Raw genomic sequence first — 72,089 nt, forward strand, 5'->3', positions numbered from 1 at the left:
TGCAAAGCTTGTTGGGATGGGGAACAAGCCTCTCTTTCCTTGGTGACAAGAGTCTCCTCACTTAGATTTGGCCTTATGGGTGCAAAGAAGGCTCTTGCAGCTTCAAACTCTTGAACTCCTGGAATTCTCTATCACTATGCTGGAACTAGCTTGCTCAAGGCATAGAGACAAGCTTTTATAGATAGAGAGGAAAGAGATAGGATCAACCAAATTATTCATGGGATTGGCTTTATCACTTAGAAACTTCCATGAAAGGTGGCAAACCACTTCCCTTCTATGGAGATTCGAAGCCAAACCATCCTGGCTCAACATAGGTTCAGTTCGTGAATGGGTTAAGGAGAACCTTTGGAAGCTTGTTTGTTAAAAACTTTACTCAATTCGGTTGGTGCGAGTGCGACTCTGAGACAGAGCGCCAATGGCGCTCCCTTTTTAGAGGATTTCCCTCATTGGCGCTTGCAGTACACTGTGGACCCGTGCTAATGCAAAAAGAGTTGTTTTCGTGGGTATTCTGTAGGAGATGTCTTCAGGGCATACGAAGCTCATACTTAGAGGAATATGATGCAAGTGGTTTCAGGTCATGTCACTTCTCACAGGTCCCGGAATGAGTCCTCCAGTGTACGGGTGAGGGGTAACAGGGACGGTGACAAACGGTGACAAATTGCTGTGTAACATGGGGATTTTCCATTCCTTAATGGTTTTAATTTTGCTAGGGTCTACCTTAACACCTTCATGAGATACGATATGACCTGGATATTCCACCTCTTGTACTCCAAAGAAACATTAGGAGATTTTTGCATATAATTTTTTCTCCTCCAATAGTTTTAGCACCCTGTCAACAATGTTGAACATGATCCTTCCTAGACTTGTTGTAGATTAGTATATCGTCAAAAAATACTAACACAAAATTTCTAAGGAAGGGTTTGAAAATGGAATTCTTCAAACCTTGAAATGTAGAAGGTGCATTGGTAAGGGCAAAAGGCATGACCAGAAATTCTTGACCCTCATGAGTTCTAAATGCTATTTTTGGAATGTCTTCAGTCTTCATTCTGATTTGATGATATCCTGAACGAAGATCCAACTTGGTGAAGTAAATTGATCCATGCAATTCATCCAATAATTCATCAATGAAAGGAATGGGAAATTTATCTTTAATAGTGAGCTTGTAGAGCTCCCTATAATCTGGACACATGCACCATGATCCATCCTTCTTGTGAACCAAGACTACTGGAGTAGAGAAATAACTTTGACTAGGTTGAATTATACCAGCCTCTAGCATTTCTCCAACCATACGTTCAATTTCACTCTTTTGGGCATAGGGATATCTGTAAGGCCTGATGTTTGGAGGAAAAATTCCTGGAACCAAATGAATAGAATGATCATGATCACAAATAGGTGGGAGGCCTTTGGGAGTCTCAAATACCTTGGAATGTTTGTCCAAGACTTTTTGGAGATTTGGAGAAATATATTATTTCAATGTGGGAAACTCCAGTGAACATAATTGTGCAATTATGCCTTGTTTTTCTTTCTTGAGAAGCTTTTAAATTTTGTTAGAGCTGATTATCTTTCTCGGTTTCCCTGTGATACCCCTTAATTCAACGTATTTTCCTTCTGAAGAAACTTTCATGAAAAGTTCTTGAAAATTAAAAGCTATTGTACCCAAGGATTGTAGCCATTGGACTCCTAGTACAACATCAGCACCCCCTATTGGAATGGAAACCATTAGGCTATTCAATACATATTCTCCCATGGATTGCTTGATATTATGGCACTTTCCTGAGCAATTTATGGTTCCTCCACTTGCAACCATCACTTGACACTCTAGTGCTGGGTATAGGAATAAGTTCAATTCCTTAGCTATCTTACAATGAGTAAAATTATGGTTACTTCCCGAATCAATCAACACTATTAGCTTTTTCTTCTTGATATGACCTTCTATCTTGATAGCTTGAGGAGTGGTAATTCCAACCAATGCATTATAAGATATGGTTGGATTCATTTCCTCTTTATCTAGGGTTTGTTCCTGGTGTATATCCTCTTCTTTTGATGTTTCTTGTTCGTTTTCTTCCTCCTCTTCACAATCTATGTAAAATAATTTATTCTCTGCACACGTATGACCTTTAGTGTATTTTCTATCACAACTGTAACAAAGCACTTTTGCTCTTTTTTCTTCCAATTGTTGTGGTGTAAACCTTGTAGGTTGTGGATGGTTAGGGGAAACAACACTTCCATCTTTATGATTGTGAGTGGTAGGCTTCATTTTCCATTTTTCTTGCCAACCTGAATTCCTTCTCCAATGAATCAGGTTCCCAAAGGCGAACCTCATGTTGGATGTTATCCTTTAAAGTCCCTATGAACACATCAATCCTATGCTCCTCTAGAATATATTTTATCCTTATATTCAATTTTTGGATGTCCTCAATGTGCTCCATCATTGAACCCTTTTGTTTGAGATTTATCAATTGGCTAAAAGAAGTGTTGCTTTTTTTATCTTCATAATGTGCTATCATTTCATCCGTAAAAATAACCCAAGTGACAATTTGTTTATGAGAACAAAGCCATCGATGCCATACAAATTGATTTGGTTCCAAATATAAAGTTGCAATGTGTACCTTTTGTGTGTTTTGCACATTATGGAGATCGAAAAATTGCTCCATCTATAGTATCCATGTTACAGGATCCTTGCCATCAAATTTCTTCATATTGATCCTTGGAACATGGTGGTTCTTCGATCCAACATTAGAGTCTATGAAATCATGATTAACATCTATTTTGTTCTCATCATGAGTTTTCTTTACTACCCTTTCGCCATTAGTAAGCATTTCTTGTAGAAACTTTGTCAAATCTGTCTTCAAATATTCCATCTTAGCTTCCACGCCTTTCTTTAAATCATCATCTTAGCTTCCACGCCATCCATATTAGCTTCCACACCATCCATCTTAGCTTCCACTCCATCCATCTTAGCTTCCACGTCATTCATCTTAGCTTCTACGCCTTTCTTTAAACCATACATATTAGCTTCCACGCCTTTCTTTAAACCATCCATCTTAGCTTCCACGCCATACATCTTAGCTTCTACGTATTTCTTTAAACCATCCATCTTAGCTTTTGTTACTTTTTGTGCGAGTGAAATTTTTTGCACTTGGTCTCGTAATTTTTATATATCATGTTGCATTTCTTCCTCTTCTTCATGAGTCATGTTAGATATTTTAGGTTGCTTACTATATGTTTCCATTTTCTTTCTTTTAGGCATCAATTAATGATAATAATGCTTCAATATGCCCTTTGAATTCCTTCAAACTAATTTTTCAAACCAAACTTATGCAAAAATAAAAATAAAAACTACACACCTTTTTGTTTCACTTTGTAGGAGCTCGATATTGAATCTGCTTTATCTTTGTAATTTTGGATCTCCAAGGTCTGAAATTGCTTCCTGTAGTAACCTTCTGAGTACTCTTTCTAACCCTGCAATTCTTATCAATATTTGATTCTCCAATGAAGATTTATGCCAAATCTCTCACGATGACTTGATTATAGACTCGTTTAGTAGAGAGAGCTTGTATGAAGTGCCACATGTCATAGTTTTTACCTTAGGTTCCGAAACTAATATACAGAAAACTACAGTCCTTTTTCTTTCTGTAAGTTCTGATGAAATTTCAATCTGATGCTCAGAAAAAAAAGTTATGACAATTTTCCCCAGGTCACCTGTTTGAGATATAATTTGGGATCCTGCAAAAATCATAACTTCCTTAGATCATATCTCCAAAGATATAGCGAGACAAGATCTGAAATTCAGACCTAAGGTTCAGAGAGATTTCGGTGAAAATGTTTTTTTTTTTTGCTTCTAAAATGTTGGAGAAAAAAGTTGTAGCGAAAATTCCACGACGACTTGTTTGGAGCAGCGAAACCCTAGAATCCAACCTCTGATACCAAATGTTATGAAACTATTTCATAATAAGATAGAAAAGAGAGATAAACACCTTATAATTCAACCTCTTTGAGGGGGAAACCTCCTTTACATTACACAAATGAACATTATTGGATGATACAAATGAAAAAACCTCCTTTCTATATATAGGAGTCTAAGAGGTCACAATATAACCAAAAGTGATCTAACAATAATAATATAAGGGCACAAATAATGATAGTAGGCTTCTATGGGGCACAATAATAACAATATGGGGACAATAGGGGCACAACAATAACAATAAGGGATACAATGACAATAGTAATGGGGGAATCACTAGTATTATAGGGACCTAACATTCATTTATACCATTTTGAAAAACACCCCTTCCAGCTATCCAAGTATGTCTTGCCCTTATTATTTACTTACGAGGTTCTAAGGAAAAAACAATTGTTAATGAGTTGCACTTTGTTTCTAAAAATAAAGGAGCATTATTTAATTATCTGTATGAAATCTCACCTCTAATTGCCAAGAATAAAAATGCTATAGATATATTGGAAAAGGAAATTTTGTCTATCAGATTTATGCAGGATAGTAGTTCGCATTATGATCCTTTAGGGATCATCTCAGCATTCAAGAAATAGGCAGGGTTGTCATCTTATTCTCATGAGAGAAGACTCAAAGAAGAAAAGGTGGGGAATGTTTTGATACTTATGGACGATATTGCAAAGATGGTACAACCTGTACCTAGAGAAATTGAGAAAACAACTGGTGTCACTCATGACCTAACAAAAAAAAAGACGCAGGTGGTAAATGCAGTTCCTGTGGCTCCAACCATTATCATGAAAATAAAAGCAGGAACTATAGTCCAGTTAGAGATGTCGTGATGGGTCAAGGAAAGAGAAGACAAAATTAACATTGACATATTTGAACAAGAGGCAGAGTAGTTGAATAAAGAGATGCAACAAGTTATCAATGATATGAATATGAAGGATTCAGGGCTGCAATCCCTTGATATTAAACATGTTTCTATTGAAGGGAAACAAATAACAGAGATCAGTGTGGATTTGGTTGTATTATCAAAGAAGTCTCGGCTAGCAGAGGTTCCAACACTTAAAGGGGAATCTTCTACAGGTGGACCCTGATTTATTTCTACCACTAATTTCGAAGCGAATATTTTGAACCTCACAGTTGTTTAGCCAGAAATCAGGGAGAACCAACAGGTGTTGGGATCTTGAACTTCTTCCCTAGCTATTAACTTGGGGAAGGTGTCTGATATGGACATTATCGATCTTCATTGACATATGAGTGAAATCGTGGCACGAAGACTATTAGATGAAAATGCAGGAAACAGAAAAATGCAAGCTATGTTTGAAAAGGTTTCTGATCAGTTGCATGTGGCATGTGTGGCCTTGAAAACAAAAACAAACCAGATAAAAGAATTGGAAGAGATAATAATCTGACAGTCTGAGTAGTCTAAAGACACTGGGCCCATCAAGAAGCTGCTGGAAGAAAAGGAAAAAGAGATAAAAGCATTGCAAGCTATTTTGAAAATTCTTGATCATGACCCTCATGTTTTGATCCAGGAATTCAAAAGAAAGGAAGAGGTTGAAGCCAATCTCAAAGAGATGGAAATGGCCTTGTAGCTCAAGGAGGAAGAATGCCAAGAGACTCTTAGACAAATGGAGCTACTAAGGAAAGAATCTTGCGAGAAAGAAGAGCAACATCTTAAGATGTTGACAGAATATAAAGCCTCAGTAGATCAAGCCCTTAGTTCTAATCAAACGTCTAAAACTGAGGGGTCCCAGTTCCTGAACGTTAAGATAACTCAATTGACACAAGAGCTAGAACAAGCCCAATTTGAAAGGGAAAAAGCTGAGTATAGAGAAAATGTACCTCTGCTGCCAGCACACCACCTCACCCCGAAACACCATAAAGGAAAATAAAACATCATTTGCATACATTCATTCATTTCACCTCATCGAAACTCCCTCACTCAAGTCGCTCTCATAACTCTGGCCACTCACTGAAAGCAAGGATCCATCATTCAGCAAGATAATTTCTACAAGAGCATGCATGGGAATTCCTAAAGGAAGAGTCTGCAGGATATAGCCTATAGGATCCGTTTGCAGGATACATAGAGGTAGTCTACAGGATAGGAAGAGAAGAGTTCAAGAGGGGATATCATGGGAATTGTCCACTGCCACCATTCTAAAGAGGTAGGCTATAAAAATACATCCCCATTTACAAGCAAATGAACTAGAAATGTTCTAAAATCTAGTGAATTTAACCACTGTGGGAGGTGAATTACATACACAGTAAACTCCATTCTCCTCCTGAATTTAAAAATTTTATGTCAACCCTCTCATTTTCTCCTCAAGCCTCACAAGCAAAATGATAGGAGGGTTTAATAGGAGAGAACCAACAAACACTGTGAGGATACACCAACACCCCTAAGTGCTTGAAATCTTTACAAGACACAACTGGATGGGGTTTTTCGAAAAATTCACGGGGTATGATGATGAGGTGGCTCAAGAATTTTCTCATTCCCTCACTCCACACAACAGAATCCATGCCACTGTTTTAGTTAGAGGCCTCACTATAGATCTCTGATCCAGGTGGATGTTGGTGGCCACCCACCTATCCCATTTGGACCCCCACAACTGTCTCTTTCAGTTTTTTTGTTTCCTTAATTATAGCACAGTTTACTATTTTTAGCAGTTTTTCGGGTCCTAAACTTCCGGAGCCGTTTTGAGGCCCTAAACGATGTTTTTCGGGAAATCCACCGGCAGCGGTTTTTCTACCTAAAAATCATCTTTTTTGTCGTAGTCCTCGGAGAGATCTTTCCAACGGGCTATCATGCGTGTCAAACGGAGATAGTACGACCAATTCGCGACCCCGGGAAGTTGATGTACCAACTTACCCAAAAACGGGGCCCACAATTTGGCGTTTCATCTTCTAGGGTTAGGTTTTGGAATGTGAAGGGTTTTCCATTGTTTCTCAACTATAAATAGGCCCTTGAGCCTCATTGTAACACAGTTTTTGGAGAACAGTTCAGAGGCATGTAGCCGACACATCTCTTTTCAAAGATAAGCTACCATCGCCCTAGCTGGGTTATTTCCATTTCTATTTGTAAGCATATTTCAGTATTTTACAGTAATGAAATGAAGTATTATTTCCGCTGCATATTTGTCTTTATGGTTATCTCTGTATTTTATTGCGTTCCTGTTTAAATCCAGATCAGTGGTATCAAAGCGGTCTGCTTTTTCTCTGTTTTTCTTTGCATGTCCCCAACGAGGTCGGGATATAAGGAGTTAGGTCTGGAACTGGTCGAACCTTTGCAAGACCAGCCTCGCAAATCTCGACGACCTCCCATGGCAGATGAGAAGAAAAACGAGGGGGCAGGAGATCCTATCAAAATCTTGCTCGAAGAAGCCCTCGAGCGACAAAGGAACGCAATGATGGACAACTTTGCCCAAATCCTTCAGCGGCTACCTAGAGGCGACGCATCGGCTTCCAACAGCTACTCTGGAAATGCCACACCGTTTAAGGTACAAGTTAATTTTGAAATCCCCATCTTCGAGGGTCAAATAGACGCAGATGCCGTAGATAAATGGTTAAATCTGCTCGATGGGTATTTTTCTATTCATGAATTTTCAAGTCGGGAAAAGATTGTTTTCGCTCTTCTCAAAGCAGCCCCCCACGTCAAGGACTAGTGGGAAACTTACTGCGAACAGAAGGATGAAAGTACAGGCTCACTGTTTTCAGCCACACCCACTTGGAATGACTTCCGGGATGCCATCAAGGAGTAGTACTACCCTGTCAAAAGCTATGAGGACAAATACATCAAATGGACCACACTGCGGCAGGGACAAGACCAAGATGTGCCGGAGTTCACAAACATTTTTCATACCCTTCGCACACAATTGGGTATCAAAGATTCTGAGCTGCATCTGGTACTCAAATACTGTGGCTGCCTACAGAGATACATCCAGGAAGAGATGGAGTTCTTGAACATCTCCTCACTTGGCACAACATACCGATACGCTGTCAAAATCGAGCAAAAGTTCAAACAGAAGAAGCGAGACTTTGGATCTGCAAATCCAAAGCCCAAAGGACAAAGCCAAGGCGGGGTGACCCAAGACAGCCCGTCGAAGCCGCAAGAAAATAACAACACCACGAAGTTGAAGAAGGACACAGGAAAGTGGTGTGAGTTCCACAAGAGTCCCACTCATAACACAAGTGAGTGTCGGACCAAGCTGTCGCTGGTGGCCGAGTTGAAGGCTTCCGAATCAGATGCATGTTCCGACTCTGAGTCAGAACCCGACAAGGGGAATGACAAAGGGAAGCAGATCATTGATGCGGATCCCAACGCCACTGTTGCTACTGCCAAGATCTAGAAAAATGAGCCCGAAGATCCAGAGGAGGGGGAACGTCTTTTCCACTCACAGATGTGGGTGAAGGGTTTGCCGCTGCAATTCATTGTCGACAATGGCAGCCAAAAGAACCTCATTTCAGTAGAGGTCGTGAAGTGGTTGGGCCTACCAACTACACCACACCCACAGCCGTACAGTATCGGTTGGCTTCACGAAGGATGAGATCTCAAAGTTTGCCAGCAGTGCCGCCTTCCCTACAGCATCAAGCCCTTCACAAACGAGGTATTGTGTGATGTTACACCTCTGGATGTTTGTGATGTACTATTAGGCCAGCCATACTTGTGGAGGCGACATGCTGTGTATGAGTCAAGGCCTCGCGCTGTCATCATTTCTTTGGATAATTCATTATACAGGATACCAGAGGTAGCCCCACCTACTCCCACCTCTTTGATCACTGCTAAGAAAGGAAGCAAGCTCATCTCACAGACTAGGAAATTTATTTTTAGTCTGGTTTGCTCCCAAAGTAAGGGGGAGATCGTTGCTACATCCATGACCCCCACGAAGGGTTCCTCCACACAGCTGCAGCAACAGAGGGATACAGTCGTGACAGAACACAAGAACAACATCTCCTTACCTGGAGGGGTACCACACAAGTTTTAGGTGGGTGACAAAGTTTTGTTACATTTGCAGAGGGAGCGCCTTACCAGAACCCATGAGAAACTTAGACCACTTCGACATGGTCCTTACACCAGTAACAAGGCTACGGGAAACAATGATTTGAAGCACAACATTCCTCCATTCCTTCGCTTGCACCGAGTGTTCAATGTGGACTGTCGCCGACCATGCTCCCCACCATTTCTGGACACATCAGAGATTGCAGAACAGCTCACCAGAGACCAAACTCTGCAGAAGCTTCCTCATCTCAGGGAGGAAATCAACGCAATGGAGACCATTACTTCCTAAGGGGGGAGGAATGATCTAGGTGGATGTTGGTGGCCACCCACCTATCCCATTTGGACCCCCACAACTGTCTCTTTCAGTTTTTCTGTTTCCTTAATTATAGCACAGTTTACTATTTTTAACAGTTTTTCAGGTCCTAAACTTCCAGAGCTGTTTTGAGGCCCTAAACGATGTTTTTTGGGAAATCCACCGCCAACAATATTTCTATCTAAAAATCGTCTTTTCTGTCGTAGTCCTCGGAGAGATCTTTCCAACGGGCTATCATGCGTGTCAAACGGAGATAGTACGACCAATTCGCGACCCCGGGAAGTTGATGTACCAACTTATCCAAAAACGGGGCCCACAATTTGGCGTTTCATCTTCTAGGGTTAGGTTTTGGAATGCGAAGGGTTTTCCATTGTTTCTCAACAATAAATAGGCCCTCGAGCCTCATTGTAACACAATTTTTGGAGAACAGTTCAGAGGCATGTAGCCAACACATCTCTTCTCAGAGATAAGCTACCATCGCCCTAGCTGGGTTATTTCCATTTCTATTTGTAAGCATATTTCAATATTTTACAATAATGAAATAAAGTATTATTTCCGCTGCATATTTGTCTTTATGGTTATCTTTGTATTTTATTGCGTTCCTGTTTAAATCCGGATCAATCTCACCCCAGAGCTCATCAGTAGGGTCACCACACTTCCCCTAGGAATTCCATGGATAAAAGAAGACAAAGGAGAGAGTCAGGTGGCAAAAAGGAAATTCTTTTTAGAAGGTGAAGAACCCACAGAGGACAAAAATGGAGTAAGGAGGGACAATCTGCCATACCCATGGAGTGAGGTAGGCTACCAAATCATCAAATATATCTCATGTGAGGGTAGATATAGTGTTATTTATGGCTACCATTTTAGGATCCTTGAAGAATTAAAATTTGGGCTAGAAACACCAGTTCCCCAAAGACTTAGCATACCCTATTTCTTGATGAAATCAGTCATAGACTCCGACAACAAATTAAAGGAATGGAATTCCCAACAATTGACTCACCATGGGTTGATCAGGATCCTCATTGAGGATGCCCTCCAAAACCTCAGAATCCCTATAACATGGTCAGTCTTCAGAGACTTGCCAGCAGAAGATGACATCAAAACCCTCACTTATGATGTTATTCCCTTTGTCAATGAGGAGGAGGCAAAACAGAAAGAATAAGATACAGAGCTAGATAGGGATGAAATGGATGAAGAAGAAATGGATACAGAGGAACATGATGAAGCAAAAGAAGAAGAGGGAGAAGAGAAGGAGGATGATGATGGAACAAAGGAGGAAACTAAGGAAGAAACTAATGGAGATGAGGAAGAACAGGAAAAGGAAGGAGATAAGAAAAACAGAGAGGAAGAAGGCATTGAAACAAAAAGGGAAGAACACAAAGAGGAGTCACCTAGGGTGTCCCTAGAGGCTACTGAGAGGGAGGCAGCAACTGCCCTCACTGCTCTCAGCACCCCAGTCAAGCAAAAAGGGAAAAGAAGGAGGCAAGCCCCACTATATCTCAGAACAAGAAAGAGCACAAGAATAAAAAAATGGAAGCCATAAGTATCAACAAAAATTCCAATTGAGATTGAAGATTCCCCTACACCAAGAGACAAAATGCCTTCCCCTAAGTCACCAATCACCTATGTAAGGAGGCCTAATTCTAGATCAACTTCCTTAAAGGGTAAGGCCACCCTACAGGATCCACAACAAAACCTATAGGAAGCAAAAATCGTCCTACAGGATACTCTACAAAAACTACAGGAAGCATAGAAATTGGAAGGCAAGGTAGGGGAGCAACAAGAAACAAAAGAAGAAGACCCTGAAATAAAGGAACCAAGCCCCCAACCGAACCTAGACTCCTACTACCAATGTATTGAAGGAGGCAGGGTGATACCTCAAAAATTTGCCATCCCATTGTTTTTCAAACTTGAGAAGGAGAGGGCTAGAACCCACCAATGGATGCAAATCGCCAAGTCAAAAGGGGTGGAAGACATTGGGCACATGGAAGAGAAGCTCAAAGAAATGGGCAAAGAGCTAAGTGGCTTAAGGGATAGAGAAGCAATCATGAGAGACCAACTTGAGAGGGGAAATGAATGGCTGAGGGGACAACTGCAGGAAAGGGAGAACCAACTAGCATGTATGGCTAGCATCTCCTTGGAGGCCATCTAGTGTAGGATGCTAGGTAAATCATATGCTCTTTACCTCAAAGAAAAGTGGCTGCAGTTTTAGATTAAAACACTAGCACAAAGGGGCACCATGCCATTTCAAGACTACACGCAGTTTATTGATCTTTGTGATCAAAGTACACTAGAGGATAGGGCCAACATGGCTGAGTTTAATTTGCAAAACATGGCACTCACAGACATGAATGTTTAGGATCTTAATGCCAAGCTAGGAGATGTACAATTAATGGCTTTGGCATCATGGATGAACCATGAGTAGTCAAGGGCTGCAGAGATGAAAAGAATATTGACCAGAGAGAAAAATGAACCTCTCTTCATCAGAGCTGAACAATCAAATCCCATGGCCATAACTAGCACCCATAATTTGATTGCAAATGGCCATCAACTAGCACCTAGATATCTTTTTGCCCAAGAGCAAGCAATTTCACATTTTGAGGATATGTTTAGGCTACTAGGAGATGATAATATACATGCTTGCCTAAGGAGATGGAACACACTTCCACACAGCTTGAAGATCAGGGAATATCACTCCCCTCAAAGGTTGAGAGAGGCACTCAACAGGACACCTACGTATAAGAAATCAATGCAAAGGTTGAAGGTCAATTGGATAGGCCTAAAACTCAGTCCACCACTACTCCTAGGGATGCTAGAAGGGAGAAAAGAAGAAGAGGAAAAGAGGTAGTGGGAAGATGTAGAAAATAAAGTATGCTTCTATGAACAAGAAGAAGAGACCACAATGGAGGCATGGGATGTCAGAGAGGCTACCAAATCCATGAAGGACATGTACATTAACTAAGTTGCTCAAAGGATGAGCAACACTTTCAGTAGGGGGTGATGATGAGCCTCATCATTGGGTAATTATATGGGCCTTAATTCACCTCCTAGCCTAGTCAAACCAACTATTCTCACAACTTATGCATACTTTTGATGATATTTTGTTTATCAGATGAGTTAGAGTTAGATATTTTGCTTTGTGGTCTAATGTACATTTAATGCATGATTAAAGGATAAAAGCAAGGAATTTTAGCAAAGACCTTGGTCAAAACACGAATGGGATAAGGGAGAGGAATTATAGGAGGTAAATCTCCTCATTTTATACCCCTCCATTCGAATATTTCTCCATCAGCTCAGAGTGCAAATAGCCAAATCATGAGGACTAGAAGGAAGCCGAGAAAGTGAAAGACAAAGCACCAGTTTATCTCAAGTTTGGTAGCCGAGCCTCCCTAATTTTAAGGAAGTCGTCTGAGACTTTAGATGTATAAGTAGAGAGGCCTAGGACCTCAGTAGGATTCAGATTTTTTATTGTAAAACTCTACTCTATTTTCGAGCTGCAAGACTTGTGATAGATTTTGATGTAATCCATTGTTTTGATAATAAGAATGAGTTTGTTTTGAGCCAGCACTAAGTTAGCTCAGAGGGCTGAAGCTCTTGGGTTAGGGCCCAACCCTAGCAGCCAAGGCTCCTCTTTATTGTACATGTATGTTAGCATAGATTCATAGTTTGTTTGTTCATTTGCTTAAGTAGCTGCATTTCCATTACAACAGTGTAGATTAGATTGGTTGTATGTTATTTTTCTTCCATTTGTGCCTTTTTTTAGTTAGTAGGTTAGCAAGGAGAAAATAGATCACCACAAGGTTGTCAGCAGGTGCCTCAGCCTCACTTCCTCCCTCTGGGACCATAAATTGAGGAAGAGACCCTTCAGCAGCCCCAAAAACATAGATTTCTAGTTCTTTCATGAGCTTTGGAGTTTGTTGTCTTGATTCAGAATTTGGTTCATTTCATTGTCATCTTTTTCCATTACTCTACTTCTACAATAATATCTCACTCATGTTCTCATTTGTTTCAGCACTTTCTTCATGCATAATATGGGCAATTGATTCATGCTTTTCTAGTTTATGAAGATGTATCTTATTGCCTAGTTCTTGAAAGACACACATGTTTTAAGCACTGCAGGTACTTCAGGAGAAGGTCTAGACTTCATCACCAACATCCATCTTCCAACTCATCAACCTTAACTATCTCTTGTTCCACCATCACCCTCACTAGTTTTATTGTCCTTTTTAACTGAAATTCCCCTAAACGTCTACATTGAGTGAATCTAACAATCTCTTCTCTTGGACATTGACTCCAGAGTGTTCCTAGACCTCATAACACCATATCCCACTCATAAAACCTCTTTTCCCAACTTCCCAACACCTCCAACACCTCACAATTAGCTTTCAGTTGTATCCTTTAGGTTTCTTGTAATTCCTGCAGGATCATCATGTAGGTTTCTAGTACATCCTGTAGGTTTTCCTGAAACGGCCTATTTTGAGGCCGAATTGATGGGGAACCTCTAGGAAGTCACAAAAAGCCTCCTAGGACCCTTCCACCCCATCCAATCACTCCATAAGACTTTTAGCCATCCTCAACCACCTTCCATCCACCTGTCAAATCCCCAATAAATATTAAATTGCATGCTTGATTTTACCAAAAAAAACCAAAAAAGTGAAAATAGATTTAGTTTAGTTTTCTTGCTCACACATTAGTATGGTTTGATCCTCTTTACTTCTGTAACTTAGATAGCAGCATTAGGTTAGTGCCGATTTAACAATTTTTCTTAGCATAGCTATTTAAATGGTTAATTAGGATAGGGTGTGATTTAGCATTACATGTTGCTTTCCACGTTACTGTAGTAGAGTAGCTTTCTTAGAATAGATTTACTCTTCTTCCATTAAAGAATCAAGATTCTTCTAACTCTATAGAAGTCTGAATTGGAACTTTTGGGGTCTCTTGTTGGATGAACAGTGATAATAGGCAGGGCCTTCTTTTTTACTTGTGCATATATCACCGTCACCTCCAGGTTTGTACGAACCCCGGGTTGATAAGTAAATTTTGTAGCCCAGGAGTTGCAGCATCCTTGCTACAATACTAGTGCTCATCATTTGGGAAATGGCCAGAATTCTGGGCTAGAAAAGTGCCTTAAATTCCGTGGACACTGGCACAGGTCTATTGGGAAAAGTCCCTAGACGAAGGCATGCAGACTTGTGAGAGCATCTAGATGATCCAGGTGGATATTGGTGGCCACCTTCCTATTCCACTTGGACCCCCACCATTGTTTCTTTCAATTTTTCAGTTTCCTTATTTGTAGCACAATTTACTATTTTTGGCTGTTTTTGCGGGTCCTGAACTTCTAGAGCTGTTTTGAGGCCCTAAACGACCTTTTTTGGTAAACCTGAGACCAACTTGGGTCGATGACTAATGTTGGTCATTCAAAATTTGTAATCCTCGGATAGATCTTTCTAACGAGGTATTGTAGGCATCAAACGAAGATCGTATGCCAAAGATACGACCCCGGGAAGTTGATCTACCAATTTACCCAAACAAGGCCCATAGTTTGGTGCTTCATCTCCTAGGGTTAGGTTTTTGGATTTTTAGGGTTTTCCATTGTTTATAAAAAATAAATAGGCCTTCAATCATCATTGTAACATAGTTCATAGGCATATAACCATCACATCTCTTCTCAGAGATAAGCTACCATCGCCCAAGCTAGTCTTATTTCCATTCTGTTTGTAAGCATATTTCAGTATTTGATATTAATGAAATGAAGTTTTATTACTACTGCATCTTTTTATTTATGGTTATATCTATAATATTTTGCGTTCCTATTTAAATCCGAATCAGTGGTATCAGAGTGGTGTGCTCTTTCTCTGTTTTCTCTGCATGTCCCCAACAAGGTCGGGATATAAGGATTTAGGGCTCAATCTAGTTGAACCTTTGCAAGATCATCCTCACAAACCTCGACGACTTCCCATGGGGGAAGAAAAGAAAGATGAGGAGGTAGGAGATCCTATCAAAATATTGCTTGAGGAGGCCCTCAAGAAACAAGGGAATGCGACGATGGATAACTTTTCCAAGATCCTTCAATGGTTGCCCATCGTTGGTGCATCCACATTTTGCAGCCACTTTGGAGGCTCTACTACTTTTAAGGTACAAGAAAAATTTGACATTCCCATATTTGAGGACCAAATAGATGCAAAAGCCATAGATAAATGGTTAAATCTTCTAGAAGGGTATTTTTCTGTTCATGATTTTTCCAACCGAGAAAATATTACTTTTTCTCTTCTCAAAGCCACCCCCATGTCAAAGACTGGTGGGAAACCTACTATGAGCAGAATGATAAAAGTACAACCTCACTATTTTCAGCTGCACCCACTTGGAATTCATTTCAAGATGCCATCAAGGAGTAGTACTACCCTGTCAGGAGATATGAGGATAAATACATAAAGTGGACAACGCTGTGGTAGGGAAGGGACCAAGATGTGCCAGAGTTTACCAATGTTTTTCATACCCCTCGCACAAAGTTTGGTATCAAGGATTCTGAGAAACATTTGGTACTCAAGTACCACGGTTACCTACGCAGGTACATCCAGGATGAGATGGAGTTCCTGGACATCTCCTCGCTCGGAACGATGTACCAATATGCCATCAAGATCGAGCAGAAGTTTAAACAAAAGAAGCGAGACTTTGGATTTGTGAATCCGAAGTAAGGGAAAGGTTCCCTCCAAACCATAGAACAAAGGACAAAGCCAAGGTAGGGTGGCCTAGGAAAACTCACCAAAGCTGTAAGCAAAGAACAATATTATGAAACCAAAGAAGGACACAGGAAAGTGGTGTGAGTTCCATAAGAGCTCCACTCACAACACAAGTGAGTGTCGGGTCAAGCAGTCACTGATGGCTGAGTTGAAGGCTTTAGAATCAGATGCATGTTCTGACTCAGAGTTAGAACCCAACAAGGGTAATGACAAAGGGAAGCAGATTATTGATGCAAATCCCAACACCACCATTTCCACCATGAAGATCGAGAAGGAGGAATCTGAAGATCCAGAGGAGGAGGAGCACCTCTTCCACTCCCAGATGTGGGTAAAGGGTTCCCTGCTACAATTCATTATCGACAGCGGGAGCCAAAAGAACCCAATTTTAGTAGAGGTCATGAAGTGGCTGGGCTGACTGACCACAACACACCCACAACTATACACCATCGAGTGGCTTCACCAAGGATGGGATCTTCATGTGAGCCAGTAGTGCCACCTTCCATACAATATCAAGCCCTTAACGGATGAGGTATTATGTGATGTTGCTCCCCTTGATGTTTGTGATGTATTATTAGGCCAACCATACTTGTGGAAGAGACATGATGTGTATGAGGTAAAGCCTCACACTGTTATTGTTACTTTGGGAAATAAGTTGAATATGATACTAGAGGTAGCACCGCCTACCGCCATATCTTTTGTTACTGCAAAACAATGTAGTAAGCTCATTTCCAAAATCAGGAAATTTATTTTCCTGATGATACGCCCTTAGGGAAAGATGGCCATGACCTCCAGACAGGGCCCCTCTGTATGACAACAACAGATGGAAAAGGTCATGGAGGAGTACGAGGACATCTTCACCTACCTCTGCATTGTCAGGTCAATCACTCCATCGATTTGACCCTAGGTGCACCATTTCCCAATGGACCAATCTATCAACATTATGTTCTGGAGAATGACAAAATCAAGAGATAGATTTAGGTGTTGACGCAAAAAGGTCACATCCGGCCGAGTTCATCACCCTGTGGGAGCTCGATCGTGTTGGTACAGAAGAAGGATGGGACTTGGATACTTTGTATTGACTATCGGGCACTGAACAAGATCACTGTCTAGAATAGGTCCCTGATCCCATGGCTTGATGACCTTCTGGACCAACTCAAGGGGTAAAAATATTTCAGCAAGATTGACTTGAAGTCTGGATATCACCAAGTACCAATTGAACCCCCCGACGTGTGGAAGACTACCTTCAAAGCCAAGGAGGGCCTTTTCGAATGGTTGGTTATGCCTTTCGTGTTGAAGAATTATCTTGCAACCTTCATGAGGCTAATGGATGACATCTTGCACCCATTCACCAACTCATTTGTAGTGGTATACTTGGATGACATCCTAATCTTCAACCAGAGTTGGGAAGAGCACCTCCACCACATCCGATAGGTTCTCCAAAAACTGCGGCAACACAAGCTTTGTGCCAATTTGGAGAAATGCACTTTTGGCATGACCTAGGTTCAGTATTTGGGATACATTATTGATGAGCAGGGGGGGCATGTGGATCCATCCAAGATCCAAGTCATTCAGGATTGGCCAGCCCCAACCACTCTGACAGAGCTCCGAAACTTTATGGGTCTTGCCAATTTCTACTGTAGGTTCATGTTGGGATTCCCTCATATCACTTGGCCCTTGAGTCAAATCACGAAGGGAGGAGCGAAAGAAAAATTCTTTTGGTCTGAATCTCAACAAAAGTCATTCACAGAGTTGAAACATCACCTTTGCTCTTCACCAATGCTCACATTACCAAACTTACAACAGCCATTTGAGATTGAGATAGATGCCTCTGATTATGCTATTGGGGCAGTCCTTACTCAATAGGGGCATCCAGTGGCATATCACAGTGAGACACTTTCAGACACAGCCTGGAAGTATCCCACTTATGACAAAGAGATGTATTCCATTGTGCAGGCCTGCCGACAATGGAAGCATTACATTTTGGGGAAGGAAACAATCATCCACACAGACCACTGAGCCTTGCAGTTCATACAGATGCAAGGGAAGTTGCAAAATGATCGTCATCAAAATTTTTCCACATACGTGCAATAGTTCCATTTGAAATGGAAGGGTTTTTCTAAGTTAACTTCTTGAATAATGTGCTGATGTCGACAAGAAGCAACTCATCGCAAGAGGGCCTTTATGTATCCCCCATCAACGACATGAAATGAGTATAATGATTTTTAAGACAGAGTGTGACTGATGACACAATGTTTAGGAATGGCATACATGAAAATGAAGGTTTGTGAGTATTGCAAAGGATGAAGTTTATTGAGTGACTTCTCTTGAACATGTCGATGACACTGAATGGATTAGCAGCATTGACCCAAAAACAAAGTGATGGATGTTGTGATAGACCATAGGTATGATAACCATCAAGTAGATAACCTAACCCAAATAGTTGCAGAGATGAAGTGGAAGTGTAATGTTCAAGAGCGACTTGCTACCATAAAGTGATTTATCCCTTTTCCCATTTTCCCCAGTCATTGTTGACCAGTACCTCTTTATTTTTTTAAACAAGCTTGAGGAGGATAACATATGCTTGTAGTATAATTCCACCCTTCGGGTGAATCCATCGCTATGTGATGTTTTAACAAGACTAGCGAAGGTGAAACTTGGTCTTGTCATGATGGACTAGTTTGTCGCTATTTGATGCTTTAATGAGTTTAACGACAATGAGAACTCCATCCTTTTCATATTTAAAGAGTTTGAAAAGAGACAAAAAGAAATCTCCACAAGTTCTTTTTCGTAAATTTGTCTCTCAAGTCCAAAAGAGCACAAAATAATAAAAGATAAAACCTATTGACCATGTTCGATCAATGTATTCCTTTTTTATAAGTAATCTATCTCAGTCTGGAAAAGGGTTAAACTTATACTGAGTAGATGTCATTTCCAATCCATTTACGAGTTGAAATGGACAAGCGATCTGCGATATTTTCATATTTTGCGAGTCTGAAAAGAGCTTAAAGAGGACTCCAGGGGGGTTCCTTTTTCTATGTTTAACAGAGCTCGAAAAAGAGATAAAAGTATTCTCTGTGGTCAAAAGTACAATTTACGATCATGCATGTCAAATTCACTATGTCAGCTATAAACCTGCTCAAAGAACCACCAATCGGATTAAACATACATGTTTCATTGGTAAAAATAGGTAAAAACTATATTTTATTCATTTAATGAACATGAAATAACCATAAAACAAGAACTTACCAAGTCATTTCTACCATTTGATATTTACCATTTAGTTTTGTGCTCTGAACCAGTTTTTACCTCTAATTTCATCAGCTGATTGCGGGAGATTCTATGGATCATTCTTCATGCCATCAGGACCAGGTATGAGATCTACCTCTTCTCTTTCATTTAAGGTCATTCTTTTTCAATTTCAGGCAATTTTTTTAGGGTTTTGGGGTCCCTAGGGAAAATATACCACGCCCTGGGATCAGCACAGCCCAATGCATCAAAAATTTTTCTGCACTGGAGTCAAGCAGAAGGGGAACTGCTCTGCAATGCACTGTCTCAAGACCAGGGCTATGCTGGGCATAGTTTAGAAATTTGTTTCATCATCCTTACCCAAATTGTCTTCAGTTTTTTTCATGAAATGGATCCTAACTAAGACTATGGTGTGATTTCAAACTTTGATTGGATCAGAATGGATATCGCTTGGCGTGAAAGAGAAAATGAAGAATAGGATATGGTTTCCCTAAATTATCCTAGTACTATTGATGCCCTCAGAGATTGTGGGTTACTCAAATATTTCAAGTTATCCGGGATGAGGCAACAACTAGAAATATTACAGTTCTTGGTTCATTCATGGGATCCAGCAGAACAACTTCTTCACATAGGGGACAAAGTGTTCCCTATATTGATCGATGTTATTTACTTTCTCATAGGATTGTAGAGACATGGTGCCCCCATTTCTCTTTTAGGTTCTGCCCATGGGGGTGAATCAGTGAGGGACTACATTCGACAATTCTACCGGCCAGGTACATATCCTAGCAAAGATGGAAAGATAAACATCAGGGATGTTCGTGATTTTCCCTTGTGAACAATCCTCTTTACTATTGCAAAGTTGGCAGGTAGTGCAACACTTCATCTGGTGAATAGATCATACATGCAGTATGCGCTCGAGTGTCTTGAGCCAACTATATTCAACTGGTGTGAGGCAGTACTTTCTTCGATGAAAGAGCAACTGACTAAAGTAAAGAGCGGTAAGACAAATTTTTTTGGCTATGGTTCGATCTTGATTTCTTTTACTTTGGAGAGAATTCCATTGATGCAACCTCAGCATGTGTCACTGAGTTTAACTGGTCCTAGAGATCCATGGATGCAGAGATGGGTCGAGTTGATGGCTAGACATGCTGGTCAGTCATCAATCTCATTTTCTATTGCATTCTTCAGTTGGCTTCGTCGACAACACATTTTCATCGAGGAGCATCCATATGCAAGGATGGATTTTCGTGGAGATCCAGATTTGAGATTACCAGTGGGTGCCCAATGGGGTGCTATAGATAAATTGTTTTGACCATGCGTTTTGATTTTTTTGAGTTTTTACATGTTTTTGTGTTTTTTGATGTTTCCAAGACTAAACTAAAATGTTCTCATGCATACAGATATTGGAAATATTCTACCAATGGGTCATCAACAGGAGGCGCGTGAACCAACTTGGAGAAATGGCGGAAGGGCAGTTCTCCAGGATTTGGATCTGATCGAGACACTAGCAGAGTTGCAAGATCATATAGAGGGGTTAACCCTCAATATACCAGATGTCCGGATTGAGGAGTTACCGATGAGACTACAACGCCATACTATTGGTGTACCTAGCCGTTTGATGAGGATATTGTGCATGATAGCTCGGGTAGTGACCTCTTATCATGAGCATCATTAGATCTACTTAGGATGATTAACTGTATGCATTTTGAGGTTTTGAGGTCAGATGACCAACATGTCTTGGACACAATTTTTTGTAAAAACTTTGAACATCTATCTATTTTACTTTCAATGTTTTTATATGGTTATGTGTAATCCTATTCAATTGTGATGTGAATTGAAATTTTACTTTTACATATGTCGTAAATGTTTGTTTAATAGATAGTTTGCTAAAGAATTAGTCAACGTATTGACGTTTCTAGAAATATGTTGATATTGAATGTAGTCAAAATGTCTTTCCAAGAGGCGAACTCTAAGGAATATACGATAAATAGTTGGATTTTGGATGGTATAAGCATTCGTAAGTTGTAGTTCAACAAGTTGTGTGTCTAGCCTAACAATGATTCGGCGAATGCCAAGTGAAATGGAATCAGAGAAGAGTTCAATCAATGTGCTATACCCAACGATATTCTTCATAGAACGACTGATACAAATCCCTTGAAAACTCACTAACCTGCCACTTGGAGCGAATATGGCCCATGCTACAGAAGATAGGTTCTGCGTACTACGACTAGCACCATCGGCATAACCAACAAATGGTTCCAAAGATTCTGGCATCTGCAACAAATGCAAAGCATATTACTTAACCACATAAAAAACTCTAAAAGTCACACTGCGACACACAAACGCAATCAAAGCATATATACATGCGCATAATCAGGCATAGTAATGTTTAAGATAAAACCCGTTTCGGGGTTGCGACAATGGAATTCCATCATAATCAACCAACTAATGAGCTCCTTTTTCCAAAACACACTTCACAATATAGGGACCCGTCCATAGTGGTTCAAATTTTCCTGCTCCTAATTTATTGGCTTCCTGATCATAAAGCAAGACTAGGTCTCCTTTTGAGAATATGCAAGGCTTGACATTGCAGTCATATTGTGTCTTAATTCGTTTCTTATGTGCTTTGTTGGTCAATGTGGCTTCACGATGTGTTTCATCTAGATGGATGAGTTCTAAGAAACATTCTTCCTCATCAGAAGTGTCAAGTAACAAGTCAATTGTGAGTTTTAGTGATGAAATTTCACATTGTATCAGCAAGATTGCCTCTAGACCATACACCAATTGAAAAGGTGTGAATCCAGTGGCTTTTCTTACCGAGGTTCAGTAAGCCCACAAAGCTGAGTATAGGATCAAATGCTAGTTTTGTTTGTGAACTCCTATCATTCGTTGAAGCATTGGCTTAAGGATTTTGCTGATGGCTTCAACTTGTCCATTAGCTTGTGGATAATAAGGAGTAGAACTATCATGTGAGAGTCCTAACTTGGTAGTTAATTAAGCCAACATGTGATTGCAAAAATGCGAACCATGATCCGTAACTATGGCTTGTGGTACACCAAACCATGCAACCACATGGTTGAAGAAAAAAAGTGTAGTTGTCTCACCACTTTTGTTTAATGTAGGCATCGCCTTGGCCCATTTTGTAATATACTCAACGAAAAAAATAATATATCCATGCCCCCTGGTCGAGGGAGGGTTACATGTCATGAAAGCAATTCCCCATTTTGCAAATGGTCCAACAACGATGACAAGATGCAGTGGTGTACATGATAATCAAGTTTTACAGTCAAAAATCTGTCATGCATGACAACTTCTGATAGCAGTAATGCAATCGTTAAATATGGTAGGCCAGAAGTAACCAACATGAAGAATCTTTTGTGTGGTAGCATAACCAGATAAATGTCCACCGCAAGCACCTAAATGACAATCATTCAAAACTTTCTTGGCTTCCTCATATGTGAGGCACCTCTGTAAAATTGTATCAATACCGCGATGGTAAAGGGTGTCGCCAATGATCAGATAATCTTTGGCTTGATATCGAATACGTCGTTGTTGCGAGCGAGAGGTATCGGGCCGGAAAGTTTGGGTTTGGAGATAGATCAGTATATCTCCATACCAAGGGTCAGATGACGAGATCAGAAATAGAGACTCATCCGGAATTGATGGTTCTATTGTTGAGTCAATGGCGGTAGAGGGAAGGTCGCAAAGAAGCTCAACAAAAACTAGAGATTTCTTTGACTTGGATTTGATGAATTCCAAATCAAATTCCTGCAAAATGACAATCCATTTTGAATATCCCCCCCCTAGCAATTGACGTGACAAGATGTATGTCATAGGGTTGAAATCCAAAATGACAGTGGTCTTTCGGAGCAGGATATAATGGCGAAATCTCTATACAGCTTGAACAGTAGCCAAAGCTAGCTTCTCAACGTAAGAATAATTAACTTCCATATCATTGAGATTACAACTCAAATAATAGATCAGATGTTCAATCCCATCTTCTTCTTGGACTAAAACCATAACAATGGTTGTATCTGCGGTGGTGACATACAGGAAATAGTCATTATGATAATTAGGGGCATACATTAATGATGCTCAGATCAGGGTATATTTGAGAGCATCAAAGGAAGTTTGTGCAACTTAGTCCCAATGGAAGGAAATTCCCTTTTTCAAAAGACGAGTGAATCCTTTAGCCATTTTTGCATAGTTGGGAATGAATCTCCTTAGAAAGTTAGCCTTCCCTTGGAGTCTCTGTAACTGAAGTAAATTGGAAGGTGGAGGCAGATCAAGAATTGCCTTAAACTTCAAGGGGTTGAGTCGAATTTCTTCTTTGGACACTACGAAACCAAGCAAATGACCAGAACCAACACAAAACACACATTTATGTGGATTGAGTCGAATTTTGTAGTGTCGGCACCGTAAAAATATGGCTCTCAAATGTTGTGGCTGATCGACCCGTTTCCATGAATGAGGAGGTAAATCATCCAGATAGAGTTGAAAATGTGTTTGATGTCATGGAAGGAATAATTTATTTCCCTCTGAAAAGTTGCCCCAATGTTCTTCAAACCAAAAGAGAGTTTCCTATATGAAAATGTGCCCCAGGGACAAATAAAGGCAGTTTTGTATTGGTCTTCTTGGTGGATATTGATCTGATTATAGCTAGAAAAGCCATCCATAAATGAAAATATTTCACATCCGACACAGTCATAAATTTTCTGGTCGATAAAGGGAGTGGGATAGTTGTCTTTTGGACAAGCATGTTTAACATCCTTATAATCAACACACACTAGTATTGTTCCTTGTTTCTTCATGACAGGAATAATATTGGAAACCCAATCGGTAAGCAGAATGGGGTATATGAAACCAGCATGCACAAGTTTCTCAACTTATTCTTTTATGGCAGCACCCTTCTTCGGATGAACAAGACGGAGGCGTTATTGTACTGGTTTGACATCAGGATACATTTTAATCTCTTGTTCAACTATACTAGAATCAATACCTGGCATTTCCTCATATGATCAAGCAAATATATTGCGGAATTCACAAAAAAGAGCATGGTAAGTTTCAAGTTCCGATGGAGAACAATATTTGCCAACATGGATGTTTTCTACAATTCCAGGTTTGGTCAAAATATTGATAAAATGGTTTCTTCGATATTTGATAAGTTTCTTTAGGAATCAACTGTTTCTATAGATGCAAAATTCGAAAGGAAATCAATGATTGAAGGGTGATTTAATTCATTTGGAATATCTTCTATGTGATCTGGAAGATGGGATTGATGATGATAATCTACCCATGGTTCTTCTTCTGTCATCATATGATTGGATGATTCCTTTATCAGTAGAAAATGTACATGAAAAAGGATAACAGGAAGTACCATATTCTAACGAACGATCAACCCATACAATTGGTGGTGATGGCTTTGGATTTTCCGCGCAAGCCAAAAAGATTGATTGCTATGCAAGATCAATTAGGCTTAGTGGCATGGTTTCATTACACATATAAACTTCGGAATTATTGGAAATCTTCAATGAGTCAGATGAAGTGGAAGATATCATGTTACAGGTCTCAAATTTTGCAACTTCCGCCATTTGTGATGGTGACGGTAGTGAAAAGGTGCCCATTAGGGAATAATCTTTGAAGAGACCTACTCCAACGTTATGAAGAGATAGCGGGGGTCCGTGAACTAACAAAACGCTTCCAGTTGCCTGTGAACTAGAGGCGAAGAAGGCAAGTTGATCAATTACTGTGATTCCGCCTTTATGAGGGAAAGTGATCATACGAAAGTATGTCAAAACCACAGCAGCCATAGCATAAACCCACGGTATTCCTAGTAAAATATTGTAGTCAAGGGGTCCATTAACGACCTCAACTTCAACAGTTACATTTTTCCCCCTAGTTCTATCTGCAAGTTACTTAAAATTCCACAAGGTGTATAAGTGCAACCGTCAAAAGCTTTTAACGTCGTAGGTGATCATGACAAAGGTGGTGAGCCAAGTGTTTTCCAACAATTCATTGACATGATACAAGTAGATGCACCCTCGTCAACAATGGTTCGGTGAATAAGTTTATTCAAAGCATTTACTTGGATCAAGAATGCTAACTGTGCTAGTAATTGTGGTGTATAACCCGCATGGTTAAAAACCACGAGATTGGAATCCATTGGATCAATTCCACCAATTGCTGACAATAAAGCCTACTTTTGGGAGGGACAATTTTGAAGCACCTCAAGCATCGACATAGCAGAAGGTGATTGTGCCAAATCTTCTACTATGTTATAATTTTGTGCTGCTCGAGCTCGAGGGTTGAATGTAGATTTATGAACAAATCCCTTAGGTGGTTTTATTGTTAACTTTGGTGCAATGGGTGGTGGAATGGAGTCAGACGAAGTCGAAGTCGAAGTATTGGGTTGATCTGTAGCCTAGTTATTCGACGACGACAGTGGATTACCGTAATCTTTACTTCGTGTAGTCACCAAAACATCAGTCTTTGACTTAGTGGCGGATAGCATAAGTACTTATGAAGTGGATGCATGATCTGTAGCAACCAAATGAGTCTCTGGGTTTGGAAAAGGGTTTGTCAACATAGCAAATGTATTAGAAGTCTTAAGAAGTTTTGAGACTTTAGAGCGGTGAGGACAGTCTCGTGTAGAGTGCTCCTCATTACAAATTAAACATGGGTAACGAGGTTTCCTAGCTAGAGAAGAGGAATTAGATGATTTCTCTTGAGGGGGAGAATTTTGTTTCTTTTTGGTTTTCCCCCTTTTCTTGCTTCCAGGTTTCTTTTCATTTTTACCTTTTTCAGATGACACGGTATTTATTTCGGACGCAAGTGTATTATCAGGTGCATTAGAAGTTTGATTTGAAATAGCAAGTGTTTGATTGGATGGTCAACTTACTGTTTGAGTGCTTGAAGAACCTATCACACAGTCACTGGCATGAGAGTCCTGGCTGGAGAAGAAATGCAAATTGATTTCAGAGCTATAGAAAACATTAATCTTTCAACCAACAACCTCATAAGCAAATTTGGGAAAAACCAAGCAAAATATGGGTTTTTTAGCTTGATAGGGATTAGCAAAGCCCTGAGTGGGAGACATTGCACTGCAAAGCACTATCTCTAATCTAACGCTACTCTGCAGCGCACTGTGTCAAGACCAACACTGCGCTAGTGCCAAAGAGCCCAATCAGGAGACATTTAAGCACACTTTTTGACCAAAAAACACTTCAAGATGACTGAAAAGAGATCAATGAAGTCAAGTAAAGTCTACTAGGATGTAATATGATAAGGGTACACTACCAGCAATGATGGTCATCCCCAGTGGAGTCGCTAATTTGTTATATGGAATTTATACCTACAGATAAGTACAACTTCCCCAGTAGAGTCGCCAATTTGTTATATGGAATTTATACCTATGGATAAGTACATCTTCCCTAAGTGGGTAGTTACACTTAGAACAACAAAAGTAAAGAGGTTTAACCTTTTCCTACAATAGATAGGTAAGATGAAGGAACCTACTTGTGATCTTTCGCTTCCTTTGATCTCGTTTGAATTTCTCTCGCCGCTCCTGTTCAAACTGTTTTCACTCAGTTGGCACCTGCCAACATAAACAGAGGACGACAACAATCAAAGAATATGATCTATCTACTATAAACAAATGGAATTGAAAACATTTGAACATACATTCATCATAGATATAGACAAGAATATGGGAAAAGGAACAAATAACTTTATTGATTGATAGAAGGAGAAGTTACACCCAATGTGGTTCGATCCCATGTCACTCATACAACTTAGTCCAAACCCTCATCACACCAATAACACATCAATCCAGCAGCATAACATTACCTGAAAATTATTTCAAGTCTCAAACCAACAGTATTTCACTACAATATCAAAATTCCATCCCTTGATCACTATGATGAGTGGTCAATTTATAGGGACATGAAAGTGGTTTTTTCATAAATAGGGTATTGAATGGTTTTCCATAATTGGAGTTAGTTACCATGGAGAAAGGGATGAGAGGATAGAGGGTTAATTTATCCATAGCCTATCCAAAAATGAGCTCATAGGATGAGATAAGAGCTGAAGATCCTTCTAGAATGCTCTAGAATCAAGGAATATTCCGAGAATCCTATGCCAATTTCGCTCATTCTCACCCAGCGTAGGTATAAGTGGGCCTAAGTGCACTGGAGTGTAGCTCTGAATGGGCCTACCTACTATGCAGCACAATTTCCACTGACCAAGGCTGCGTTGGTGTCTCAAGGAGGCATTTCAGCAGGGTTTCAAGCTACGAAACTTTCATGGATGAAAGCATTCAATTTGATGACTTGTTTAGGGCATGTAGCAACGGAATTAGGGTTTGATGAGCCCTAATTGTATTGATCTGATCGTTGAGAGTGATGTGCCAAAATAGACCTGTAACTCATGGCCTTTGAGAGTCAAATATGTTGGCAGATGACCTGTCCAAAAAGGCACTTATTTTGGAAACACATTCAATGTTAATTGAAGAATTTATGGGGGGATAGTCTATCTCCAACATTTCTTCCAATGTTTTGAATCTATAACATTTTGGCTGACTTCACCTCAACCTATTCTATTTCTTGGATGGTCTTAGACAATATTTTTAGTCTTCTTCTACAAAACCATTACAAGGATATCACCAATGTCTCACACTCTATATTTATGGGTAAATTTATTGCAACTTGTTTTGTTTTAGATAAAGGTTCTAGACTCTTCTTGAGAACTATGAGAAAGCTCTCATTCGAGGAGAATTATAGCTTTTGGTTTACCATAAACTTGTTATAGGATCCTAAAGAATGTACTTCAATTTCCATTGAAATTCCAAAAAAAAATCTCATTAATATTATAAGTTGCATTCATAAATTAAAGCTATTCATTAATTAATAATATATTAGTTTTTTCACCTCTTCATCATTTATTTTTATTAATTTTATATTTTCATTCTTTCTCTACATTTAATTTAATATCACTCTTCTATTTAAGTGTCTTCATCCATGATCATTGACATTTTGTAATTCAATACATTTTAGTCTCTCTAACATAGTATGATTTCATTCCAATTTTTCCATTGTTTCATGCTTTTTACTTTCATCTTTTTATTTCATCAATAGTAGCAAGGTGATTTATAGCTTAATATGGAAGAGACGTTATCAATTAATGTTAGACAACATTATATTAAAAATTAATTCAAATAATTATATAGTATTTTTATTAAAGTTCCACATATGGCTTTTAGAGTAGATTTAGATTTATCTTTTTTAATTGGAACTACATTAAAAACAATTGTTAATTTTACAATATGGAAATAATCATAATAATAAAGATTTATTTTTCATTATGATTGGTCAAAGAAATAGTGGAAAAAAAGGTTTCTTTACTTAATTTCTAATAAGAAAAATAAATAATTATATATGTACATCATAACACCTAAAAAACCAACTTAAATTCATCTTAAACTAAGGTCTATCAAGCACATAGAATGATCCAATTTCTTAAGATGCAATTTTTAATCATTTAATATGAAAGAATTAATACATGGCATGGAATTTAATCATATAAAGATTACACCTTAAGAAATTGGATCCATATGGATGCTTGATAGATTTAGGTTTAAGATAGATCTAAATTGATTAATTTTTTAAAACAAGCTTTAAATAAAAAATAATAAATAATTACATAGTGATGTTAGATTATACTTATCTAAATTACATATTTCTTGAATTTAAGCATTTAGTTATAAAATCACAACTTACTATTAATTTTGTAACTAAACTCTCCAATTCAAGAAATCTACAATTGTTATAAACTCATATGTAACGTTTCAATAATTTTATAATAAATTTTAAACTTGTAAAATTAATCATATATATATATATATATATATATATATATATATATATATATATATAGACTTCCTAATCTAGCTTTAAATTCTAGCCAAAACCACCTAAGGCTCAATCGAGGGTGGCATAAAGACACAAGGGCCTGGTTAAACTATTGGGAGATCAACAAAAATGTTGCATTGCAAAACATAAATAACATTAAAGATATTGTTACTTCTAAGTTCAAAGAAAAAATGTGGTGTGAGAAAGACTTAGCGGCTAAAAGAAAATTAAGTTATTATAAGAAGGTCATCAACCCCACCCTAGAAGATCAAAAGTATCTCTCTATTTTAACTAGCTCAAAGAAGAAAATTAATATAGCAAAGATTAGAACGAATTCTCATGAGCTCCATAGTGAAACAGGTCGTTGGGCAGTTCCTAAAATGCCATGGACGGAAAGGATCTGCCATATATGTAAGAATAGGAACATTGAGGATGAAAACCACTTCCTCTTAGAGTGCCCCGCGTATAACCACATTAGATCTCAGTTTCACAATCTTTGTTACAATACTGACCTTCCTAGCCTTTTACAATGTCAAAATTATAGTGAGCTCGGGAGGCTTCTCTCCAAGCTTTTTGAGCATAGGAATAAAATCTTAAATCAAAATAGATAATTTGTTTCTTTAGGTCCGATAGACCATTATTTGGTCTCAGCGGACATTAACCATCATCATCATCATCATCATATAAAATCAATCATATATAACATTCCAATGATTTCATAATAAATTTTAGACACATATATGATCATGATTCCAAAAACTAAATATGCAATTTCTTTAGAATTATATAAAATATTATAATGATTTTTCTTTTTCCAAGGAAAAAAAAAGCAAGTAATTATTACTTAAAGAAAATAAAGATTACATCAACATATCTTAAAAGCATTCTAGCGGCTATTATGGATCATTTAAGATATATATGATATGATTCTATTATCATCATCCAAATTTCTGTAGAAAAATTCCTCATATGATATTTCCAATGGACATCGAGGTTTTTCCATCCTGTTTATACATCATATACATGTTGATATAGTTAACTAATAATACGTTAAGTCTATTGTAGGAAACAAAATAATTGTAAACTATACAATATTTAGTCATCAATACAAAAAAATTAAACTTCTATGACACTTTTCAAAATAAAAATTATATATATATATATATATATATATATATATATATATGAAAAAATGCTTCTTCTATGATCCCTACGTTGAACAATATAGATTTGTTAAGGGAAAAAGAGAAACAATTCATTGCCATAGGTTGAGAAAATGCTCTAAGAAATGGCCATCCTTGTGATTGAATATTTTTGCATGACTTTCAGCCAATTTTAGTTCATGCTTTGAGAGATCATCTGCCTTGAAATCTATCCCTGCAGATATGGTCAAAAGTTATGTGAGTGGAAAATGTTATATTAAAAAAAATAAATTAGTAGAAGGGTAGTATGGTGTAGTTCTTCTATATGGATGAACTATTCATCCATTCAATAACCACTTTAGAGTCATCATAGATATGGATGGAGGAGATGTTTTGATGGCTTCCAATTTTTCCCATAGAAATAGAAATAAAGAGTATTACTAATGAAAATTGATCATCCCACTCCCATTTTGTTTGGGGAAAATTGGGTTACCCCATAAAAAAACACCCAGTTAGTGTCTTGACGAATGACTATTTTGGAGCTTGGATAAAAAGGATATTTCTTAAAGGAAGAAGGCTTTGAATTTTTTAAACCCAAATTTTGGAGTGAAACTTTTGGGAAGGAGTGATCCTAATTGTCAAATATGGCATAATTACATTCTAGCCAGATTCCCCATGCCATAGTCAAAGGGAGGGGTTTGAGAGAAGGTCTATTTTATTCTTCAATCCAAGTTTTTTAAAACTCTTCAACGTTGGAACCGATCCAAACAAGATCATTTCTCTCTTTGGCTTAAATTTCCTTCCAAAATGCTTGAGTGAAAGAATATAAAATGTAGAGATTAGAATTGGATGAGAGTCCTTTAAATATAGAGAACACTTGCTAGAGCCATAGAATGATATTCTTTGGAGAATTTCCCAAGTTGGGGCCTTATTTTTTAAAAGTAACTACATGAATAATCTAGATTTTGGAGGACAATGCATTTTCCAAATCTTCTTTCCCCACCAGGGGGGATATTATGGCTCAGAAAGATGTGTTAGATGTGAAAATCTAAATTTTATGGAATATTCCTCAAAAGGGATGGGAGATGAAATCAATAGGTCATAATCTTTATTTAGTATTCTCAGAGATTTCCATAAAGAAACTAGGTATCCCTCCCATTATTCTATTAAAACCCCTTTATGATCTAAATCTATCCGGGAGAACCATTCCTAATGACGGAGAAATTGATTCCTTACTGCAATTTTATTAAGAGTGAATAAGTCTTTCTCATGTAATATCTGGATCAATTGAGTGTGTGGGAATTTTCAAAGTCAACCCATGGATCTTTTCCTAGAAGTGCTTTTTGTCCCAACCCAAATTTCCATCCGAGCCTTTCAACAATAATTGAAAAATATTGAACAACTTACTTCCAAATGATATACCCATATTTATGAATTTTTATTAGGTTCCTTATCCATTCCAAAGTTGTGAGAGAGGCTATGTATTTATTTTACATTATGGATGCCCATGGGTCTGTACCATATATAATTTTCCATATTCCTTTTGTGGCTAGGGCTTTTGAGAACCATGAAAATTTCTTTAGATCACAAATTCCAAGCACTATTGGGGTGGCGATAGAGGACCACCCTGTGAAAGAGAAAAGATATCTCTTTTTTTTTGTTTCTTTCCGATTATAGATAACATATAGTAATATGCTTTATTTTATGGAGAATGTTGAGGGGGATCTAGGCTAAAAAATCCCAATATATTCGAATGGTTTCTATCAAAATATTGAAAGCGATAACCCTTCCAACTTTGGAGGGCAACTTGTTACACCATCGATAAATTCCTTTTTCAATCTTGACTAGGAGCCAATTTTAGTTAGCTTTTGAGTAGTTGTTTGGATTCAAGAAGAAACCTAGATATTTGAAGGAGGCACCCAATTTTTCTAATTGAATATGGAAACTATTATAGATTTTGATTTTTTCGTCCTCTAAGATTTCATTATCAAATAGATAGGATTTTAGGAGATTCACCATCATCCTAGTTTCTTTAGCACAAAGGAATATCTTTGAGAATCCTCTAAAACATTGTTTGAAAATATCATGATACCATCAACAAAGATTAAAATATAAATTAAAAATAATAATAAATAATATTAAGAGCAATTATTAATACTATATATATATATATATATATATATATATATATATATATATATATATATATATATATATATATATATATATATATATAGATATATATATATGTATATATATAGTAAAGAAAATAGAAAAAATCAAATTAAGGGAAGAAGGTTAAGTAAATTAAGAATAAATAATAAAATTATTTTAACTAAATAATTATTAAATGTCCTTTAAAAAATAAGAATTATAATCCATTTAAGTTTTATAGATGATAAATAATAAATCACATATAAGTAAATCATAAATATAATAAGGGATAATAATTATTAATTACAAAGAAATATAATGGATTACATATATAACAAGATCTGTAAGCGGCGGTAGTCCCTACTGATATGCAACAATGAGCTATTCCGTGAGGTTTGGATTTGTTTTTTAGTGAGTAGGTTTGGACACCAAGCACACTTGTATTGAATGTTCTTGAATTCAATCTTAATATTGAGGGTACATGGCGAGATTTGAGATAGATATATTTTATAAACGTTCTTGAATTCAATCTTAATCTTGAGGGTGCATGGCGATATTTGAGACAGATATATTTTGTAAAAGTTTTTGAGGGTGCATGCAGAAATTTGAGATACATTAAATTTATTATTTAAACAATTTAATCTACTTTACAATGCTATTAAAAAATTCCAATCTACTCTATCTAATCTCGACTATCGCAAAGATCGTTAATGTTGTGAACTTCCCAAAAATATCGGTGTCGACAAAAACATTTAAATAATTTCATAATATGAATCATAGCTGGGTTGCGATAACATTAGCTAGAACCCTTGTAATCTATTAGCTATGTCCTTGGCTCTATCACAGAAGTGACAAGCACGACTACACGGGGAAGGACATGATATCAACAGTCTGGACGAGTGGCCAAGAGATGGGCCCACAATTTTTTTTATAGAAAATTAATTACATTATACGAGGCTTGCATAATGTGATGCATTTACGTGGTTGTCAAAGGTATTTCTATCCTTGGCACGTTTTAACATTGTAAACACTTGTTCATATTTATACATGGCCACTATGCACACCCTCACACCCTCGATTAGATGGGATGTAAGGAAATGATCTTTGGATCAGCCGGCTTGGGATCAATGTGTGGAGCTTTGTGAAGTTGTGTTATTATAAAGAACTTGAATGGCGCACTCTGCTACGCGGAACGCCGAAAAACTGGTGCATTTGATTGTTCTTGAGAAATGTCCAAAAAGCTTAATCTCTATGGGTCGTTAGCGCTACACATTTGTTTTTGCTATTGCGTGGACAAAAGAAAGGTGAGCCAGACTTAGTATTATTTTGGTTTTAAATTCTATACTTCTGTTTTGCAATATGAACTTCTAAGAAGTGCAATGATGTTGAATAGCGTATCTTGAACAGCATTGTGATCGATCTCATCTCCTTCGTTGTATAACTCCTCGAAATTCCTGAAGGTTATCGTCTTTATTGCTGTAAATTCTCTCTTTTACAGTGTTCTTTTGTGTTCTCTGTCGATCATTTTTAAAAAATCAAAAGTTTACAAACTATGTTTGAAAATAAATATAACAAAGTAAATGTTAATATAATTGAAATATAAAGACATAATTGAACTATAGTAAGAATAACATATCACAAATTAAACATTAGACGCATTACATGTTTGGTTTTCGGCCAGTGATATTTAGATTTGACAAACGAAAAATCATTAAAATATATTAAGAAATACATTACCTAGTTCTAAGTAGAGCGTGGCAGCTGTAAACAATCCTAGTAGCCAACAGTGACAAGTGTAAGCTTCTAAGCTCGACAGGTTTATGTGATGTTGTCTCAACAACTTTGAAAACTTTGCTTAGAAATCACCACGTCTGAGCTTGTTGGCCCACCATTTTACAAACCTTGATATTGCTACTGTCACCAATATTATTGCTGCTTCCTCACATGCGTTATAGGTCCGATGTCCTGTTCATCCAACAGGTGGGTTATGTTCTGGAACTTCTTTTCTTTTTTCAATATTGTTGAATTCTGGTACTCCTGGTGTTTGGGTAATTTCCTTCAGGCAAACGTGGTTTTGTAAATGCCCCTTGCGTGGTATTGTTGTGTGGGTTTGGTTTAGAGTGGTCAATGGAGTGCTTTTTCTTGTGGGATTCTCGCGAAGACCCGATGTGAAATTGTCATTTGGTGGTTTTGATGCTGGTGGACAATTGATTAGAGCGAGGGTGACGATGACTGGTATTTGATTTCCTTGGGAGTATGGGGGCGACTTTAATTGGGTTTGTATCACTATCTCGTAGCAAGCCCTATTGAAATGTAAAACTTATGGCTGAACCCAGTTAAAGATTGGGGTTTGTTGGGTTTGGTCTTTTGGTTAAGGATTCATTTACATGTGTAAGAGGTTTGGAGTTTATATTGAAACATCCAGTTGCTAGCGGGACTGTGCATGCTACTGTGACCATGAGTTCAATTCTCAGCGATTTATGCCATTTTCTGCAAACATGCTGCTCCAGTCGGTTTATTTTTGTCCAATTTCCCTAGTTATTTGTGATTATTGTTTGATTATTAATAAAATCATATTTTATTTGGAAAAACTAATCAAATCGTTGCTTTGATTGCTATTCATTAATGACAAATTTCACTTTGACTGCTTAATATATCTATTACTAGTCTCTACAAAGGAGACCATATATCCAAAATTAAATGTCACCTATGTCAACAATGAAGCACACATGCGAGCAAGCAGCTGCACATTTATGCATGCAAAAAAAGGGAGTATACAAGGGGAGGTTGAATGTGGATACAATTTTCTACTATGTTACCAGAAATTAGAAACGGTAAATGGCAACCGAGCAAAAGGGGTCACGGTTTCAAGATAAGAAACAACCTCCCCTTCACACTATGCATATCATGTACGCAAGATATTGTGGCCTCCTGTTACTTATGTTTGTATCTCAATGTGTTATCTTGATTGACGCTTCCATGAAATTAAGTCTATCCAACCTTGACAAAAACAGGAAAATAGAAATCTAACAGGTCCGAGGCTTCTACAGTTGTGTATTCTGAATTATTAAGCTACACATTTTGAGCCACGAGTTCAAAATTCTTATAGATATTTGATATCTTTGTTGTGGTAGAAACTAACATCTGATGATTTGATATCAAGGTTTCCCAGTAAATGGATGCCCAGTAAATGGATGAGTATGCTTGTAGTTTACACTGTGTTCATATTGAGTAAGGACTGAGTTTCATATTTATGAATCTTTTGTTGTTTTACTCATCTTCTTCATAATGCAACTTAATGAATTAAAATGTCATTTTTTGTGTGTCCGTTGCACTCACTTTTTAGAGTGGTCTGAAGGGCACATTTCCAGTGGTGGTTGGCCATGTATAGGCTAGTTAACTTCTCTTTTAAATCTTAGTTTTGAGGCCACCTCAACGAAGGCTCAATGTAATGTGATTTGTTTCCTCTGTAACTATGTATAGAATTGTTGTTCAAATATCTAATTTCGATGTGATTTGTTTCCTTTGCAACTATGTGTAGCATTGCTATCCAGATATCTAAATTCAATCATGCCTGTTGTGAAAATAATGTTTGCAGATGTCAGAGCAATTCAATCAGGAACTCAACATATCAAGCAAAATCCCATCTGGGTTATTTAATGCTATGTTTGAATTCACAGGGTCATGGCAGAAAGATGCATCCACCATTGACAATCCTCTCATGAATGAACAATTGCAGAAAGGCTCTGAGTTAAAACAGAACTGAATGTTTGATAAGAAAATATCTTTGAAGGGAGCATTTTGAATGCATTCTATAAAACTAAGAACATCTTCTAGAGCCTATGCAAAACCTGTAATGGATGTAGAGATGTACCTTTGCAAAGGACATTTGGAGTGCAGGATAGTGAAAATGGGTGCATTCGCCCTTCTATCAAGCTAGATTGATGCTGCCACTAATCCTACGTACAGGAAGAAGCGTAAACAATTTCAGGTATTTCATATTCAACAATAGAATTTTTTGTTTGTGACTTCATCATGGGAATACAGAGGTTTGTGGTTGTTACCTCAAAGATCATTTCAATAAACGTGCCTAGAACATAGATCATTTCAATGAATTTTCATCCCGACAGTATAAACAACCCCAAGCAGAAGCTAACATGCAATGGAATGAAGAGTTGAAGAACAACATGTTTGCAGTGCAATGAAGAGGGGAAGAGGGCATAAGAGGGTGGTGGAATGAACGTGGCAGCTGCAAACAATCTTGGCAACCAACAATGACAAGTGTAAGCTTGTAAGATCGACGGGTTTATGCGATGATGTCTCAACAACTTTGAAAACTTTGCTTCCTTTATTGAAAAAATTTAAATAAAATAACTTTCCCAAACCTTCAGTTTAAAAACTTAGGGTAAAATAGCTTTCGAAAACTTTGCTTCGACCTTTGTTTCAAAAACTTTAAATAAAATAACTTGCCCCAACTATCAGTTAAAAAACTTAGGATAAAATAGCTTCCCCTCACTAAAAACAACATTGGGGCACGTGAAGCCTACAATAAGAGGCTAAATTCATAAGTTTGGTTAAAATTTTCATAATGCAAAATTGTTAGCAATAAACTTTGGTTAGGCTCTGAAAATCTATAGTCGGTTGATCGGTCAAACTGATTTAATAAGTAGTCAACGCTCGATCGAATGCTATAGTCCCTACTATGCTAGAGGTAGGGACTAATAAGGAGCTTTGAATAAGTAAATAAATTATTGTTATAAACGAATAATATTAATAAAACGAAAAATCATAATATAATTATAAAATAATTATAAAAATAGGGAGATAATAATAAGAATTAACTAATAACAAATAAGAAAATAAAAGGCCCAGGGATAAACAACAAAAAGAAAGGGAACAACAAAATAAAGAAAAACCAAAGAATCGAGGAGACAATAAGAAGAAAATATGAGAAAAGAGCAGGGATCCAATTTCTATTGATTCTCCAGCCATCATCTCTGTTAAGGTTGTTGGCTGCATGCTTTTCAATCTCGATGGCTTCTCTGAAATTTATTTGATGATAATGGGAAATCTTAGCTAGGACACAAACATCCTCTATACAAATGTGATGCTTAGAATTTGTAAAATGTTCAACAAGAGCTGAACATATAGAGAAATTATGCTTGATGTATGTAGCATGTTATTGAATTCTATGCTCGATGGGACAAATTGTCTCACCTATATAAGGCTTCCCATAGGAACATGGGAGCATGTAAACTCCTTTAGAGTTAGAGGGATCAATTAGGTCTTTAACAAGCCTAAGGGAAGACTGAATGGTGGTATGCCTTCTTTGAAATTATTGATATAGTGTAGGCCTTTTTGAGTGAGACCAATAACTTCATGCACTTTCCTACCCTCCAAAATACCAAATTGTTCCTAGGAGATATGATTTGAAAGACTAGACTTCACATGAAGGGAAATGATGTCGAGATAAATGAGAGGAAATCTAGAGCATCGAGGAATAAATAGTCGAAATTCTAGAGTGACTTCATCAATCATTTCATTAAATCAGTAAGAGGCCTCTATAATAATATTTGCTTTCAATCAATCAGAGTCTAGAGAAAGGTAGCAGTTCATGTTTGTTTGTTACTAGGGTTCTTTGAAGTCTAGGGAGATCACTCTTTTCCATGAGAGGGATTAGTCCACATAAGAAATTTGTGACTCCGCTCAGGAATCGTTCCAATATCCATTAGTTTTCCTTGTTTGACCTTTTCAACCTGCTACACAAGCATTATTTGAGTGTCTAGAAATTTTAGAAATTTGGATTTTGGACTGGACTTGATTTATTTTTATTTTTTCTGAATTTATCCTCTATGTGCACTTTTACTTTAGGCACAGTGTGCACTTATGCACATTTTTCTTTTAGTAATGGAGAGTATTCACACTAGTTTATTCCAGAGCCTACGCACATGCCCAAAACTTTTGAAAAATTCAGTTGTATCCTCTTTAAATTCAAGCTTTTGGTGTTTTCTTGTTGTTTTACACTTGTTTGAACCTCCTACAAGTGATTGTCAATGTGGCTGGGTGTTATGAAGAGTTTTTCTTGTGATTATCTTATTTTTGCAAATTAGGGTAAGGTCTTATTTGATGAATGATCGATTTATCAAAGGAGAGGTATGTTAGTCTAGTTGTCTTGACTGTCTATCTTTATTCTGTCGATTACATTAGGTTTTCAGTCCAGTTTGTTATTTTTTGAAAGTTTGATTTGTGTGTCAAAATGAATGATTTGAAAAACTAGGTATTATTTGTGAAGAATACTTCTTGTACTAGTTTTGAAATGGAAAATATTTTTTCTTTCTGTTGCTGAAGTGTTCATGAATCGTACTTTTGCTACAATTGATTTCATAACATTCCATTTAAATAAATTCATTTTTAGTCATTATTGGTTTCTTGTTGCATTTTTTGAATCTCTGAGTGATTTTATGAAAATAGAGATTTCTTGTTTACTTGTATCATTGGGAAAAGTAAAAATTTGAAATTTTTTTCAATATTCAGGTGATTTACAATTTGATATTTTCATTTTAGGAAAAGGGTTATAGTGGGGTTTAGAGTTTTTGTTTATATTTTAGTTGAAAAAATGAAAGCCTCTTTGCTTATTTTAGATAGATTTTTATTGAAACAAAAAGATAATATCATCATTTTTTATTGCATTAGGATTGTATCAAGTCATAATTTCATCAAGTTTCACATTCGTTACCTTTGTGTAAACAACAACTATTAAAATCAACGCTAATTAAAATCAATCTAGAAAGTTTTTATTCTTAGGGATCTTTTCCACCTATAGTAGATTAGGTTGTAGGTCTTTGGAATAGGGAAGTGAGTAAGCTTTCCAAAGCTGCAGAAAAACACTAGAATCTTGCGATAGGGATATATAAATCCAGTTATTTCACTTTTGCTCTAGGAATCTCACCTTAAAAAGGAGTCAAGTACGAGATCATATCAGACATGGTGAAGTGATCTTACCCACTTCATTGGCTATGGTACAATTATTTACACGTATTACTATAGTGCTGAAAGGTACTTCGGGTCACTTGAAAGTAAACCTCCAATTAGCTATGTTGAGGATCTTTCAAGGGGATTGAGCTTTGTTACTTTGACCTTGCATGTACATTCGATCTGCGACTATCCCCCCAGGTAGAATTTCTGTAGTTGGTAACCTTAGTGACCATAATCATAACGCTATTACCCGATGTGATGACAGAGGGACGGTCCTACTATATTTTCAACAGACATGGACTAGACTTACTTGGACTTTTTGGAGGGTAATATTGACTCAAGATGGAATAAGTGAAGTTACTTGTACGAGATTGTTTCATTAAGAAAGTTGTCGGTGTAATTGGTTCCACTAGCTCTATCTAAAACCACTTGTCACTTTGATTCCTGTGACATTTGATTTCATTACCAATTATTGATTTCGTTGTGAAAACCTTGTTTGCATGGTTTGAATCCTTATATTTTTTAGTGCATGTTAATTGTTTGTTGTACTTTCTAGAGACCTTAGGATTGGAATGTGAATATTGCTTGATTTTGTGATAATTTTTTCATCTTGGCTGAATCACCAAGGCAGTAACATAGAATGCAAGGTAAACGTCCTAAATATACACCTAATCAATTGGAAAAGATAAAAATTGAAAGGTCAAAGTCAACATGATCAAAAGCCTTAGAATAACCTAAAATATCAAAATTTTTACAATTTGAGACAGTAGAAACCAAAGTGAATCCAATGCAAGAAGTATAGTCAGGCTTAGTTTACTCTGGTCCAAAGATTATCAAAATAATTCACACTGAAACTGATATTGGTGAGGTTTCAGATATTGAAATAACTGAACTAGACATTGAACATCCTGAGTCTAAATTTTCTCAACCTGAATCACCTTTGGTTGTTTTAGCTCCTACTCTTGAGCCACCCTCACCTCGAAGGAAGCTAATAGTTACGATTGAATTACCTCTTGGGTTAATTAGCATTGAAGACGTTATCAAAGAGACATAAACACCTCGTTCTCCAGTTACCAGTACTGAAACTTTTGATCCAAGAGTTCCTTTCTCTCCTCTCCGACCTGACCCTTGGTATTCCACCACTTTGATTTTTTTAGGTCAAAATTTGTCATCACCATGCATTGTATTTCATTCATCAGAAAGAACTATGTCAGAAATTCCTATTGGGACCCAACCCATTGATTCATCTATGTTTACCAACTCCGTGGAATCACTATTGTATTGTGATCCATCAGTTCCTCCTAGATGTCAGTCACTTATTGGAACCTTTTCAGGAGCCGCTTCTTCTCCCAAAACTTCTACTTATTCATCTAGCTTATCTACAGATATTTTTCAAAGCATGACTTCCATGCCTGAAGACCAACAAATTCACATGATTTCTGGGAATTCAAGTAACCCTCATGTAACCCTGACTGGTGTTTATTACCCTCCTAGGGGGAACCACCTTATCCTCCACCGGGAGGACAACCTGTTTTTGGGGGTCAACATTTTACTGGAACTTATGGTCAGATACCTTAGCCCCATCTAGGTCAACTTGTTGTAAATCAACCTTTACTTGGTACTCCTTATCCTGGGATGAACACTATTTGGAATCCTTCTTTTACTCAATAGTATGGTCCACTTTCTCCACAAGTTCCACTTTATCAACCTATTCAGCCAACTGGACAAACTATTCCTCAAATGCCCATTCTAGGTATTGTTGTACATGTACAACATCCTATTCAGGGGATTCCTCAAGCAATTGTTCAACAACCTATCCAATGAATTCCTTAAACACCTATTCAACAATCGATCCAATGACATGTTAAGAGTTCGCCATAGACCCCTATTCAAACATTTGTTTTGAAACTGATTCCAAGTTCTCCTCAGAAACCTATTCCAGGAGTATCACAAACGACCATTCCAGTAACCCCTCAAATATATGTTTCTAAGATTACTTAGGCAATCTCATAGGATTCTACTTATCAAATTATTCATATGGTTGAGTCTATACCACAAATTCCTATTGGGAAACCCATTTTCAAAAAAGTGCAAATTCCTTTTCAAGGTCAATCTTTCCAAAGCCCACCTTTTCAAGGTCAATATTATCAGGTTCCTCATTTTCAAGGACAAATATTTCAAATTCCACCTTTCTAAGGTCAAACTTTCCAAAACCCACCTTTTCAAGGTCAATTTATTCAAACTAAACTTGTTCAAAGTCAACTTGTTCAAGTTCAACCTTTTCAAGTCCAACCTGTATAGGGGAAATATTAATTAGGTAAAATGGGTCAAGATTAACCTTTTTAGAGTCAATCATACCTCGACCATACTTATCAAGTCCCTGTTCAACCTCAACCTGGTATGGTTCACCATGGCTACCCTGGTGGAATTCTGATTCCAACTGCACAGGCTATTCCAGAATATCCTAGGTATCCTCCTCCAGGGGTTGGTCTTAACTTGCAAGGTTATCAATATTTACCACAAGACACTAACCAACAGTTACCATTTATTATAAACCTATATCTACCAGATTTATCTCGGTTAACCAACAATCCTATTAATTATTATCCTTACTGGCTAGCGATTCCTACCAAGTTACCAAGTGACATACCCAAATTTTAAGGCAAATTGGGAGAAGACCCATCTAATAATGTGATGACATATCATCTTTGGTGTGCATCAAATTCTTTAATTGATGATTCCATCCATCTTTGCCTTTTCCAATGAACTTTAACTAGTTTGGCAGCCAAATGATACATTGAGCTACCTCACACTTCTTTCCATAACTTTAATTCCCTGGAAACAATGTTTTTAACCCACTTTCAGTTACCAATCCGTTATGATACTGGTACTGAACTATTGACTTCTTTAAAACAATCAAAATTGACTCACATTTCTGATCATATCCATGAATGGAGACATAGATGTTGCTTAGTCAAGGTTTTTATTCTAGATCAGATTTTAGCTGAGTGATTTACAAAGTCACTTCATGTTATCACGAAATATGTTGCCAAGGGAGGTGTCATCACGAAAATAAGGTAATTTCTCATTATTAGTACTTAGAATTAGTCTACACTCAATTTGACACTTTGTACGGGAAAATCCCAAATTTACCATGCCTTACTGGTGAACCGATTACTACAACTCCTACAGGATCTAATGTCACTGATGGTATTATAGATTCTGTTAGCCAACAATATAAGGGGAAAAAGAAAATTTCTAAAACTACTCAAACTTTGGCCATCCAAGATACACCATGTGAAAGCCTTTCTCTAGAAACTATTTTTGATATTAATGTCGTAGAATCATCTACTGGCAAGACAAAATCAACCAGAAGTAAAAATAAGGGGAAAGCTAAATCAAAACAAAATGTTACTTCAAAAGAGAAGCCTCCTAAACTTGAGCCTACTGACAAAAAACTAAAACCTTGCTATCCTTACCTTATTTTCAAGGAGGATCACTATACAAACGAATGCCCACATCAGGCAGAGGTTTCAAAATTCATTAAATGTTCTGTAGCTCTCATTGTTTTGAAGGATCCATTTCCTTCTCAAGATATTAAAACGGTTTCTCATAACACATCTTCGTCTTCCACATCATAAGACATCATGATGATGTCTTCAAAAGAAGTTATGGTAGCTACGAGATTGAAATATTATGAGTCTAAGCATCATGTTGACAATGGAAATGAGACTAGCTCATATGGTCAACCTTCCAATTCAATTGATCCTCGTGCTTCTGAACCATTACAGATTGAGAAATCGAATCCTGACATGATGATTTGACCACCTCCCAAAAGTGTGCTTCAGAAATCATATTTCAATCTGAATGCTAGAGTTGCACAAAATTATAACATTGTTGAAGATCTGGCTATGTCTCCTTCCGTAATGTCAACTCTTGAGATGTTGCAAACATGCCTGAAACAGAGAAATATTTTATTTTCAGCTATAGGGGTTATTGATTTGCAAGATTATAACTTAATTATATTTTATCTTGAGAGTCATATCCCAATACTCCCTCATCAACTGGCATTCCATATTCTAGTTTTTGTTAAAACTAGATGAGTATTTCACATAGTTGTTGGCGAAGGAGCTTCTACGTGCATTATGCCAATTTATTTTTGGAAAGATTTAGGTTCTCCAACCATAAATCAGTCACCTACCACTCTAAAATCCTTTGATGGAAGAGGTTTTTTTTCCTTATGGGATCCCAAACAATTTTCCTATACAGCTAGAGAGAAAAATGGTCGCGATCGAGGTTGAATTTTTTGATTCTCAACTAGATTACAACCTTTTTCTTGGTAGAAGTTGGACATACGCTATGTCAACAATGATCTTGTCACTTTTTCAAATGATATAGTTTCCTCACAAATTGAAAATTGTCAAAGTAGACTAGTTGTCTTACTACACTTCGGACCCTAACTCTATAGCTAACATACCTTTTGTCGGAAAAGCTAACACTCTTTATGAGGATATTAGTGTTGGTTTACTCAAAGACTTGTCACTGATGGGAACCTTTCTGATGCCTCCACCAAATTTTCCTTCTAATATTGTCGAGGTTAACATGATTACATCAAGCACTATGGAATCTTCTAATCTATGGATAGTGCCTTTAGAGTCTAAATTAGCCTCCTATGGAAATTAGATTCCTTTGAGCTGCAATAATTTTTCGATCCTTCATCTTCTGATATTGACCGAGTGGATACGGTCAATGATGATTATTCTTATTTACCTTGGTTAGAACTAGTTTCACTCTCTAATCCTTTCAATTATACGTTTCCAACTGACGAAAGTATCATGGAGGTCATGACTTTGGATGAAATTTCATGGAATGATTACCATAATCGTTCATCTTTTTAGCCTGACCCTGATAAAATCGAGAATTATTTTTCAACTATTCTTTCACCTTAGATAATAGATAGTCCAGAATCATCCATTTTATTATTTAAAGTTGATTCTGAAAGGAAATTGGGGAATATATCTGCAATTATTACCATTGATGTCTCAGTTAAAACAAGAATTATTGAAAATATTCACGTAGGTGCCTCATGTTCAATCGTATAAATTCAGACATATAAGGCACTATTTCAAGAATGCTGCGAAATTTTTCACTAGTCCTATGAGGAAATGCCAAGAATTGACCCAAGAATTGTAGGACACGAAATTAAGACTAACCCACATGCCAAACCTATCAGAAAACGATTACGTCCATTGCATCTGCGAAAAGATGTTGTGATTAAAGCTGAGATCGAGAAACTACTCAAAGCAAGTTTCATCTACTTGGTTCCCTTAACTAATTGGGTGTCGAATATCGTACCTTTTAATAAGAACCAAGGAACCATTCGAGTATGCATCGATTGCATGGATATCAATAAGGCTTGTTCAAAATAAAAATATACTACTCCCTTTATCGATCAAATCATTAACGAATGTGCCAGAAATGAAATGTTTTCATTTATGAATGGATTTTTTGGCTACAATCAAATCAACATACTCCCAACTGATCAACACAAAACTGCATTCATATGCCCATGGGGGAATTTTTCTTATTGAAAACTCCCATTTGGTTTGAAGAACGTTGGTGCAATTTTTCAAAGAGAAATTATTATGCATTTCATGATATCAAGCATATTGTGTGGCCTTATTTGGATGAATTTCCAGCTCATTCACTAAGATGGGAAGACCATCCAATGAATTTGTGAGTAGTCTTTATCATATTTTGTCATTACAATATTCACTTGAATCCACATAAGTGTGTTTTCTGTGTGCAATTTGGTCTCTTGATAGGAATTGTCATTTCAAAGGAAGGAATTCATGTCGATCCATTGAAGGTTGAGGCTATTATGAATTTGCATCCTCCTTCCAATATTCACCAACTCCAAAGTATGTAAGGGAAAGAAAAGTTTCTACATAGATTTATCTAGAACTACACCAAATTGACTAAAGGATTTACTTGACTTTTGAAAAATGGTGTCTCATTTATCTAGGATGAAGTGATCAAAAGGCCTTTGATTCACTTATATATGCATTGACCCATACACCGTTGTTGCATCCTTTCGATTATCACCGAGACTAGTTTTTATACTTATCTACATTCAATTCCACCATTGATATATTACTTAAGTAGTATTTTGACCAAAGTGGAAGAAAGGTATGCACATGTGGAGAAAGTGGCCTTGGCATCTGTTCACATTGTCGAATTTTTTTGTCACTACATTTTATTTCATAAAACTATTGTAATTTCTGATTGCAACCCCATGGTTTACATTCTTACCAGAGAATTGGTGGGGGGAAGGTATTCCAAGTGGATAGTCATCCTACAAGAATTTTACTTGGAATTCATTAAATCCAAATCTAATAAATCATTGCTATTTGTTGAACTATTGTGTGACTTTCCCTGTACTAAAACCAAAAACGTGGCAGAAAATTCTATTCCAAATGAATATCTCTTTCTAATCAGTACATTAGATCCTTGGTATGGAGATATCATCATTTATCTTTAGACCCATACATTTCGGCCATAACTAAGTCGAAATGATCTTCGTCGTATCCAGTATCAATCCTAGAAATACAATATTGTTGGCGATACACTTTATCATCGTGGTGTTGATTCTATTTTCCGATGATGTTTAACTCACAAAGAAGCTGAAAAGGTATTAAATGACTGCCATTCTGGAGCTTGTGGCAGCCATATTTCAGGGTTTTCCATTGCTCAAAAGATCCTGTGCGCAGGGTATTTCTAGCCTTCTATGTTCAAACTTTGTATAATTGTGGTCCAGAAATGCCATAATTGTCAAATTTATGATTGAAAAATGCGTGCACATTAAGATCCACTTCACCCAATAATTGTTTTTGGTCCGTTCGCTAAATGGGGCATTGATTTTCTTCATGTAATCCTCACTCAATCGGGGGCAGGGGTACATTATCCTTACAGTAGGTTATTTTAGAAATTGTGTTGAGGTGATGCCTACATATAAGGATGAGGTGAAACAACATCAATTTTCATGTTCAATCATATAATTGCTCGATTTGGAGCTCCATGAGCCATTGTCACAGACCATGGTAGCCATTTTTGAAACTATATGATGATAGATCTTACCAAGAAGCTAGGAATCTATCATGAAAATTATACTCAATATTACCCATAGGAAAATGGCCAAGTGGAAGCCATTAACAAGGTTTTAACCACCATGATTAAACAAATTATTGAGATTCATAAACGAGAGTGGCATCTAATGCTTTATCCATCGTTGTGGGCATATCATGCCACAACAAAAACTTCAACTAGTTTTACTCCTTTCCATCTTGTCTACGACATGGAAGCAGTTCTACTAATTGAATGCGGGATACCGTCTTTGAAACTGGAAATTGAATTATTACCAACTACTTATGCTGAACAAGAACGTTTCCTGTACTTAGCACATCTTGATGAGGCTCACCGTAATGTGATCTAGGTGGATATTGGTGGCCACCCACTTATTCCACTTGGACCCCCACCATTGTCTCTTTTAGTTTTTTAGTTTCCTTAATTGTAGCACAATTTACTATTTTTGGCAGTTTTTTGGGTCTTGAACTTCCGGAGCCATTTTTAGGCCCTAAACTATTTTTTTTGGGAAACTTGGGCAATGATTAATTTTTCATTGAGGATTGCATTCAAAATTTTTAATCCTCGAATTATGTTTCTAATGAGGTATTGTGTGCATCAAACATAGATCGTATGCCAAAGTTACGAGCCCGGGAAGTTGATGTACCAATTTACCCAAACAACGCCCATAGTGTTCGCACTTCGTCTCCTAGGGTTAGGTTTTTGGACGTTTAGGGTTTTCCATTGTTTCTCAATAATAAATAGGTTTTCCAGCCTCATTGTAACATAGGTCAAAGGCATGTAGCCGCCACATCTCTTCTCAGAGATAAGCTATCATGGCCCAAGCTAGTTTATTTCCATTCTGTTTGTAAGATTATTTCAGTATTTGATATTAATGAAATGACATGTTATTTTTTCTGCATTTCTATATTTATGGTTATATCTATGATTTGTTTCATTCATATTTAACTTGGGATCACAATTCTACATTAGTTAGTGAGGCTTAAAAGAAATGAGTTAAAGCACAGTATGGTCAAAATTTCAAACCTTGTTCGTATGCAAAAGGTGATTTAGTCTTGGTCTATGATCAAGAGCATGATAAGTTTGGCACTGGTAAATACAATCCTGTGTGGCATGACCCTTATATTTTAAAGTGTTCACTGGAAAAAGGGGCCTATGAACTAGCGTATTATGACGAAATTCCTTTGGGAAAGCCCAAAAATGGTATTTACCTAAAGAGATATTATGCTTAGATTGTTCAGTGAAACATTTCTATATTATTGTACATAGTTTATGTGTGACGATTCTTAGCATCTTTTTGCGATTTTTCACTACTTCTCCTTCTCATCTTGTCTTACACTTGATTTGTAGATGTCGACATTCTCTCAGACTTACATTGGATTCACTTATCGCGCTAGTCGTAGTACTTAGAGTTTGTCTTTCGCAACATGGGTCATTTATTCACCCACAAACGAGTTAGTTTCTATTCATGGGATATGCCTTAGCTAAACAACGAACAATATTGCAGAATATAACATAGTGATTGAGCTATTATATGATGCCATTGCATTTGGCATTCGTAGGTTGATCGTTAGGTTAGATTCGCAACTCGTAGTGTTACATTTGAATGGTGTTTATTCGGTTAGAAGTGCTTCCATGCTAAGGATGTTTTTGTGGGTCCATCTCTTGGAAATGGAATTTGATTATATTGAGTATCACCATATTTCGAGAAATTTATAAAAAAATAGAAGTAGTAGCTTTCATTAGATAAGTTTGTAAAAGGTGTGAATTTTACAAAAAATGTCATCCAAAGACATGAGGCCCTTGTGGCCTTTATTTTCCAAACATGTCGATACATCATCTTCCGTAGCCTCATACTAGTGACTATGCATGATGAATATCATGGTAGCATACAATAGCATGTGCTACTCGTCGTAGCAAGAAACTAATAGGTCCAGTAACCCCTGAAGTATACCTCTGGTAGTGGAGAGGAAAATCATCTATAGTGGCATCCGCGACGTCCAAAGTCAGCCTCTCAAGGTTGTGCTCTATATCTATCGGTGTCTTTACCACTTCTGGGTTCTGTATGATGGGAGAAACTACCTACTCACCACGAAGATCATATATATGTAATCTAGTTGTTCTCACTGGGGCCACATCTGCATGATCATTTTTGAGAATTAGTTTTGGATGCCAAAAAATAACAAAAAATGAAAAATTTTAAAAATCAACCAAAATGTGAATTTTTACCTATAATAACCCACTGCATCCCAGGAGGTAGTGGCATGTCCAGATCTCCTATGTAGTCCATCCCCGCGTACGAAAAATATTCAATCATGATGATCTCGTTTTCCAATAACTCGAAGAAGTAAGGAGTAAATGTTATTGTTGGTCCTTCACCACCTCCATGACGTGCCATAAGTGTACCCCATTTTAGCATGCGAGGGTCACGAACCCCTCCTCTCTCTACAACTACTTGTGGAGCTAGAAGAGGAGTCTGCACCAAAGAAAATGAAATAATGAAAGCACCATACCCAAAGTTTTTGAGTTTTCTCATTCTAACCCTCGTTAGTTGCCCCTTCAGATTGGCAACTATAACCTCACTCTAGTTAAATATGGTGGGATGAAAATACTCTAGAGTTGTTTTCATCTTAGCCTTTGTGAGAAAATGTAAAGTTGCACTGCCACACAGTCATGCAACAATGAACCCGATGGATTTCAAAGGAATTTGTTCTATGATCTTGATGTCAATCCTTCCACCTTTGAGAGCAACTCCATTAGTATAATGTTGTAGAAAATAGGTAGCATTAGTTTCGCCACCTCGCTTATGCCCATACAGGTTTATTTCCACTCCATGGCGTGGAAGTCCACTCAGGAAGTAAATTTCATCAGCACCAATGACATGTATATGGTATCCAATTATAAAACATTATTCCTAAGCATTCCACTTTCCCACCATCCATTCTAGCAAGTCTAATTGGGCCTTCATGCCTGGAATTGTAATGTATGAACCACAATTTTTCAAGGCCTGTATGGTTGCTGGATCATTTAGAGTGACTATATCTTTCTTTTCGTGTTCACGTTCTCTCCATTCCATGTTTATGGTTCAAAATCCTGCAATTAAACATAAAATATCATTAGAATGAATTATGGAGAGAATTAGAAAAAAATTGGGCATTTTCTATATTATTTTTCTTGCCCTCAGCATTGTGCGCGATCGAATTTGGTAAATCTTGTGCATGTGCGTGATTTCTTTCCTAGAAACTATGCACATAGCATTAAAAAATAATTTTATGTGCATAAACCCGATAAGGGCCACCTGCACACATCGAGGGCAAAAATCATTTTGAAAAACCTCACCAAAAAAACCTAAATCTACTGTGAAAAGCTAAATAAATGGCATGAAAATGAAGAGCTCAGAAAGACCATTTACCTAGAGAATACAACTCGCAATTTTTTCCAACGGTTTGCCCAGAATTAGCTTCGAATGTTTCTGTTAAAAATTGACTTTTATCACTTTCAAAAGGATAAAAGAAACAAATGGTGAAACCTTTTTACTTTTAGGGCTTTTATAAGTTTTTAGGGCTAATTAAATATTATTTTTTCCTATTTACTTTTAAAATTCAATTTTATAAATGTTCTTATTTTATTTTTTGAGTAGAGATAATTATTTTGAGTTTAAGTGTGAAGGTTACATGTTAATCATAGAATTAGATCATTTTGGTATTGAGTACATTTTTATCTCTTTTTCGAACTTGCTAAAACTTACAAAAAATCGAAACCATGGAGTTCTCTTTATGCTCTTTTCAGATTCATTAAAAATGAAAAGATCGTCGAGTAATTGATTGTTCGAACTCGTAAAAGTAAATGAAAAGCCATCTATTCAGTATAAGTTTACCCCTTTTACAGGATAAATTAGACTACTTACAAAAAAGGTATACATTGACCAATCATGGCCAATGGAGTTCTCTCCTACATTATTTTATCCTTTTTCAAGCTTAAGGGACTATATTTATGAAAGATCCAACAAAGAGCCTAGTGGACTGCACCCGTGGGCACTTTCTATTGATAGCTCCGGTTATACAGCATATGGATTCACTGTGTAACCAGTTGTAGGCGCTTGCCAAGGGAAGCTCCGAAAGTTGCCAAGGGAAACTTCGGTTATACAGCTAGCTCATGGAGGAATATCTTATCCAGGCACAGTAGTTAGCTTCAGCGATAAGGCCTATTTGACTTAAGCGCAGAGCTCGGCGATAAAGGGTTTTGTGCCCTAGCCCATATAGAACCAGAAACAAAGAGGGAAAAGATGCTTATTAAGAACACTACAGAGATTACTTATGTTTTTCTCTTGATTCCCTAAAATCGAAAAACACTAAGATTTGCTTTCTTTGGGCTCATTAAACATGACAAGACCAAACCAATACTTCTTAGGATTTGTTATAAATATTTTAGAGGACTCGTCCGAAGGATGAGCTTACAAGACAAGCATATGTGATGCTCCTCAAGATTGTAAAAAATAAAGAGGTACTTGCCAGTAATGGTGGGGAAAAAATCAGAAATAATATTTGTTTTGTAAAAGGCAGTATGTCACTCTTGAACATGAAACTTGGTCACCTTTTTTGTCTGGGTTGGGAAATCCATTTTTTACTCAGTTAACCATACCTCATTGAAAGTCTTCAGTTGATTTGGGTTTTATTTCTTGAGTCAAATGTTGCAAAGTCATCATCTCGTGTTTTTGATATGTTCAAGAGAATTTCAATCTTATTCAAAATACTTTGCCAATACTGGCCTTCATTTGCGTCGATCATACTGGAGTCATTATTTGATCAATCTGGATTGTTTTTCTTAAAAAATTGACATAAGTTTCATGTTGTAGGTCCACCTATGACAAATTTCTTCCTATCGACGTCAACTCACTATCTAGGAAGCTGATCTAGAAACCTTTAATACCTTGAGGCTTGCATGCCTTAATGGCATGTTTCTCACCTTCGATGACAGGTTCTGATCATCGAGCTTCGATTGAATGATTCTATGAGTGTTCGACATCATCTCATCTATTCACACTTCATAGATTGTACTCGAAGTACCTTGAGAGCCATTGCCATTATTGGTGGTTTCTCTTGCATTTGTTAATGGTTCACATCATTAACTGGTAATCAAGTAGTTTCTACCATGTTCGACTACGAGACATTCACTCACATGGCTAGATTCGTACTACGGATCAAGAGATGGATATCACAACCCTCGATCTAGTTTCATCCATCCAGGCTGCATCGAGTTATTAAATAATCATGATTGTAAACATAGATCCATTGATGGTTGCGTCAATAATGTGTCGTCTATTGACATGGATCTTTATATGTATTTATGTACTGTACTTTGAGACATTTATGTTCTGAGTATGGGAATGCCTACCTCAGTGATGATATTATATATTGCATTGTAACATTTCTTTGATTGTTTCAGGTCTTTGAATGCAGTCTCTAACCCAAACCTTGGCATGATAAAGCACTTCAGTCATCAAAATATTTCTTCTAAATTTGTGCTTTAGGGGGCAATTTGTTACAGTTAATTTTGTCACATTAGGAAAATGACCATCGGTTTGGATCTTTCGCTATCCAGAAATGTGTCCTGGAGCATTCCCTTGCAAAGTTTGAAGCTAACGAGAGAGGAATTATTGGATCCCATGGCACAAAACCTTGATTTTGGCTATCGGCGCAGTTACCTAGTTGATTTATGCACATACACAGAGAAGACCATTAATAGTTGCGCATAAGTCTGCATTGCCTTACATCATGACCTGAGAACATGACCTGAAGTACGTAAAACTAAAAAAGTAAAGTCTAGAAGAATTTTTGGTAGCATCTATCCCAACCAACAAGCTTCGAATGGGTGCCTATTTAGTACTAATCCCTATTATCATGGAGTAACCCCCATTCCTTTGTGGAACCTCTATCCCACTAATAGTGGATCTCATCCCTTGGAGAGTGGATCCCAAACTTCCCATTCTTGGCCTATAAATATACTACAGGTATGAGTACTAGGAGAGGACTGTTAGAAGTAGGTTTATGCTATAGAGATTAGGTTGTGTTGTAGCAGCTACAACCACCCTCCAAAATTTTTCCTTAGCTTCATTTTGGAGCCTCCTTACCAACCTTTCATAGTAGCATGACTTGCTTCATCAAGTACACAATCTTCAGTGATTTTCTTGTAGAAAGACAACATGTCCATCAAAGCTTGTTGCATTCCCCTCATAGGTTGTTTCTCTAGACTTGGTCCAGCTGCAGGCTGAGAAGCTCCTCAAGAAATTGGGCAATTCTATTTGGCAGCTTGCTAGGCTCCAGAATTGCGCAAATCTGCCAGTCAAGCTTCACCCAGAAAATTGCACAATTCCTCTTAGCAAGGTTTCTCATCCTAGGAATTGTGCAATAATAGGTAGAAGTCAGTTGCTCTGCCTAGAAATTGCGCAAATCTCTTGGGCATCCAACGTAGCTTCCTCCCATAAATGCGCATTTTTTCCCAGCAGTTGAGCAGGCTCTTGCATGTGCAATTGGTGTGACCAGTTCCACCAGGACCAAGGAAACTTGACTTGCATGCATGGGTTTCTTTTTCCCAGAATAGAAAAATAAACATGAAAAAATAATCCCTAGATTTTAGGGAGCTATTTTTAGCAGTTGGAGGTTACATGCAAAGATTGTTTTAGAATCTTTCCTCCAAGTGTCACTTTTTCCTAGATTTTTGGCATGCGAATCATGAGCTTAAAACTTATTTATTCGACGCTTCAGAGAACATTTCTTCACATCGATCTTGGATCTCTAACATCCCACATCACATCCAGGACTCTTAGACACATCCATCTCAGCCATTCACGGGTAAGTCATCTCAACTTATCTTTTGTAGCATTTCTGTCGTTTTTTGTGTTTTTGCTTGTGTGAGTGTTGTTTTTTGATTTCATTGAATGCTTTCATTAGCATCGCACTACAGTCACATGCATGAAACTATTTTGCATGAATGGTTGTCGATTCAGCAAATTGCTTCACCCACATGCATGTTGTTCCATTTTCTGAATCATTCATTCACTATTTACATGCATGATCATTCACATCTTCTTACACTCAGTATCACAATGCATTCAATTTCACATTTTCTTTCAGTTTCCTGTCGGAGGGTCTGGGCAGCCTTGGCCCGGACTTTGCCTCACCAAGACAACACCGCACAATCTTGAGAAGAAAGGTTCTGTCTTCCCCTCAGGAAATGTGCATTTCTACCTAGGAGCTGTCCTTTAGGATTGAATTGTGCAATTCTGAGGGACATTGACTACTGGCCCTGAAAATTATGCAATGCAATCACTGAGCCTACAACCATTACCAGCTCAAATTGTGCATTACACAATTCGAGTAGCCAATACCCATCTTGGATTACGCATTTTACAAATCCTGCAGCCAGTCAGCCTCTCTAGATAGCCCATAATTCCTTTTGCGCAGTTCTGGCAACCATTCAGCCACCCTCCCAGAAGAAATTGTGCAATCCTTGCCTATCAATCCCCAAGTATGTTGCATATCTTTCCTCAAATTTTATTTGGTTTTCGCTAATAGATTTCTTTCCATGCATGTCACTTTGTCTCTAGATCTAGCAGGTGTTCGTCCACCTCTTAGTAGTTCATGATCAATGGCCTCCAAGAGAGAAGGATCAAAGGACATTAATGGAAGTGCAACAATTGAGAAAGTGTCTGCAAGTCTACCGATCAATGAAGATACCAAGCTAATTCTAGACAAGGAAATCAAGTTGAAATGTCAAGAGGTTAATGCACATTTGGGGAAGACCTCAAAGACCGCTAGTTATATGTGAACATCCACATGTCCGGTTTGTATTGGATTGCATGCAGGTATCTCATTCTTCCATGCACAGACATGATACATTGGATCATCACGAACACTGATCTTGAGATAATGAGATTGAGAAGTGTTAGTGGGACAAAGATTACTACCTTCAGGGTACAGGGTTATGATGAGATGTATCAGACGTCGGAGCCCATGACCATCATGGAGACACACTTCAACTTACCCAGCAGCAATGACAACTCTAGAGACATTTTGAAGAACTCAGTGAAGGAGTTGGCTAAATTTAGGATGACACCCAACTAGGTCTACAAGACGAAGATACTGCGGAAGGCGTATCAATAATTGGTCATCTTTGCATGCTGAATGTATGGCCAAGAAAGCATGGAAACCTTTCCATAGAGTTGGGTGATCACACTAGACCAACTAGCCAGAGAGGGCAAAGCATGTAACTGGTCCAACATGTTGGCTCATCAGCTAAAGGAATAGGTAGCAGGGACTTGATAGTTGACCAAAGGTATGCAAATAGAAATCTACATGTTCGCATACATCTTGAATGTAATCTGTGCTTGACAGGAGTTCCCAGGCTTGAAGTGGACATGGACACCGACAGAGACTGCTTTGAACACTTATTGTAAGATGTTATCCGAATGCAGTTTCAGAGGACTTATCACACGACTATCCAACCATTTTTTCACCCCTGTTTACAAGATGATATTCGAATAGGATACACCCTGCATGTTGAAGGCAGCAATGGAGGCACTGATAGACATTGTTGATTGGTATGCCTCACCATATGACACCTTCATACAGATGTACAGTTCAGAGAATCCTCCACATGTTCTACCGAAGTTTTCCTTAGACATACTTGTCATGCAGGAAGTATCGTATCACATCTCGGCAGGATTGACAACTAGGCTACACTGGAAGAAGAAGGCACCTTGACCTGCTCTTCCACTACACATTGGGTTATACGAGATCTGGAGTTTCAAGCATGTAGATTTCAAAGCAGAGAAGATGAAGAAGTATCCATTTGACCTTTGAAGTTACAATCCTTATGACCCACAATGTCTTGTGAAAGATCACTATGCAAGAGTATAGTTCAACTGGATCCACGGGGCATGTCATTGGGCGGAGGAGGACCCATGGAGATATTGTTACAACTCCTCCGGACTCAATGAACTGGCCTACTTCACTATGGAATGGTTAGCGAAGCAACGTGAAGCAGCATCCGGGAGAGCACCAGAAGTAGTAGTAGCAGCAGAGGCGAACATACTAGTACACAACAAGGGCAAGAGGAAGATTGTCAAGTGCATGGAGGAAGAGGAAAGCTACAAGTTTTGAGCAGATCCACTTGTGGAGAAAGCAGCTATGGCTATAGAGGCAAAGAGCCAATAACGTGATAAGAGAAATGTGTAAAGGCAAAGAGAGAAACAGAGAATAAAGGAAATAGAGAAGGAATTACATGAGTTGAAGTAGCAACTCCGGAAGGAATAGGAGCTGTGCAGACAGGAGAAGGAAGCGCAAAAAGAATAGGTACAGCAGGGGCACATATTGTGTATATGGATGAAACAACACCCATATATGTAGTGGACTCATCAGAACAGTTGTCATCAGGAAAACTGGGTGAACCATCGCAGGATCAGGAATTTTCTTGGGAGATAGAGCAAGCACTTGAACAGATGGATACGAATATGGAGCGACAAAAATTAGAGCAGGACACCGACCTCATGCCTCGCCACTAAGAGGTCAACCCACCAAATTCAATGCATCTAGAAGATGATCAAGTCCCAAGTGACCAAGGAGACATAGAGATCCTTAGAGGTCAGCCAGAAGGAGAGATGTACAACATCTCATTCGATGAGTCTCAACATAGAGTTGTGCAATCTTGCAAAGTGTCAAATCCGGAAGATCATACATCTCGTATTCAGTATGAGGAACGAGTGATCATGTCTGACATGTGCAAACATCCATCAGCATTGGCTGATGCTACCAGAGGATATGCCGAAGCCACTAGCTCAAGTGTTCAATTTCTGATAGCTGAGAATTAGTGAATGGCAAAGGAACTACAGACAGCCAAGTAGGGAGAGAATTGGTTACAGCTTCAGCTTGAGCAAAATTGAAGAAGGAAATACTAGATGAAGTTTTGTCACTTGACACTGTCATGTGGGTGTTGTATTCTCAGTTTGGTACCATGCGTAAGGAAGTCGTTGATCTCAATGGATGGTAGCAACGATGTGCTAGAAGGGCATGTATCTTGTCAAACGTGCATGCTGTTGTTGATTACATGAAAACATGGATGATGAGAAACAAGGGAGCCTTGCTTCACTTGCCTAAGATGATGAAGCCTAGAGCGATTGAGCTGAAGGATCTGGAGTCATATCCGAAACTATGAAGAGATCTTGCAGCTCATCATTAGTCTATAGGCTTCCCATGCATGTGTATTCAAGAGTATGGATGTTGTGGTGCATGCACATGCGATCCCACCTATTGGGACTCTCACCCAGGTGAAGACAAAGGCACAGGTCCAACTAGAGATTAACTCGTACTTTGACGAGTTGATGCGCATAGCCACCAACCCATACTTGCCAATTAGCGCAGACATCATGCACAAGTATGTTGTTGGTCCAGCCGCATTGAAAACAATGATGCACATGATTGCAGATGAGTTGGACAGAGGAGCCCGAGCAGTGTACCCAGATGTTATGGATGCAAGAGTTAGGTTCTAGAAATATGTCACTTGGAGTACACAGACACCATTTCGGACTATCGATCTTGGCATCAATTCGCTACTATCAATCATCGAGAGAATGTCGAAGAGTTATACTTCCAATGGTTGTCCGAGTCATAGTGATGTCTTGCATGGCTTGCTTAAGCCATTTTGTCTCACATGGGTACATGTCCATTATAATGTAATGACTTGTCAAGTGTAAGTTCAAGTGTCAATAGTTGGATGTAACAGTCATAGAGTAGATGAGGAGCCATGAGGGTAGTTGAACTGTCACAAAGGGGAATGTCAAGGGTCACCCCACCCTTTGCTATAAATAGTCCCTCATAACTCATTGTAAAGGATTTTGGTCAACCAAGCTTCGATAGGACTATCTTAGAGAAAGATTGGATAGTATTGTAATGCGCCTTGGATTCTACACTTTGCAGAGCTAGTATATCTCTTAGGAGGAGCATGCGGTTGTGGCTGTAACGTTCCACTATTGGAACTAGTGTTTGGACATGGATGTATTGTATGACTGGAACTTACACTTCTTAATATAATAGAGTCAGAACGTTTTCATGCATATGTTGTTATTGTAGTTGGACTATGGTTTCTGTAGCAATGTATGTTATTTAACTTACGCATTTGTGTATGAACTATTTTGTATGAAATTGTATGAATCTTGTTGTAGATGTGCTGTTGGTTTAAAAATCACTTTGGATTTCTCGCTATCTTGCTTTCCAGCTGGTGATGCATATTTTCATGTGTGTTCCCTTCCAAGCCATGTACCATTACAGGTTTCCAACAACTACACTCACCTCACTCCCCATGTGTTAGAACCTCTCATGAACCTTCCTTGACTCACTGTAGTTGTCACACCCTTACTACAAACAGGGACATCTTACTTGCTTTTGTTCGAAATCGTGGTCAAGGCATTACCGTACGACCCACTGCTAGGAATCTTACACCAAATAGTCTGAGGTCTAATTGGGACTTCTTACTATGGAGATCCCCTGACATGTTGGCGGGTCCAACACCATCAACATTTCTGGCACTAGAAGGAGGGCTAGATGACAAGCTATGTATGCTTATCCTATTTTGAACCTCTCCATATCTATCATGGAGTCTTTCACTCTTCTACCTCCACGATGTTTCTCGCATGTTGAATTTGTTACAATCATGAGGGAGTTTTTCAATCTCTTGTCCACATACACGTATGATGGTGAAGGCGAAGTGGCCTGGCCTGAGTTATTACATGAATTTCTTTCCATGCTTCATGAGGAATATGGATATTCTGACAAACGGGGCAATTTTTTGCTTGCATACACACTTCACAAATCTCCACATTGATGGCTATGCAGCCTACTGGGTGAGAGTGTGCACTCATTTGAGCACTTTTTTGATCTCATTGAAGATACTTTCTATCATTTTGATCAAAAAACTATTGAACAAAAACTGTTACAACAACGGAAGGCTCTGCATGAATCACTTATGGATTTTTGGCAACGCTTCCGTGATTTGCAGTTTCAAGCTTTGAAGAGCCAGATAAAAATTTTCTATCTTTGGGAACAATTTAAGGAATGTCTTAAGAAATATGCTCGTCCCAAGAATAAGTTTGAACTCAAGCCTCACTCAGCATTCTTCAGTGATGGAGCTGCACAATCACAGACAGATACGGTCACTATCAGAAGTGATTTTCCATCATCCCCTCATCAAATAGCTCCACCACTATAGAGTGATGTGGGAGACCATGCTCACACTTCTATTCAGCTATTACATCCTCCCAACATTACTTCGCTTACTTTTCACTCATATTTGGTTGTGAGTCCATCGAGTTGTCATATGCATTTTGTACCAAAACCTCCATCTTTGTTCTCGAGTACTCCTCTGGATGATACTATCTTGTGTTCTTCCATTCTAGACTCTACACTTGCTATGAACGAGGATCAAGACACTGACGGAGTTGGTGTTGCACAACCAAAATGCGCTTTCATTCATGAAGAGTAGGACTGGGAGCTTGAGCATCAACACTTAGCGAAGGATGACTCCCTTCCGTCTGAGCCTCCTCCATTCTTCCCTGGAATCTTTGGTGAACCTGCCATCCATGATTTCGCATGTGTATCTTCATCTACGGATGCACCCATCGTTGATCACTCGCAGGACACACTAGCTGCTAGCCCATCATTCAACAATGGATAGGATGAATCATTCATTGAAAATCCACTTGATTTTTCATCTTCCTTTTTTAGAAGCAAGGGGGATGAATTTGTTCACTTTTCATCTACCCCTCTATTTGATTCATCAGATCATGAGGATGCTGATGAAATCATTGATTTTTCTGATCATGGCTGTCATGATCCATTTACTCCCATATTTGATCATGATCATGATTCTATTGCAGTTGATTTTTCGATGACACCGATTTATGATGATTTAACTAACGATCACGTTGAAGCTCCCCAGACTGTCGAGGCACTTCAGCCCGAGCTGATGGTTATGTCAGGCCTCATTTTCTTGAGGTTGGTTTCACTTCCGATCAGGAAATTATTCAATCACCCGAGGCTCCTCATCACTCATTTATATGCATTGAAGATCAATCTCACACACATATCATGCTTCCTCCACTCGAATTGCATGATCCCATCGCTCATGCATTGGAGGAATATTACATTGCAAGCACGCGTGCATGACGTAAGTTGTCTTTGTTTCTTTCATTTGCTTGCATGTCACAGTCAAGAGTATGTGTATGCTTCAAAGCTGCATGCAATGTCGCACAACACCGTGACAAGTCCACGGACCACATGTCATGTACTTGCACTCACTTATGTCCTATGGACACTTTGAAACATGAAGTGCGTTTGTCTTCATTTTTATATCTTTCTTGTCTGCTAGTTCGCACAAATGGGTTTCTTGTGGACCAAGCCATCAGCAACATGGTTCAACCAATGCGCCGGTGGCTGCATTGGAAATATCACTTCACGTGATCAGGCCCATGCACCAATTAGCTTAGGAGTAGGAGTAGTTTTGATTTTAGTTTGTTTTCTTACATGCTTGTTTGCTTACTTGCTTTGCTTGTTTGTTTGCCTACTTGTTTTCTTACTTTTCTTTCGAATTTTCTTCTACTTCTTCTTTGCTTTTTTGTTTGCTTGCTTGTTTTGTTTGTAGGTTAGTTTCACATGGAACCATGTCTGACTCTTGAAACAAGTTGGGTAAAATGCAAGAGACCTTGTGCAGCTATCACTACTTGGTAATATGTCATCCTACCTCTGTATGAAGAACTTGTTACTTTTAGTCTATGATATGTTGATGGAAAATACGTACTGTTTGAAGTGAACCTTAGTGAAAACACAATGCTTACGCGCTAACTGGTGTCACCTACTCTAGTTGGTTGTTTTTGGGTTAACCCTTGTCAACTCAGTCAAGTAGATTAAAGTGAGGGGTAAAACCTTAACAAGCACGTCAGAGGTATATAATAAACTACTTCTCTGAAGGAACGACCTCTTATTCTCTCAATAAGTTGAGATCCCTCTTCTGCCTTTGAAATGAATAAGTGTTATGCATAGTTATGAAAAAATGAAAAAATGAAAAGTGAAAATGAAAAAAAATGAAAAATGAATAAGGTGAAAGAAGAGAAAGGTTTCTTGCACAAAGAGGTGATGCAAGTAACTCCGATGGGGTACTAAACAGGCTTGCTGGTAGCGGAGAATTTTTGGTGCTCCTACGTGACTTCACCGGGGTACTATCCAAGTTTGTTGATAGCGGAGCAACACGAGAGATGAAACTAAGACTCTGACAAATATACTGCTTGTGCACCCGTATGCCCCTCAACCCCAATCGAAACAACTCTGTTGCCTTGGTTTGGAATTTGCACCAATCAACCAAGAGTTTGGTAGATGCTACATCTTACAATCAGGCTACTATGAAAACAAGATGAACTTAGAACTGAACAATACTTCTGGAGGTGTTAGACTTGATTTTCATGAACAAGGTCCATTCAGAGAGCTGGAGTTCTACTAGTGTGTCGCCAAGTGTTGTAGCATCTACAACCACCCTCCAAAATTTTTCCTTAACTTCATTTTGGAGCCTCCCTACCAGCCTTTCATAGCAACATGTCTTGCTTCATCAAGTACATAAGCTTCAATGATTTTCTTGCAGAAATATAGCTTGTCCATCAAAGCTTGTTGCATTCCCCTCAGAGGTTGCTTCTCCGGACTTGGTCCAGCTGCGGGCTGAGCAGCTCCCTCAAGAAATTGCATAATTTTGGAGGGTAACCAACCTTCCCTCCAGAAATTGTGAAATTCTGACTCGCATGCTACCTGCTAGGCTCCAAAATTGTGCATATCTGCCAGTCAAGCGTCACCCAGAAAATTGCATAATTCCTCCTAGCAGGGTTGCTCAGCCTAGGAATTGCGCAATCCTGGGTAGGAGTCAGCTGCTCTACCCAGAAATTGCATAAATATCCTGGGTATCCAGCCCAACTCCCTCCCATAAATGAGCATTTCTTCCTAGTAGATGAGCAGGCTCCTGCATGTGTAGTTGGTTTGAGCGGTTCCACCAGGGACCAAGGAAACTTGACTTGCATGCATGGGCTATTTTTTCCCAGAATTGAAAAAGAAACATGCAAGAAGAATCCCTAGATTTTAGGGAGCTATTTTTAGCAGTTAGTGATTACATGCAAAGATCGTTTTAGAATCTTTCCTCCAAGTGTGACTTTTTCTTAGATTTGTGGCATGTACGTCATGAGCTTCAAACTTATTTATTTGATGCTTCAGAGCTCATTTCTTCACATTGATCTTGGAGCTCTGACATCCCACAACACATCTAGGTCCCTTTGAGACATCCAACTTAGCTATTCATGGGTAAGTGATCTCAAGTTGTCTTTCTCATCATTTCTGTTGCTTTTTGTGTTTTTGCTTATGTGAGTGTTGTTTTCTTGATTTGTTTGAATGCTTGCTGTCGCTTACATGCATACTAGATTGTACTAGCATCGTTTCATTTTTCGTTAGTATCTCACTACTGTCACATGCATGAAACTGTTTTGCACGAACAATCACTGATTCAGGGACCCGCTTCACCCACATGCATGTTGTTCCATTTTCTTTATCATTCATTCACTTCTTCTTACACTCAGTATCATCATGCATTCACTTTCACATTTTCTTTCAATTTCCCATCAACGGATCTAAGCAACCTTGGCCCAGACTCTGCCACACTAAGACACCATTATGAAATCCTAAGAAGGAAGGCTCTATCTTCCCCTCAGGAAATGCACATTTCTACTCAGGATCTGTCCTTTAGGTTTTCATTGTGCAATTTTGAGGGACAGTGACTGCTGGACTAGAAAATTGCGCAATGTAGTCACCGAGCCTACAACCATTACCAACTGAAATTGTGCATTACATGATTCTAGAAGCCATCAGGCCAGCTTGGAATGCGCATTACGCAAATCGAGCATCTAGTCAACCTCCCTAGATAGCCCAGACTGCATTTTGTACAATTCTGGCAGCTAATCAGCCAACCTCCCAAAAGAAATTGCACAATGTTTGCCTATCAATCCCCAGGTATGTTGCATGTCTTTCCTCAAGTTTGCTTTGGTTTTTGCCGACAGATTTCTTTCCATGCATGTCACTTTATGTCCAGATCTAGCAGGTGTTCGTTTGCCTCTTAGTAATTTAGGATCAATGACCTCCATGAGAGTAGGATCAAAGGACACTAACGGAACTACGATTGGAGCAATAGTTGAGCGAGCTTCCGCAAGTATACAGATCTATGAAGATACAAAGCTAATTCTAGACAAGCTCATCAAGCTGAAATGGAAAGAGGTCATTGATTCTTTCACAGGCACATTTGGGGAAGACCTCAAAGACCGCCAGGTATATGTGAATGTCCACAAGTTTGGTTTGTACCAGATTGCATGCAGGTATTCCATGTTCCCATGCATGGACATGATGCATTGGATCATCTTCCACATTGATCCTGAGATGATGACATTGAGAAGTATTAGAGGGATTAAGATTGCTACTTTCAGGGCACAAGATTATGATGAGATGTATCAAATGTCAGAGCCCATGACCGTCATGGGGACACCCTTTAGCTTACCCAGCATCAATTCCAACTCTAGAGACATTTTGAAGAACTCAGTGAAGGAGTCGGCTAAATTCAGGATGACACCCAACCAGGTCTACAAGACGAAGATACTGCGGAAGGTGTATCAATACTTGGTCATCTTTTCATGCCAAATGTATGGCCAAGAAATCATAGAAACCTTCCCATAGAGTTGGGTGATCATGTTCGAACAACTAGCCAAAGAGGGAAAAGCATGTAATTGGTTCATATTGTTGGCTCATAAGCTAAATGAACAGGTAACAAGGGCCCGACATCTTCCCAAAGGTATGCAAGCAGAAATCTACATGTCCACTTACATCTTGGATGTAATTTTCACTCGATAGGAGTTCCTGGGCTTAAAGTGGGCATGGACACTAATGGAGACTGCTGTGAACAATTATTGTAAGATGTTATCCGAATGCAGCTTCAGAGGAGTTATCAGATGGTTATCTGATCATTTTGTCACCATGATTTATAAGATTATATTCAAACATGATCCACCTTGTATGTTGAAGGCAAAAATGGAGGCACTGATAGACATTGCTGATTGATATGCCTCATCGTCCGACACCTTCATATGGATGTACAACATGGAGAAGCCTCTGCATGTTCTACTGAAGTTTACCATGGACATGCTCATCATGTAGGAAGTAGTGTATCACATCTCAATAGGATTGACAACTAGGTTGCACCAGAAGAAGAAGGCACCTTGGCCCACTTTTCTACTGCGCATTGGGTTATATGGGATTTAGAGTTTTAAGCATGCGGATGTCAAAGTAGAGTAGATGAAGAAGTATCCATTCGAACTCTGAAGTTACAATCCATATGACCCACATTATCTTGTGAAAGATAATTGCAAGTAGTATAGTCCAACTAGATCCACGGGGCATGTCATTGGGCAAAGGAGGACCCATGGAGGTATTGTTAAAACTCCTCCAGAATCAATGAACCAGTCTGCTTCACTGTGGAATGGTTAGTGAAGCAACATGAAGCATCATCTTAGAGAGCACCAGAAGTAGAAGCAATAGTAGAGGTAAGCATACCAGTGCACAACAAGGGCAAGAGGAAGATTATCGATTGCATGGAGGAAGAGGAAAGCTGTAAGTTCCTAGCAGATCCACTTATGGAGAAAGCAACTATGGCTATAGAGGAAAAGAGGCAACAATGTAATAAGAGAAACGCACAAAAGCAGAGAGAGAAATAGAGAATGGAGGAAACAAAGAAGGAGTTGCATGAGTTGAAGGAGCAACTCTAGAAGTAACATGAGTTGCCCAGATAGGAGAAGGAAGCACAGAAAAAACAGGTACAACAGGGGGTGCATATTGTGCATACAAATGAAACAATGCCCATACAGGTAGTGGACTCATGAGAACAACTGGCATCAGGCAAACAAGGTGAACCATCACAGGAGCAGGACTTCACTCGGGAGATAGAGGAAGCACTTGAATAGATGGATACAGATATGGAACGACAGGAATTAGAGCAAGACACCGACCTCATGCTTCGCCACCAAGAGGTCGACCCACCAACTTCACTACATCCAGAAGACAAGGATAATTTTAGGGGCGAATGTTCGCCCTTTGGCGAAATTAAGGGGTTTTAAATTTTTAGCGGGCGAATATTTTCTATCATAGTACATTTTTACAAATCACCTCAAATAGCCCACCTTATTTTAAGGGAGAGGGTAAAAAAGGTAAATTTAGCCCTTGAAATTAGGACTTACAACCTTCCATTCGCCCATTTTCAAGAATAGGTTTTATTTAAGTGAGTCCATTCGCCCATTTTCAAGAATAGGTTTTATTTAAGTGAATCCTATGGGCCAAATACCATATTTATAAAAGAGGTATGGTAAATTAATAAAAATATAAATAAATGAGAGGTATGGTAAATAAATAGAACAATTTTTATATTTACTCCATAAGTCACCTTATATACATGTAACGGTGTAAACAAATAAAAATATAAGTAAAGTGGAGGTATGGTAAATAAATAAAACGTCTTTTTATACTTACTCAAACGGTATGGTAAATAAATAAAAATATAAATAAACTAGACATATCGTAAATAAATAAAACCTCTTTTTATATTTAGTCCATAACCCTCGTTCTATTTATGAAGGCTCAAGAAAGAGGTTTTATTTAAGTGAATCCTATGGGCCAAATACCATATTTGTAAAAGAGGTATGGTAAATTAATAAAAATATAAATAAACGAGAGGTATGATAAACAAATAAAACATTTTTTTATATTTACTCCATAAGTCACCTTATATTTACGAACACTCAAAAAATGGGTTATATTTGTGTGAAACCTATGGCCAAAATACTATGGGACAAATACAATGGACTAGATTGTTATTAATACCATGCAAAAAACCATTATTAACCCTAATATTAGAATTAATAAAAATAAAAATGGCACATGGTATTGACCCATGGTATTCACCTGGAATTAAACCAGCATGTAGCCTATGCTAAGATTCACTAGGACTTTACAAAGTTTTATTATTTAGCGAAAGACTCACCAAGATCTTACAAGGTTTTATAATTGAGTAAAATTTTCGCCATGCCTGGTGAGAGATTCGCCAAAAAATTATATATACATATTATATTATTGATAAAATCGCCTTCCATTTTTCCTATATACCATGGAAATTCGCCCATTTATTATATTTATAAATTTAGGGGGGGTTCTTAAAATTTTCCCTGCCAGAAGATGAGAAAGTCCCAAGCGACCAAGGAGACACAAAGATCCTTGGAGATCATCTGGAAGGAGAGATGCACAACATCTCATTCAACGAGTCTCAACATAGAGTTGTGCAATCTCGCAAAGTGTCAACTCTAGAAGATAATACACCTCTTGCGCAGTATGAGGAACAAGTGATCATGTCTGATGTCCGCAAACATCCAGAATCATTGGCCGATACTACCATAGCATATGTCGAAGCCACTAGCTCGAGTGTTCACCTTCTGATAGTTGAGAACGAGCGAATGGTGAAGGAGCTAGAGACGGCCAAGCTGGGAGGAGAATTGGTTATAGATTTCACTTGAGAAGAATTGAAGAAGGAAATACTAGATGAAGTGTTGTCCCTTGACACAGTCATGTGGGCGTTGTATTCCCGGTTTGGTACCTTGCATAAGGCAGTCATCCATTTCAACGGATGGTAGCAGTGATGTGCTAGAAGAGCACGTATCTTGTCAAATGTGCATGTTGTTGTTGATTACATGCAAGCATGGATGATGAGATACAAGGAAGTCCCACTTCACTTGCCTAAGATGATGAAGCCCAGAGTGGTTGAGCTGAAGGCACACATCTAGAGTCAGATCCGGAACTTTGAAGAGCTCCTACAGCTCATCACTAGTCTACATGCTTCCCATGCATATGTATTCAAGAGGATAGATATTGTGGTGAGCGCAAATGTGATCCCATCTATTGGGACTCTCACCCAGGCAAAGACAAAGGCACATATCTAACTAGAGCTTGACTCGTACTTTGATGAGTTGATGCACATAGCCACCAGCCCAGACTTGCCAAACAATGCAAACATCATGCACAAGTATGTTGTTGGTTCTGCCACGTTGAAGACAATGATGCACATGCTTTTAGACGAGTTGGAAAAAGGAGCCCAAGCAGTGTATCCAGATGCTATGGAGGCAAGATTCAGGTTCCAGAAAGATGTCACCTTAGAATTATACTTCCCATGGTTGTCTGAGTCATAGTGATGTATTGCATGGCTTACTCAAGCCATTTTGTCTCACATGGGTACATGTGCATTGTAATGTAATGTCTTGTCCAGTGTAAGTTCAAGTGTCGATAGTTGGATGTAACAATCATAGAGTAAATGAGGAGTCATGAGGGTAGATGAATTGTCATAAAGGGGAATGTCAAGGGTCACCCCACCCTTTGCTATAAATAGTCCCTCATAACTCATTGTAGAGGCTTTTGGTCATACAAGCTTCGATAAGACTATCTTAGAGAAAGCTTGGATAATATTGTAGTGCGCCTCGACTTCTCCATTGTGCAGAGCTAGTATATCTCTTTGGAGGAGGAGGCGATTGTGGCTGTAATGCTCCACTATTGGAACTAGTGGTTGGACATGGATGTATTGTATGAATGGAACTTACACTTCGTAATATAACAGAGCCAACATGTTTTCATGCATATTGTGTTATTGTAGTTGGACTATTCTCATTGCTGTAGAAATGTATGTTATTTAACTTACGCATTTGTGTATGAACAATTTTGTATGCAATTGTATGAATCTTGTTGCAAATGAGTTGTTAGTTTAAGCATCGCTTTGGATTGCTTGCTATCTTTGTTTCTAGCTGGTAATGCATCTTTTCTCGTGTGTTCCCTTCCAAGCCGAGTATTATTACAGGTTTCCAAGGGGTGGACTTGCCTCACTCCCCATGTGCTAGAACCTCTCGTGCACCTTCCTTGACTCGTTGCAGCTGTCACATCCTTGCTACCAACAGGGACATATTACTTGCCTTTGTGTGAAATCACGGTCATGGCATTACCGTATGACCCACTGCTGGGACTCCTACACCAAATGGTCTGAGGTCTAATTGTGACTTCTTACCGGGGAGATCCCTTGACATGTTGGCGGGTCCAACACCGTCAACAGGTTGGAAGGATTTTCTTGCAAGGGAGAGAGTTGGAGATCGTAGAAGGGACTTTCAACATCAAGGCTATATAGTTGTAACTATTTTCTCCAGTTTTATGAATATATGAGTAACTGTTCTTTCTTAATTACACCTTCATTGATTTAATTTGTAGGATTCCTTAATCACCTGCATGGTTTTTGATTTCATATTGATCAGTTTATGATATATAATTGGTTAATTATTCCATGTATCTCTTTTATTATATTTTGTATGCTTTGATCTCTTGTTTGTCTATGTCCACGCAGATCTCTTTGAAGACACTGTAGAGAAGTTTTTGGGAGTGATGAGAGGACATATAGAGCATCGATGAATGAATGGTTGCAAGCATTGAGGGACCTCATCAATCATTTCATTAAATCGGTAAGAGGCATCTATCATTCTATTTTCTTTCAGTTAATCAGAGTCTAGAGAAAGGTAGCGATTCTTGTTTGTTTGTTACTAGGATTCTTTGAATTCTAGGGATATTTATCTTGTCGCAAGAGGGATTAGTCCACATAACACAAAGAGAATAAGCCATATGATCTTGAAAAATTGACCTGTCTTGTCAAGACTCTGCCAAATGAGATGGAATAGCTCAAAAAAAGGTCTAGTGAGACCATTGTGAGCAACAAGCCTCCTAGGTTCAACCACTACAAGAAAAAAGAACAATGGCGAGGGGCAAAAAATGTTACCATAAGCTCATTGGTGATGGTCAAAAGAGTGTTCATCATAAAAAACTGAATGTCACCAAAGGTGGCGTCGCCAAAAGTATAGGTGTTTTGGTGACATTCAAATTCTGTCACATTTCAAATGATGGATAACGACCGTCACCGTTTCATATGAGCAATGGTGATGGACCATAGCCTTAGTCACCAAAAGTTGAACGTAACCAAAGGTGGCGTCGCCAAAAGTATAGGTGTTGTGGTGATATTCAGTCCGTCACAAATAGTGATTTATAATGACGGATAGTGACCGTCACCGTTTCATATGAGAAATGGTGATAGGCCATAGCCTCAGTCACCAAAAACTGAACATCACCAAAGGCGGCATTGCCAAAAGTATAGGTGTTATGGTGACATTCAAGGTCCGTCATCTATTATAATGACGGATAGTGACTGTCACCATTTCATATGAACTACAATGATTTATTGTGATGGATATTTCATGGCCATCACTATTGGTGCATATATATGGTGATGTTCATTGACTATCACCAAATGCCATATTGTCAAAAGTATAGGTGTTGTGGTGACATTCAAGGTCCATCACGAATAATGACTATAATGATGGGTAGTGACCGTCACCATTTCATATCAACAACAACGATTTATGGTTACGGACCTTTCATGGTCATCACTATTGATGCGTATATATGGTAGCATTCATTGATCGTCACCATTTCATATTTTGGTGAGGGTCGAAAAATGTCACCATAAGCTCATTGGTGATGGGCAAAAGAGCCTTCATCACCAAAAACTGATAGTCATCATTCCATATGTATATTAGGGCACGATGGAATCGAACCACCAACCTCTTGCTTGTAAAGCAGATGCTCTTCCATTGAGCTAGCACTCTTTAAAGAATTATACCTTTAAAAATTAGACCTTGAAACTTCATAAATTGTAAATTCTACAACTTTCAATAAATTAAATTCTCGGAAATATTTTACTAAACAAGCAAAGCAACATCGAAGTTGCAAGTCCCTACTTAATGGTTATGGAAGTTATGAAATGTGGGTGGAGGAAAAAATAATTACATATAAGAGAATCAATATGTTAAGTTGAATACTCAATTAGAAGTGAAACTTTGAAGACATTTATAACCTATAAATGACATATAACTAGCAAATGCACCAAATATTGCAAAAGAAATGTCATAAGTGGATAGCATATGGAAGAAGAGCATTGATGAAGATAGATGCAATATGTTATAGGTTGAGTGAAATAAAAATCTCAATGTTGTTGTTGTTGGGTGTTTAGATATTTGAATGATATCTAAACTTCTGTGCAAATGTAACATGGATCTCCAGAAACCATGAACGGCATAGGATATATATATATATATATATATATATATATATATATATATATATATATATATATATATATATATATATATATATATATATATATTCCCCCTTCACATAAACTAACATGCAATTTGGAATTTCACAAGTCCGCACTCAAAACACAACAACAACCAACAAATAAAAAAAATTGATGTGGACAAAAAGCAATAGCTTCACCTTCATTCTTAAGCTACTTCTGTTTATTTGAATTTGACTTGTGACATTCTTTATCTAACAAGGAATCAAAATCATCACTAGTATTAAATTCATCCAACACAAACTTTGGAGATCCCACTGACATTTGCATTTTTGTTGCCATGCCTGAAAACCACGGAGATCCATGTCAATAGTAGAATAAGATGTGTGTCTGTTGCTCAAGAACACATTCCTTATTAGCCATTGTTACTTGACAGAAACCAAAGAGACAACACAATATCAATGTACACAAAATCCCCTATCGAAATATAATCATAACTTAGCTAAGATGTCTAAAAGATATTTTTAATTAATAAACTTTGTATTTGGAAATTATGTTTCTTTAGATTTAAAAAATACTATGTTGTAGAAAACTTCTGTCTATTTATAAGGGATTATATCCTAGCATACGTCATGCGGTAGCAATCTGCAATACCTAAATTAAAAATACATTTTCTTAAGAAAATAGATTTAGAAAAGAGCTTTGAAAACTATATGTTTGTCATCAAAGCTTTAATTAGTTTAACAACAAACTAGTTGGAGTTTGAAAATCAAAAATATTTCGTAGGAAATGATCAAGACAATTTCCAAATTCGTTATTCATATAAATAAATCTAGAGTCACTATTGCCATTGTAGATAACTGAAATTTGGGCAGTGGTCTAACAATTAGAGCTTATTTGTAGGGAAGACTCGTCAATACCATCAATTTTTTTCTAGGGTTTGTTGTATCTCTAGATCCAGATCATATAGTTTTCTATTCCCAAGTTCTACCTTTCAAGTACTGATTTTTGGCTCACCCTTTAAAACACAATTCTACCACTCCATTTGATTTTGTTTTGTTAAGAGAATTGGCAGGACCTTCCCATCCTCTATTTTACATCAATCAATAACCATCCATCAGTGATATAAATAATAACAAATACACAACAAAGGCCAAAGATGCGCTAGTTGTATACCTATGGTCTATGACACATTTGACCTTACTGGTGCAAAGAGCTCACCCTGAAAAAATAAAATCCATGTGGAATTTATAAAACTTTTTTAAATCAAACTCCAAGTAAACCAATTAAAATATGAACATCATTTTAATCAATAAAATCTCTAACTTAAAATAAAAGTGGCCTAGAATTGAATGTTATATCAACCATGTCAAGTAACTAACATCGGATGAGAAATACAAGCCATGCATATTGGATTAGTGAAATAATTGATCTGATAAAGCTGAAAATCAAATAGATGACTTACAACTAAGAAATGCAAATAAATGGCTTACAATTAAGACATGCGGTTGCCCTTTCAACCATGTCATTAAATGACTCTTCTTTATGTCACAGACCATTAAACGTTTTCTGATACCAGGTGGAAGTGGTATTGTAACATTAACCACTGATAGAGTCTGTGTCCACAACTACTTCTGAAGATCCACTCCATTACCATCATTTGGGGATAGATAAGATTCATGCAAAAACCATCAACATGAAAATGAAATCTACTTCCTTGTAAAAAAATGGGAGGAAAAAAAATCCACAAATTGAAACAGATTGTAGGATAACTCATTCATGCAACATGATTATCTTGTCATGAACAATAAGAAAAGAATCTGGATTTAAGAGATCTGTGGTTTGTATCTTTTGAATTAATAACCGGAGAACCCACAGTATGAGTATTTTTATGCCAACGTTTCAAATCCCAATTGGGATCCATCATCAGGACTTTAAGAATGATGATACAAGATGAGCTGCTTTAGAGAAATAAATACTATTGAGGATAAATTTGGAAACTCATACTGTGGGTGCTCCGGTTATTAATTCAATAAGAAAAGAAATCAGGAGAAATGTAATTTTTTCCACATTTTGACAATCATTTCCTTTTGCATATTCTATGAGCAATTGATGAAAAAAGTCAACTAAAAATTGTCAACATCAGGATTATAGTAAAAAATAAATGAACTACCCCAACACATATATAATCCTAA

Source organism: Pinus tabuliformis, chromosome 3_2, assembly GCF_031772625.1.
Source record: "Pinus tabuliformis cultivar Carrire ecotype Pingquan chromosome 3_2, CPIR1, whole genome shotgun sequence".
Taxonomy (NCBI): Eukaryota; Viridiplantae; Streptophyta; class Pinopsida; order Pinales; family Pinaceae; genus Pinus; species Pinus tabuliformis.